The sequence below is a fragment of the Elaeis guineensis genome, chromosome 9 (assembly GCF_000442705.2).
Source record: "Elaeis guineensis isolate ETL-2024a chromosome 9, EG11, whole genome shotgun sequence".
Lineage (NCBI taxonomy): Eukaryota > Viridiplantae > Streptophyta > Magnoliopsida > Arecales > Arecaceae > Elaeis > Elaeis guineensis.
In genome coordinates this window covers 94,731,958-94,804,046 of record NC_026001.2, presented here as the reverse complement: position 1 = coordinate 94,804,046, position 72,089 = coordinate 94,731,958, and the positions used below count along the sequence as shown (strand labels likewise).

The following is a 72,089-nucleotide window of genomic DNA, read 5'->3' as shown; positions in this document are numbered from 1 at the left end:
CTGAAGCACAACAAGAAAGGAAGGTGGGAGTAAGAATTTGAAAATGAGGTTACCAAAGCACCTCAACAATAAGTTTGATCTAAAAAAAGGTTCTTTAGCCATAACTTTTTGATAGGGAATTCTCTGATGTTTAAGTTAGTCGGAATTTAAAGAATAGTAGAAAAAAGATGGTTAAAAGTGAATGGTAGAAACTGCCGAATGAGACTTGAGGATTTTCTATTTTTTTCTATTTATAAAGAGAAGTCGGTGACCATTATTGAGATAGGTGGAGCACGAATCAACCATCTAGCAACTGCCTCTATCATGCAATAACTGCTTAATAATGGATTCCCATATCACATCATGATTATAACTGTTCGAATCATACAATCATCGCTAAGTGGTTGCATTTGCCGCCAAGATTATGGTGTTGATGTGATCATACCCTTCAGCTCATCATAATTCAAAATAGATGAGGTTAGGCATCTCTAGATTTATATTACTTAGATTAATTTATACCGAGGTCAGGCAAACAAATATTTACCATATTAATTACTAAACAGCAAACATTTTTTTTTAAAAAAAAGCTCTACTTCTTGAGCTTTACTTTTAAAAACTCCAAAAAAATTGTCTATCAACAACAATTCCAAATATAGCCTAAGTCATCTTAAAATTCATTTGTACCAAATATTTTTATTTTTATCTAGAAATTCTATAATCTTTGAAATGGGATTGAAAAAGAAAGTAGAAATTTGCAAGCATTTACTTACTGGAAAATTCCACAAGATCTGTTGGCCAATAGAATTGGTAGGGCTCAACCATAGAACAAGCTCAATCAAAACCTTTCGATTAAAATAAATCTAACTCGATTCACATTCGAAGGTGAGGTCTTCCATATGAGCTTAACCCAAGCTATTATTGCATTGCAAAATTAAAATTAGATTTAGATTTTTTTTTTAAAAAAATTTGATTTATTGCAAATATCACAATTTACTTGGATGGGTGATGAGCTGAGCTTGAAAAAAAATTATGAACCAATCCCAGCTTCAGGTTGGTCTAATCTTTCAACCTCTCATTGGTCCCACACCATCCTTGCAGAATCAGACATCTGGATAACCATACAGACCTCCTCCCCAGTCCCCACAGGACGTCAGTCTCTGGCAAACCAAACACCAAACAGAACTACAAATCTCTCACGGAGCAAACTATATGCTATCTACACCACCCATATCCTGGCCACCTGTCATCCTCACCTAAGCTCTCATTGGGACTTTCTGCATTGCTATAAATATCAAGCTCTCATTGAATGACGCTCATGCTTTGCATGGAACATCAATCATTATCGTCTGTGCGCTTAATTAAGCTTGATGGATGCACCGATCTCATCCAACAAAATTAACAAATGCAATACTCAATCAGAAACTAATATGTACCATCAACAAAATTAACAAATGCTAGAAGTAAAATATGTACCATCATTCTTATTGGAAACAAGTTATTTAGACTGCAATAATATGTTTATGATGGACCATGCATGAAAAACTTACATATTAGATTGTACAAAACTGTCAACCAAATCATTTGGGGGTCCTCGTACTTCTATGAGATGATGTAGAATTGTGAAGTCCATGGGTAATTAGTTAGTGTTTAGTTGGGTTTCAAGTGTTGGCATGTATAATGCTTGTTGGAGGGGAACCAAGCTTGCTCTCTCATCTCCTTGTGAGACACCTTTTTTTTTTTTTTTCATGAAGTGTTCGAGTTATAAATCAAATCCATGATGATATCCAATGTCCAAAGCAAGAATATCTTGTACATATTATTACTTGTGACATATCGAATCTTGACACCTTTGTCCCATTATGCTTTACTGACAGTGAATGTTTCTAAGAATACAAAACCAGTTTTCCTTGCCATATTCCTTGTGGTGCAACCGCTCTACTTGAGATACCATCTGCCTCTCTAAAGTGCAAAGGTCTATCAACCGAATGGTGGAATATTAATTTGATACCTCTTCAGAGCATCTGTGCGAGATCGGTTTCATATTCCCACTGACCAAGTTCAGAAGTGCTTTTTCTCGTGATGAAGTAGCTTCTTCGAGAGCAGGTCCATATGGGGCGTGGCTTTCAAATTTTAGCCATAGACCAGGCAAATTATCTTGGGGCTGGCAACTTCTGCGATGGACATGGAAACATACGTCAGTTTACAGTAGGAAAAGGTAAAGAATTTTAAATAGGTCGCAATCTAGAGATCTTCACTGATACAATTCTTGCACCATCATTGTCTAATTGTTTCCAAAGAATATTTCATACATATATCGTTGAGCAAGATACGAGAACAGGGATACATATTGATGAATGAATCGATATCAATTATATTTCATAATTAATGAATTTATTTATTTTTCAAAGACAGAAAAGATCTCAACTAACTCATCTGTAACAGGTGAGATATCAAATCTTTGAACGATTGCTTGAGTTAAAGTGTGACCGATAAAATCAACCTTTTGATGAAATCTTAGTCCAAAATAAAATCCTGCGAATGGAATATAATAAACTGAATAGGGATTTTTATTGATATAATAAATAAGGGATATGCTAGTTAATTTGTATCATCCAGAACAACGCGAGCAAGTACTTCACAGATAAATCAATAACTTTGCACTATGTAAAAACTAAATCATGCATTCATGCAACTGTAATAACCTAACCCAACAGCAGATGGCCCAGACTATTTGCACGAATTTTGGTGTGATCAAAAAAAAAAAAAATTCCAAACTTAGCGGAAGAGGACTCCCGACGGAGTCCATCTTCCTTCTTTGAATCTGATTAGGATTGAGACTCTAGAGCCCATCGGAGCTCTAGATCCCATTTATAAATCCTCCTCTCCCCTCTTGGTGACTTGCCTCTCGGTTTCGATAAATTGCTGGAGAAGATAACTCTTTACGCTATAAAAAATTGGACTATTAGCGACGGCTAATTGCCGTCGGTAATAGTCATTTTGCCACTGCTAATAGTATTAGCGATGGAATACCGTCGCTAAAATCCGACAAAAATAATCTCATCACTAATTACCATTATTAGCGATGATAATTTCTCCATCGCTAATAATGATAATTAGCGATGGTATTAGCGACAAATGTTGTCGTCAATAATTTTAATTTTTCTTAATTAAAATGTTAAAAAACTATTAGCGATGGAAGTAGTCATCACTACTGCCATCGCTAATAGTTTTTTAATTTTTTAATTAAAATTTTAAAAAAATTAATAGTGATGACAGAGCCGTCGCTAATAGTTTTTATTTTTTTAAAAAAATTATAATTAAATATTTTAAAATATATTTTATAATTATTTTTTAAATTTTATTAAGAGGAGAAGAAAAAGCTACTTCGTCTGCTCCAAGCCTCCCATTCGATTGAGATGGATTTAAACTTTTCTATTCAGCCACTCCAAACCTCCCACCCGATTGAGACTTCTATGAATAGAAAAAGTAAAGAAAAATTTTAAAAAAATATAAAAAAATCAATAATAATAAAGAAAAGGTGGAAAAATTAAAAGATAAGATATTTTTCTACATAGATTTAAAATTTATTCTTTCACGAACCAAAAGCTATAAAAATAATAATATATTCTTAAAATATAATAAAAAAATTAATAATAAAAAAATGATGATGAGATCTACAGTCTTATCTACTAAGTACAGGCAGTAACTTCGTTATATTGTATTGAATCTCAAGTTCATATATTAAACTTCAACTTGGTTATACTGTATTGAACTCCTTTCTCAGAATCAAGAAGCTGTCAGATTAGCATCGACATCATTTCATTAAGCCAACGAGGGAATATAAAGCATAATGAATGATCAAACAAACTAACAAAAAAGAAAAAGTTGTGCAACTCACCTTTTCTGGCTCAATTCTCTAAGTTTCTTCTCGAGCAAATTGATGAAACAATAAAAAAATAATAATTAGAAAAAAAAAGAATAATCAGTAATAAATAATACCACTAACCATATATACCTTGCTTTGAGCAAGGAAGTTTGTAGCCAGAGTAGGATCAGATATTTTTTTTTTGTTCTCCATCAGTATCATATAGTTTTTAGTATCATATGAGAAATCTAATTCAATTTCTCATTAGCTGGGGTTGCTATTTTAATAATAACAGCCTTCTGCTCCTTATTTTATAACATCATTTGGAGAGAGAGACGGTCAGAGGATTCGGACACAGTTGCTGGCGTGATGCAGTAGCCTTACTATCCCGAAAAAAAATTTCGAAGCACGATTGCCGCTATGGTGCAGTAGCCTTCTAGTGCCGATGAACTTGGACAGAGGTTGCTCCTAGAATGGATTTCAGGGATGGGTTAATAGGTTGGAGGGATGGATTAATGGATTTCGAATTATTGAGTCTATAGGTTGTGATAGGCCTAGGGTTCGGTTAGTGGCAGGGTTGGGGTTAAGCTGGATTAGGGTTAATACTGGGTTCGATTAGGGTTAGTATCAAAAGTGATTTATGGGTCTAACTAAGGTGAGGGGTGGGGTTGAGTTAAGATTGGTTTAGGGTTTGTATTAGAATCAAATTAGAGTTTGGCTTGGGGCAAGGGTTAGAGAGGAATTAGGATTAGGGTTTGGTTAGGTTTAAGGTTTACAGAAAGGTTAGCAATAGGGTTCGGTTAAGGGTTAATGAGGAATTAGGGCTAGGGTCTGGTTACATTTAGGGTTTCAAAAAGTGTTAGCAATGGGTTTGGTTTTTAAGGGTTAGAGTTAGGATGAGGTTGGTGTTAGGTTAGATCTAGGGTTAGCGTTAGGATGGAATTAGGTTTAGGGTTCGTTCGATAGTCGGAGAACTCAGAGAGAAGAGGGAGATAAAAAAAAATGAAAAAAAATGAAAAAAAGAGGTGGAAAATGTTATCTATGAAAGCTGAGAGGTAAGATCCATGCTCAGTTAGCATCATCGACGGAGAACGGGCAAAGGAGGTCGGAGGATGGAAGGAAAAATATGGAAACATGGAGAAAAATTAGAAGGGAACAACCAAAAAAATATCGTAAAAAAAAAAATCCATTTGAGATGAGAGAGAACTTTTCATGAAGGGAGCTGCTGGAGGTGATCGGTTCCTTAGTGGGGTACAAAGATCCTGGAGGAGAGGAGAAAACATAGATTTAAGACAGATGTAGGAGGTTCTTGATGGATTTTGAGTGGACTGCTGGAGTGGGGAGAAAAGGTAAATGGCGACCTCCTCCACTCTCCTTACTGCCACCTCCTGTTAGTCTTCGCCATCGCCTTCCTCTCTATCATCACCGGCATCGGGCTCGCCCTCCGATCTCCCTCAAATGCTTTCTTTCCAATAGATCTCCAAAACAAGGGAGAAATGAAAAGAAAAAGAAAAAAGGAAAAACTTACCTAGCACAAAGCTCCCGCCATCGTCTAAGCCTCCCTATTCGATCGCCCCAAGCTTTCCACCCGCTTGGGACTCTTGAGGATGGAAAAAATGGTGGAAAAATGGAGAAAATATAGAAAAAATCAATGAAAACAAAGGAAAGCACTTGAGGGAGATTGTAGGGGGAAGCCTAATGCCGGTGGGGAGGAAGGTGATGGTGGAGACGGCGAGAGATAGTGAAGATCGGTGGGAAGTGGCCGAAAGGAGAGCAAAGTAGAGGTGAGGATCCACGAGAGGTCGGAAAGGTTCCAAAGGGCTCGGGAATGGTTCAGAGCAAAAAAGAGGAAAAAAAAATGCTGCCCGAAAAGAAAAAAAAAAGCACTTGAGGGAGATTGAAGGGAAAGGCCGACGCTGATGATGATGGAGATAAAGGTGATGACGCATACCGGCAAGAGGTGCCAGCGAGGAGAATAGAGAGGAGGTCGGCTCTGATTTATGGAAAGGAAAGCACCCGAGGGAGATTGGAGGGGAAGGCCAAAAAGAAGGCAACGGCGGAAATCGACGGTAGATGGTGGTGAGGTGAGTGGGGTGGGGAGGAGGTTGGTTGGGGCTCAGGGAGGTGGTCGAGGCTCGAGGAGGCAAGAGGCGGTCGAGGGGCTTGGGATCCGATGGACGGAGGCTCGGGGAGGCGGCCGAGGGATCGAGGCTCGGGGAGGCGGTCGGGGGCTCAAAGAAGCCCAATCCGGTGATGGAGAAAAGAGGGGGATTGGAGGTGGCCAGAGGGAGGTGGCCTGGGGCCTCGGGAAGGCGGTTGGGGCTCGGGGAGGCGGGAGGCAGTCGAAGGGCTCGAGATCCAATAGATGGGGGCTTGCGGAGGCAGCTAGAGGCTCGGGAAAGTAAGATCTAGCAGTCGGTCGGCCATTGGTGGGGGAAAATGGGATTTAGAGGCTCGGGAAGAGAAAAATCAGCGGGAGGGTGTTGGTCGTCAGTAGGGGAAAACGAGAGGAGAGTGAGGGAAAATGAGGGCGTGTAATTAAATAAAAATCATGAGAATCGAGGGGCGAAGCAGGGCATGGGGGGAAATTTAGGGTTATTAGTGATGCCAAAATGCAGTCGCTAAAAAGATAACTCTGCCACTAATAATCCTAGAATCAAATTAAAAAAATAATTTTTTTATTAACGATGCAACTACCATCGCTAAAAGTCAAAAATACCGTCGTTAATATTTTTTATTGAGATGGTAAAGTTGTTGGTCACCATTTGCTGTCGGTAAAAAATATTATCAGAGACTGTAAAATTATCATCTCTAATAGCCATCAGTAAAAAGAGTTTTTTTTGTAGTATTAGATTCCCCTGATTTTTCATTAATTGAGTTTCACATTCGCAGTCAATTAAGCATTGATCTCTTGCTAGAGATAAGGTGAGGACCCCATAGCCTCCTTCTCTCTTTCTCTCGATTTGGTGGTTTGCATTGCCACTAGTGACAGTGCCGGGAAGATGTTGGATTTATGAAGGAACGAGGTCTTCCCTATTCCAAGTATTTTTTTTCTTCTTTTGTTTTGCTGACCGTCAGCAGTCGTGGCCACTATTGGGGTCACCTCCTCTTCAACATCATACACCGCTGTTGGCCGCCTGCCAAAACTTTCACATCATGATGTGGAGGAGATCGAGGAAAACTGGGGGGAAGAGGAGCTCTATTTTTTTTTAAAAAAGTAGAAGAAGAGAGAGAGAGAGAGCCTTCTCTCTTCTCTCTCTTTCCTCTTTTATTTTCTCTCTTTTTCTTACTAAATAGCTGAGGGATTCAAAAAAAAGGAGAGAGAGTTTCACTCTCTACTCTCTCTCTCCCTTCTCTCTCTTCACTTATTTTCTCTTTTCATTTTCTCTCTATAAGTTTCTCTTTAGTTTTTCTCCCTAAATTTTTTTTTGTCATGGATTTCTCTCTCTAAGAATCTCATGGACTAGTGGAGGATCCGAGTACTTAGACAAACTCAAAATTTGGTTGATCCTAGGAGGGGTCCTATATTTCTAATATTAGGATTGTTCATTGTAATTTTTCATTATCCCTAATCATCTATGGTTTTTATGTTTAACCTTGATCATGTAGAGGTGTGATTATCTGCTCAAGAAAGTGTGGGATGGATCATCTTGTTTTCATATTTGTAGATCGGAGAGTTCATCGATTTCTGCATTTAGATTAATCATTGATAGGGGTAAGGATTCTTGTGCATAAATATCTGTATATATGTTTTCTTCTACATTGTATGATTTTGATTTTTTGTGATCGATTTTGATGGATATGTGATCATTGATATGACTACTTTTACTTTCTATATATTTTTATTGATGGCTTTTAGGATAGTTTGGATTGTGATACCAATATTTGAGAATTTTAAAAAGAATATAATATGATACAATATTTCTCTTGTCCTAATTAAGATTTAATAAATTGATGATCAACAAAGGGATATTTGGATTAGCCATGTTAAACTGAGAATAGCCCTACCGCAAGTACGAATATGGTACTTAAGTTTGCCAACATGGGTTGAATCATGGATATTCTGAGTTTACTATCACGAGCTGAGGATCACGGATTTTCTTGGTTTACCACCACGGACTGAAGTATGGTTATTCTGATTTGTCATTGCAGACTAAAGTACCATTTTTATGATTTGCTATCCTGGGCTGAAGCATGGTTTTATGAATTACCACCATAGGCTGAAGCATGATTCATGGTTTGCTAGTCATAGGCTGAAGCATAACCGTGATTAGTCTAAAATCCTAAAGATAACTGTTGATTAATTTGAATCAAGTTAATGAGACATGGATGATAAGATGGAATCATAATTAAGTAAAAGAGGCTTTACTTAATGATATATGTGCAACATATCACTTTTAAAAAGATGGATATTCGATGGTTTATGATGTATATTTTTCGTATATATTGATATTGAGTTGTACTGGATACTTGACATGAGATTTTATAGTCTATATTTTCTTTTGATGCTGTTCATATATTATTTTCAATCATATGATTATATTGGTGCGAGTGTGTGGAGATTTTTACTAGGCTATAAAGCTTACCATCCCTCTTCCTTCTCTTTTCTTTTTAAGAGTTATAGGATGTTTGTGCTTGGCTAAGGTTAGAATCATGGTTGAAAGGATTGATTAGATAAAGTACCACCAGTGATAGTTAGATGATCGAGTTTTGTGCATTGTATAAGGTTGATATTTATTGATATGAAATTATTTATTTTGGATTTAGATCGATAGTGTTTATGGGATGTTGAAATTGTAAAGATACTTTATAGGCTTGTATATTCTTTAGGACCTGCTCTAAAGAGTATGCAGCCATCACGCATCCAGTCTAGATGTTGGGTTCGGAGCATGACAAGAATGATATCAGAGCTCAAGATTATGATCTCTAGGTATTATGATTTAAAGACTATTTGAGCATAAAATTATGATTACTTATAAAAATGTGATAGAATAATATCAAAGCTTAGGTTATGATCGTATGGGACTATGCCTTAAGTGGTATTTAAATTTAAGGTTATGATCACTAGGGACATGATAGAAGTAGTAGAAAGAATTTAAAGTTTAGATTTTGAATTAATAGATATCATGATGAAATTTATACAGACGTGGTATATGATGTGTATAACATAATTGGATGAGTTACTTCTTGAATTTCGATCAGTAGGACTTGACCAAAGTATGTATGGTATTGACCTTTGAATAAATTGGGATCTATTGATATGTTGTGTTAAGTATATATGTTCAATTATTATTTAGATGATTTTAGAATTCTAAACTTGATATGGGTGAAGGTCATGATAAGTTTTCTAATTTTGATGTTAATTGTTTGGACACTACAATTTTGGTTTATCAGAAGAAAGTTTGTTTAAGATGTGGCTTAAGAAAAAATTTACATCGTATGAGAGAAGAATATTTTTTTTTAGTATTGAACTTATAAGAGAGTCATGTATGAAACTAATATATAATTAAAAAATATATTTGGTTCTATTATTGGATTGGATTTTATTATGAGAGCATGACATATATTTAGTTCTTGGTAGAGTCTTTAGTAATTTGTATGACTATCTTTGGTTTGGATTACTTGATATTCCTTATGTTTGTTGAAGATCGTAGGATGTATTAATTATTTGAAATCAAAGTTTAGATTTTTGAACTAATCTAAGGTATCTTACTGTTGTTAAATTTTGGGAAGACTTATATGAGTTCTAACAAATAAGGGACAAGATTTTATGTTGGTTTATTTACTGATGCTAAGGATCATGGTGAAGGTGTTGGGTGTATGCCCTAGAAAGTTAATTGTTGGCTAACATATTTATATTTTCAAGATTTATATTTGTACTTATAAAATTTTTTATTATTAATAAAGAATTTTTTTATTTTCAATCATGTTTATGTGTTCATGATTTGTCTTTGAAATTAACAAAAATAATTTTATATATTCTCAAGGAGTTGAGAATTTGAGGCATACATTATTAGTGGTTAGTTTCTAAATGCTCCCGATCGAAGGATCAACATGAAGGATAGTAATCAATCCATTTAAGATCAGTGCATGGATCACCTCCTTTTTGGACAGATGAGTCTTGAGTCTACAGTGTAGGGATACTGGGGTGAGAGTGCAGGTGATTGTTAGAGAACAATTTGTACTGAACGTGATCAACATGAGAAACTACTTGAATGTCTACTCACTCGTCAGTGGTCTTCTCGATACTGCAGTGGTGTGAGTGGTCTTGTGACCTACGATGCATTGACTATTCACAGCAAGGCTACTAAGTTTGACTATATATTCTCTTAGTCCCTAGCCATTCGGATCCTTACTATGTATATTGGCTACAGTAGATTCAGATTCATTATTAGGAATAGGATGCATCTAGATAAAATCTATCGATCTTGATAGAAAAGGAGTAGTCCTATGCGATTCACGAGACTGAGTTTAGGAAGTCTTTGGCCAAAGCAAGTATGAATAGTGAAAAATTTTTTTTATAAAATTTATAAATGAACTCGAGTCGAGCCAATCTTGCATAAGACTGATGATGGGGTTTGATGAGTTCTCCATGATCTCTATCTAGTCGAAACTTACAATAGAAGGACTGAGTCATATGATAACTGCACCTAGAGGTTCAATACTATTTTTATTTTGCTGGATTATCACTACATACTGCTATGTGTCGCTGATAGATTATGAGACTCATCGAGCATCATCTTGATAATCGATAATCCTCGAAGGATAGAATTAAAATTTTTTCAATCCATCAAAAAGAGTATCGATGATATTGTAATAGAGATCATAATATAACTCACTACTAGATAAAATAGAACCTATAAGATCATACATAAAAGAGATTCTTATCTGATCAGATAACTGATTAACGATTACGAATCATTAAAGGATAATGTCATCGATTTTATTAATGATTAATCTTATGCAAAAGTTATAATAAAATAATTTGTTAATGGTTAGTGAATTATAAGAGGATTAATTAGTATTTGAATTGCTAATTTTGACTTAATTTGATTGAGCAATGAGGTTCAGATCAAATCTAATTTAATTAGATTCAATTAGGTTTGATCCAATTAGATTATGAGATGACCTAATCGCTAAGGGATATTAATTTTTAATTTGATCAATACTTGGATTCACTTAATTCTTAATTTGATTAGATTTAATTGGAAGTTTGGGAGCCTAATATGATCGGGTTCACGAATCTAATTTGACTCTAAGCAAATGGGATTTTGATGAGATCAAATTGGAAGCCTTCAAGAGTCCAACTTGATTTGGACTTCTCCCTTTTTGTGCCACCCCTTCATCATGCCAATTTTTTTTCATGCAAAAATATTTCTGTGTGAGGAATTGTTACACACAAATCTGGATTAGTCGGCCCCCCTTCTCTATGCGTGGATAAGGATGGAAGTTAGTTTAAGTTTGAATTTAAATTCGATTTGTATTCAAGTTTGAACTTGATTTGTTTCCTTATTAGATAAGAATAATTCTTATCCCCTTTTGGATGCCAACCTTATATGGGATTTTTTTTTGGTGTGCAATCAGATTTTTTTCATCATGAGAAAGTTATTTTATGCTAATTATCTAAGAGTAGGGGCATGAGGAATCCTTTTGTACGTGAAACAGAGGAGTGGTGACTCCTCTTATGGCATGGTGAGAGATCTAGGGTTTCTAGGTCAAGGGTTTTGGGAAGAGAGAAAATAAAAGTGAGAAAAGATTTCTCTTATTTCCTTCTTCCTTCACCTCTTCTTCCTCTAGTCTTTCATCTCCTCCTGGAAGAGTCCAAGAGATCCAGAGGAGCCACATCAGCCATCAAGAAGAAAGTCTGCAAGGGAGCTAGCATCCCGATGACTTCGACAATCTTTGATTGGGCAAAGCACCTCATGTGGATATTTGTGGAGGTCGGATGCTTGTACGATTTAAAAAATTTTATCAAATTCATGGATCATCGGCTGCGATGAATTACGACCCATGCAAGATGAGATCTAATCTCAAAAAAATAGTAGATATGATCTACTAGTAGATGTGATCTATATATTCTTAATTTCAGATTGTGCATGCTTGATTTAGATTTATATATATCTTAGATTCGGGCAAGGATAGTTAGTATATTAGATCTGATTGCATGCTAGATTAAAAGATTTAATTTGGATCTTCCACTACGTATTTGTTGGATATAAAATAACCCCAGTCGAAGTTCGTAAGAAGCCAACTCTCTCAGGACTCTTCCGGCTTCCGACCTTGTGCGGCGTCTTTCTGAACTTCTCCGGCCGTCCGAGCTTCCGCAATACCATCCGGACTCCTCCAGCAGTCGACCTTCTACGGTGTCCTCCAGACTCCTCTAATGGATGAGCTTCCACAGTATCCCCCGGACTCCTCCAACGGACGAGCTTCCACAGTACCATCCAGACTCCTCCAGCAGTCGACCTTCCACGACGTCCTCCGGACTCCTCCAACGAATGAGCTCCTATCATACCCTTCAGACTTCTCCAATAATGAGCTCCTTCAGTCGTCTATCGGACTACTCTAAATGCTCTCTGGGCTTCACTGTCAGCCGATTTTCTACAGTGATCAACTATTCTCCGAATCTTTTTCTGACTTTCTCTTATCACGATCAACTTTACTTCAAGCTTCTTTCGGACTTCGTCAATGTTCGGGCTTTTTCAACAGCAGGACTTCTACAGTCATCAAATTCCATCCAAATTTCTACAGTGGTCGGCCGCCTTCCAAATTTCATCCAAGTTTCAACAGTAAGCGAATTCCATCCGAACTTCTACAACGGACGGGCTCAATCTCAGTTACAATTGAGTAGTGCTGGATACCGAGGAAGGAGTTTGAATCTTCTAGGATCTTCACTATTATGACCTCCCTGTGATCGACCCATGTGGTGGTGGTCATGGACCACAAGACAGGAAAGAAGCCATTGCATGGTCCTTGTTGGGATATACCGATTGACCCCCGCACGCCGACTTATCCTTGGACCTGTTCGACCGACGCCCGACTCTACCCACCGGACAGACAGATGACTCCGACAATGACTGCCGACAATATCCAGTCGAAGGTATGCCGGCCAAACAGATCGATACTGTTTCCAACCGACCCAACGATCGAACCCATATTACCAACTCACTGTCGGGGGTGGCAGTCGATGTCCGACTTTCACAAGGCACCAGATCAGCTGATGATGTTTTCGAGTCATCACTCGACGTCCCGACAGTCGAATACCAATATATAGTCGATCAGTCCGTCCAAACACCGTACAACCGCTATGGACTATTGTCCCGTCAAGGATATGCTGTGCGGCCACCCTGAGGCATTGTCCTGTCAAGGATATGGGTCAATTCTGATGACCTGACAACCCACGCTGATTTGATAGCCCCTGATGATTTGACAACTCTCCAGTTGTCTGCATCATTAATGGCGGGACCATACTGTATTCTACTATAAAATGGGGTAAGGCAACAGTTTTGGTAAGTTTTCGAAAGTTCTCTCAAGTTTTCTCAAACTCTACTAAAATCCCATTCGAGTGCTCCATTTCTTTTGAAGCAGAGTACTGACTTGAGCGTCGAAGGGTCTTGTCGGAGCACCCCCAACTTTGGTTTAGACTTTCCTTGCAGGTCCCGACGGCGGCCGTGATCCCCTCGACTCCAGCTTCTCTGACATCGGTAGAATTCTGCACCAACATAATTGACGCTAGAGGGAGGGTCCTGTGCCTTCGCCGGATCCTTGTTCTTAAAGGAGTACTCAACAAGACTGTCTCCGGTCATCTTCTTCGACACCTTCTTCTTCTTCTCCGACCAGATCCCGACCTGATGCCTCCCCGAAAGGCATCCACCAGGCAATCTACGGCCTCCACAGCCAGATCTCGACAAGACCCGCCGGCTTCGGCCCCGTCTCCAATTTTTCAGGCTCCTCCCCCTTCGGCAACGACAGTCGGTATAGAGCAGTTCGACCTGCTAGTTCAGCAGGTCAGGGGCCTCACCAAAGCGGTGCAGGCAATGCAGCAGTAGCAGCAGCCGCAGGCATCTGTGCGACTGAAAAGAGCATCGTCAGAGTTTCGAAAGTCGATGATCGGACGGCCCACTTGGGCCAATCATCCCTGTATCCCTCGAAAAGGAGAAGTAGAGGGCGGAGAGCCCTCTGTCTGATCACAATTCTGCCCCCGGAGGGTCCCTACCTCCGTTCTGCCAGAAGACCCTCGAGATTCACGATCGAGAGGATCTCTTGGATCAAAGGTTCCAAGAGATGGACCGACGGATCGAAGAGCTCCGCCATGCTTCCCCTGCTTACGATGAGGATATCTGTACTGATCCTCTTTTTTCTCAAAGAATTATGCAGGAACCGATCCCGTCGAACTTCAAGCTCCCCCAATTTGACAGCTACGATGGAACCTCAGATCTGATTGACCATCTGAAGGCCTTCCGGACAACGATGCTGCTTCATGGCATGCCAGATGCCATCCTGTACCGAGCTTTCCCATCTACCTTAAAGGGAGCAGCAAGAAATTGATACTCGGCATTGAAGTCGGGTACTATCTTCTTCTTTGATCAAATGAGCCACCAGTTTGCGGCTCATTTCGTCAGCAGCCGACATCTCCGGAGAGGTTCGGAGTCTCTCGTCAACATCAAGCAAAAGGAGAGAGAATCCATCCGAACTTATGTCAACCGTTTTAACGCCGCCACATTGGAGGTCCGAAACTTGGACCAGTCTGTTGCAATTGCCGTCCTGAAGAGCGTTCTTCAAAGGAATGACCTTTTGTTTTCCCTAAAAAAGAAGTATCCCAGGGACTTCACTGATTTGCTGGCTCGGGCCGAAGGATATGCCCGAGTAGAAGAAGCCTTCAAGCTGAAGGATGAGGAGGCCGTGAAGGAGCGGCAGGCGGGTGACCCCGACAAGCCTGTAGCTGAAAAAGGATTGAGTGAAGCTTGATCGTATTCCCAAACTCTCTCCGGACACAAGCATGTCCGAACTCCCCCCCGAGCTCGTAGGCAGAAAAGCCCGGATGGCAGAGTTTGACAAAGCTCTCCTCCAAGAAGATTTCACAGCTATGCCCCTCTCAATGCTCCAAAAACTCAAGTGCTGATGGAGATCAGGGAGCAGCTGCCAAGATCGGAAAGGATGCGCACACACCTCGGGAAGCGCAACCCTAACAAGTTCTGCCTCTATCATCGTGACCATGGCCATGACACAGAGGAGTGTATTCAGCTCCGAGACGAGATCGAGGAGCTCATCAGATGAGGTTGACTCAACAGATTCATCCAACATCGGCCTGAAGGTAGGGAAGATCGACCGAGGGCCCTACCACCAGCAGAGCCGCAAAGGAGGGAAGAACAGTCTGAAGATCGGCCTCCAATCGGGATCATCAACACCATCTCTGGAGGACCCCGGTGGGGAGCAACCAGTGGATCGACCGGACCCCCCAAGCGGCAGAGAACTGAACAATCTATAACCTTTACTGAAGAAGATGTCCAGGAGATTCATTTCCCCCATAATGATGCGGTTGTAGTTTCTTTAAATATTACTGACTATGATGTACGCCGCATCCTCGTTGATAATGGAAGCTTGGTTGATATTTTATTTTACGATGCATTCTCAAAAATATCCATTCCAGATGATCGATTAGGACCGATAAGCTCTCCATTGGTAGGGTTCACTGGTGATGCTGTGCCAGTGGAAGGAGTAATAACTTTGACCATAGCTGCAGATCGGTATCCGAAATAATCTAGAGCGCAAGTGGATTTTCTGGTAGTAAGGGCGCCGTCTGCCTACAACGCAATACTCGGCCGACCTGACCTCAACGCCCTCCAAGCTGTGGTATCGACCTACCATTTGAAGTTCAAATTTCCTACAAACCAAGGGGTCGGAGAGGTCAGAGGAGATCAAGTCCAGGCAAGACACTGCTATAACATAGCCTTACAAAGAAATGGTCAGTCTGACCCCTGTCAGGTTGATGGATTAGACACCCACGATGACCTTGCTGAAAAACGGGGTGAGCCAATGGAAGATCTTGTTCCAATTCCTTTGAACGATGGGAATGAAGAGCACATGGTAAAGATTGGCTCCAATCTGGGAGAAGAGGTACGGACACAGCTCATCAATTTTCTACAAAAAAATATGGATGTTTTTGCTTGGGTTCCAACGGACATGTCGGGGATTGATGCGAAAGTCATGGAACACCGTCTAGCTGTCAATCCTAAACGTCGGCCGATGAAGAAAAAAATTCGAAGTCATGCACCGGAAAGGCAGAAGGCAATGGTTGAGAAAGTTGATAAACTCCTAAAAGTCAGGTTCATCAGAGAAGTCAACTATCCAAACTGGATCTCCAATGTGGTTCTCGTCAAGAAGACGAACGACAAATGGAGGATATGTATAGACTTCAAAAAGCTGAACAAAGCCTATCCGAAGGACAGTTACCCTCTGTCCAGAATTGATCAATTAGTAGATGCAACCTCGGGCCACGAGCTTCTCTCTTTCATGGATGCATTTTTTGGCTACAATCAAATCAAGATGGCACCAGAGGACGAAGAAAAAATTGTTTTTATCACTGACCGTGGTCTTTTCTGTTACAGGGTCATGCCTTTTGGCCTCAAAAATATGGGGGCGACCTATCAACGGCTGGTGAACAAGATCTTCAAAGAGCAGATCAGCCGCAATATGGAGGTCTATGTGGACGACATGCTTGTAAAAAGTAAATCCTCAATGAACCACGTCGCCAACCTTGAGGAGACCTTCGGTGCCCTTCGAAAATACAAGATGAAGCTAAACCCAGCCAAGTGCGCTTTTGGAGTAACCTCAGAAAAATTTTTGAGCTTTATGGTATCGGGGCACAGGATCGAAGCAAATCCGAAAAAGATTTGTGCCATCCAGAAAATGACCATCCCGAAGTCAATAAAGAAAGTTCAGCGCCTTACTGGGAGAGTAACAGCTCTGAATCGCTTCGTCTCAAGGTCGGCCGAACGGTGCCTACCTTTCTTTCAAACTCTCAAGCAGCCGAAGAATTTCTATTGGATCACTGAATGTCAGCAAGCGTTCGAAGAATTAAAGAACTACCTTGGCTCACCTCCGCTATTGGCAAAGCCCAAATCTGGAAAGGAGTTGTTCCTGTACCTGGCGGTCTCTCCTATGGCTCTCGCAGCTGTCCTGGTTAAGGAATAAGCAAAAATTCAACGACCGATCTATTACATAAGTCGAGTATTGAGAGACGCCGAAATCAGGTACACTAAATTAGAGAAACTAACTTACGCCCTGTTAATTGCAGCCCGAAGGCTCCGATCTTACTTTCAAAGGCACACCATAACACTGCTCACCGACCAGTCGATTAAGGCAGTTCTGCATCGAACGGATGCTTCCAGAAGGATAGCGAAATGGATAGTCGAGCTCACAAAATTCGACATCAACTATCGACCTCGATCGATGATAAAAGCTCAGATATTAGCAGACTTCATAGTGGAATGCACTATCCTGGAAGAAGTCAAACTTGAATGAGGTGAAGCCAACAACCCAGAGCTCCAGTCGAACTCCCCTGAGGAAAGAACAGATCTCCCTGATGGTTTTTGGGTCCTCTATGTGGACGGTTCCTCTAACATGTCAAGCGCGGACGCGGGCCTGATCTTGATCAATCCGGAAGAAATTATCACGGAGTACGCGCTGCGCTTCGAATTTTCTACGATAAATAACGGAGCAGAATATGAAGCTCTAATTGTAGGACTGAAGATCGCCAAAGAACTAGAGGTAGATCGGCTCCAAGTCTACAGTGACTCCTGATGCGTAGTCGTTGATAGCACCAAAAATAACTCTACTCACTACGTAGGTAGGATGAGTCGAGATCGTATCCTCAGGGACCTTGGGCTAAGTTAAAATTTCAAAATAAAAGAAAGAAGCGTTGTTTTTGATTTAGAAAATAAATTATCTTAAAATTGAGGTAATTAGAGAATAAAGAACTTGGGAGTTTTGAATCACTTTGCACTAGCAGAGTTGTATCTCTTTTTTAACTAAATAGATATGATTAATCTTAGAAAAAATACCTGTCTTTCCTCGGCATGCTCCGTACCCGTAGATCACGGTGCATCTCCGAAAAGTACTAGGTAAACAACTCTTCTTTCCTCGGCACACCCCGTATCCGTAGATCACGGCGCGTCTCCGGAAAGTAAAAGTTGTTCCTAATATTAATCTAACAAGAAAGCATAAATAAAAGCATATGAAAGGGAGCAAATAAAGAACTCATGATAATTTAAATAAAAAGCATAATCTTTATTGCATATAAAAAATACAGAAAAGTTTAGAACAATAAACCATCTCTGTGTCGTTACAAAATTTTTTCTCCACTCCCGAGACTGCTAGCCTAGCTGCTCATGAAGTAGTCCCTTTCTATTCCTCTATGCAAGGCTCTAGAAGAATTTCTAGGCTCCCCCTCCAATGGGAGTACAAAAGTCTTTTTATAGGTGTTAGGAGGGAGGAGTTTTACATGATTTTCCGATGTGGGACTAAAGAAAATACAAATCTTTCAAAATATTTTTAAATATTAATTTTTTTCCTTTAATAAACATTTATTTGACCGCCATCAAAATTCCTTGTGAACCCGTCTGCCGTGCGCCTGCAACCGCGCGATGCTGCACCTGTGCCCGCGTCTGTCCCGCGTCCTGCCCGCATCCACGCGCGTGTCCCACATCCTTTCTTCTTTTGAATTCACGTATTTCTTCTTTTGAATTCACGTAATGCGCGCCCAGATCCTTTCTTTTTTTGTTTTGAATTCATGCGCCCAGAACCTTTGAATTCACGTGAAACATTTTTATATTCCAAAAAAAAATAAAAGTTTCTTCACAATGACATCTATATCCTTTTGGATTCCTTGCATAGTATCTTCATTTTCTATAATACCATATGCATCCTTCTTTTATTTTAATTTTATTTTAAGTCTAAATTTCTTCAAACTTGAGTCTTTTTGATCTATGAATTGGACTCTTTGTATCGGCGATCATCTTTCCTATAAAACACAAAAAGAAACATTAAATTTTTAATAAATAAAATAAATTAAATATAATTTTCTGCTTTAAATGACTTAAATTATGTGTTTATCACACCCTCTAACTTGAATTTTGCTCGTCCTCGAGTAAAATAGATATATCAGCATTGTATACCGACTCGGTCTTGAATCAAAAATTAGATTAGGCATCCCAAAAGGTAGATGATACTTGGTCAGATCATTAAAGAGATATTTCATTGGATTATCAATTTGACCCAATTAGTGGTTGAGTATTAACTAAAGAAATTTCAGAGCTTTTCTTTCACCAACTCCCCACTTTACTCTTTAAATCCTCTAACTTAATGGGAAAGAGATTTATTATATTCTTGCAATTTAGTCTCCTTAATATATATATTATTATTATTATTATTATTATTATTATTTTATATAACATTGCCTACCTTTTTATGTAAACCACAACGCTTACTTAGGCGAAAGGGCCCGGTTACTCAGTAGGAAATCAATGTTGTTTTTTTTTTTTTAAAAAAAATTTTAAGAAGAATTTTTGCATACCTCGATCTTTCCATCCAATTTCTCATGAAGCAGATTCTTTATTGAGATCAGTAAGAAGAGGGTTGTAGAATCACTCCTAAAATTTGGTTTAGTTTAAATCCTACCATTCATTGAGTTTTCTTAATAATTTATTCCTCAGTATCTCTAAAATTATCTTGACCGTTAATCATTCATTTATTAGGATGCCTAATTGACTCTTAATCAAAATAAAATTTGAATACACAAAACTAATTATTTCTGACCATACTCGAGGATTTGATTAATTTCTTCCCCCCCAACTTAATCTACATTGTCCTCAATGGAGTAGGAAAGCAAAGAAAATAAAAGGAAAGAGTGCACCTGGGATAATTTTGCTTCGGAAGTTGAAGATAGCTTCATTGATTAATAGGCTCTTGTTCTAAATTTCTGCAGCTGTGGTAAAGTAAAAAAAATATGAAATCATTGGGTTGCTTCCCAACAAGCGCTAAGTTTTATGTCTTCAGCCAGACGTCAAGTTTATTAACAGACTCTTCCATACAGAGTGGTCCTTTATTCTTTTAAAAAAAAAATGATGATCAGTTAAAACAAAATAGAAGAAATTTGGGTTGCTTCCCAAAAAGCGCTAAGTTTTACGTCTTCAGCCAGACGTCATATGCAATAAAACCAACAAAAGATGGGCAATGGCTCATACTTGATTGTCAATGGAGGAGTGGTTTTATCATGTGGTGTATCTAACAATATGTTAACTTCTTTCATATATCTCTTAAAGTCATACACTCCAAAGTGAGCCAAGCAAGTATCTAAGGGGTCAGGTGCTAGAATTGTGGGTGTTGCATCTTCTATAATGTCTTCTAGTGTATCTACTTCGAAGCAACTATCCATTGATGGTCCTTGGGAAGCACCAAACACATTCAGTCTCAGTTTCTTATTCCCAAATGATACGTCCATGACTCCTGTCCTACAATTGATGCATGCATTCGCCGTAGCTAGGAAGGGTCGTCCTAAGATAATGGAAATTTGTCTGGGGTTGCCACTTAATTCCATATCGAGAACCAGAAAATCAACTGGAAAGTAAAACTCAACTACCTTGACCAAGACATCCTCAAGCATTCCACGTGGTTCCTTAATTGATCTGTCGGCTAACTGTAGTGTGACTGATGTGGGTTTCAGTTCTTCGAATCCAAAAAGTTCATACACCGAACTAGGTAAAAGATTCACACTTGCCCCTAAATCCAGAAGAGCTTTTTCAATGTGATAATCTCCTATAACACAGGAAATGATGGGGGCTCCTGGGTCCTTAAGCTTTGGAGGAGTGGTATGCTGGACGACAGAACTAGCCTGTTCAGTGAGGCATACTTTTTTTGGGATTTGTGATCTAGATTTACGTTTTTGGGTACACAAATTCTTTAAAAATTTGGCATAAGCAGGGACCTGTTTGATTGCGTCTAGAAGGGGAAGATTAATTTGGACTTGCTTAAACAATTCCAACATCTCATTGAGTTTTTCTTCCTTCTTATCTGCAGGAATAGGGGCTTTCAGGGCATCCAAAAATGGGGCTTTAGGCAAGTAAGATGATTCTGGTGCAGTTGGTTCCTTCTCTATTTTCAGATCCTCCTTGTTCTTGGGTGATTTGGCTTCGGTTAGAGGTTTAGGGTCAATCTCATTGGTTTTACTAGTGTGTTCAATGACCTTCCCATTTCTCAGAGTCATGATTGATTTGGCATGTTCAGAAAAAGCTTCTGGGGTATTATAACTCTCAATCACAAATTGCCCTCTTGGGTTGCTCTCGGGTTGGCTAGATAATTTTTCTTCTTCCCTCCTACTGAATTCAGTCGCTAGTTGACCTATTTGGATCTCTAGCTTAGCAATGGATTGTGTGTGGGAGTTAAGGATCTGAGTGTTGACTTCTAATCGTTCTAGTGCTTTCAGAACTTTTTTCTCAAAAGCTGAGCTGTGACCAGTAGTAGACGGTTGAGGAATATTTTGAAATTGATGGTATGGTCCATGCCTATATGTTGGGTCTTGATATTGAGGTCGAGGTGTGGCAGGACCAACCACTGATTGTGGTCTCCAGGAAAAATTTGGATGGTTTCTCCAGCCGGGGTTATAAGTGTTCGAATATGGATCATTTCCTGGTCTGCGAGCTTGTTGGACATGAGCTTGCTGAACCTGCTCGTGCACAAACTTAGAAAATTGAGGTGCGGCTGGGCATTCACTAACAAAATGGTTCGGACTTGCACACAATGCACAAACTTCTTGGATTGGGTTAGGTGGAATCGGAGATTGTCCAGTATTTAGAAGACGATCTAATTTTTGGGACAGTTCATCTACCTTTTGATGGATATCTATGGCATTTCCTACTTCATATATTCCACCTCTCTTTGGGTTTAACATGGGTTTATCTCTAATAGAGGCAGACATATGATGTAATGAATTTTTACTTAAAATTTCAAACAGTTGCCATGCCTCATCCTCACTTTTCAGCATGAATGTCCCACCGCATGATGCATCGACCATTTATCGATGTCTTTCAGAGAGCCCATCATAAAAATATTGGATTAACTGCCACTTGGGTACGGCATGATGGGGATATTTTCTAATAAGGTCTTTTAATCTCTCCCATGTTTCATGAAACATTTCTCCATCTAATTGAAAAAAACTAGTTATGGCTTTCCTTATTTGATTAGTTTTTCCTATAGAAAAATATTTCTTGAGAAACTCTCCTTGTAGCTGGTCCCAGGTTGATATAGTCATGGAATCCAAAGTATGTAGCCAGTATTTGGCTTTGTCCTTAAGTGAAAAAGAAAATAATTTTAACCTAAGAGCATCATCGGAGAAGTTGTGAATTTTGACAGTTGAGCATATCTCAAAAAATTCTTCAAGATGTTTATAAGGGTCCTCATTACTAAGTCCATAAAATGAAGGTAACATTTGGATTATACTGGACTTAATTTCATATTGAGTGGCCTCCACAGGGGGTACTTGAATACAAGGAGAGTAGGTATATGTGGAAGGAGTAAAGTACTCCTTCAATTGCTTGGGTGGATCATTCTCCTGATTTCGGTCCATCTTTTTACGTCTGTTGGCTCTAAAGGTTCTTTCTATTTCTGGATCAAAAGGTTGGATTTCTGGTCGTAACGATCTACGGGCAAGCATACACCTTACAATTATATTGTAGAGCAAACACAGAAATTTTTTTTTTTATAATATATATTAATAAAGTGAGAAAAGAATGAAGAAAATCTAAAGAGAAGAACCTAAGAATCTTAAATCTATGAAAAGAGAGAAATTAGTTAATGTTTAGATGTTAATTGCAATCAACTTAAACAATCATAGACTCTCTATCCTAAGGTTAACTTAGATCTAGACAGCTCCTAACTTTCAAGACCGCCTTTGAGCACTCCAAGCTCAAGACTGACTAACTGAATCGGCCAGGTAAGCGTAAGATGTGGGAGGTTCCCTGCTCGTTGCTTTTCTTAGATACCAACTAAGTTGGCCAGGTCAGTCAACGGAACCAATTGAAAACCACTTTCTTTAACCACTTGCCTTAGACACCGAGCAATTAACCAATCCGCACTCGGTTCAACTCTAGAGCTTTCTTATCCTATTGAGCTCGAAATTCCTAGGGCTGACGTCTAGTTGATTTTAAATTAAGGTCTAGGTTATGCAAATGCAAGGGAGTGATTTGTGGGCCAAAGAAGGGTGATCAAGTCTCCACCTTATCTGGTTAATGGGTTATTGCCCTTAAGATTAATTATGGAGATGCAATGCAAAGAAACAAGGTGTCCAATCAAGTTAGAAATTTTTATATTTGAGGTTACGCTATTTTAGTTAAGTGTTATCAAATGTCAGTGGCTTCTTTTTTTTTTTATAATTTTATCTTTTTTATATATTTTTTTTAATTTTTTTTTAGTTTTGCAAGAAAATAAATTTAAGTGATTAAGTCTAAAAAGCAATAAATCACTAGGCTATAAAAAGTAGCAAATTATTCTAAGCAGCAAAATTCCTAAGTAGTAAATTAGTTATGCAAGGTAATTATGTAATTATGCAAATAAGATTATCTAGCTAGAAAGCACTGAAAAAAAAAATTTTAAAACGAGAAATAAAAATTGAAAAAAAAAAAATTTTTTTTCAATTTTTTAATTCAACCGTACCAAGATCCCTGGCAACGGCGCCAAAATTTGATGCGTAGTCGTTGATAGCACCAAAAATAACTCTACTCGCTACGTAGGTAGGATGAGTCGAGATCGTATCCTCAGGGACCTTGAGCTAAGTTGAAATTTCAAAATAAAAGAAAGAAACGTTGTTTTTGATTTAGAAAATAAATTATCTTAAAATTGAGGTAATTAGAGAATAAAGAACTTAGGAGTTTTGAATCACTTTGCACTAGCAGAGTTGTATCTCTTTTTTAACTAAATAGATGTGATTAATCTTAGAAAAAATACCTGTCTTTCCTCGGCACGCTCCGTACCCGTAGATCACGGCGCGTCTCCGAAAAGTACTAGGTAAACAACTCTTCTTTCCTCGGCATGCCCCGTATCCGTAGATCACGGTCCGTCTTCGGAAAGTAAAAGTTGTTCCTAATATTAATCTAACAAGAAAGCATAAATAAAAGCATATGAAAGGGAGCAAATAAAGAACTCATGACAATTTAAATAAAAAGCATAATCTTTATTGCATATAAAGAAAATACAAATCTTTTTATAGGTGTTAGGAGGGAGGAGTTTTACATGATTTTTCGATGTGGGACTAAAGAAAATACAAATCTTTCAAAATATTTTTAAATATTAATTTTTTTCCTTTAATAAACATTTGTTTGACCGCCATCAAAAATTTCTTGTGAACCCGTCTGCCGTGCGCCTGCAACCGCGCGATGCTGCACCTGTGCCCGCGTCTGTCCCGCATCCTGCCCGCGTCCACGCGCATGTCCCACATCCTTTCTTCTTTTGAATTCACGTATTTCTTCTTTTGAATTCATGTAACGCGCGCCCAGATCCTTTCTTCTTTTGTTTTGAATTCATGCGCCCAGAACCTTTGAATTCACGTTGAACATTTTTATATTCCAAAAAGAAACAAAAATTTCTTCACAATGACATCTATATCCTTTTGGATTTCTGGCATAGTATCTTCATTTTCTATAATACCATATGCATCCTTCTTTTATTTTAATTTTATTTTAAGTCCAAATTTCTTCAAACTTGAGTCTTTTTGATCTATGAATTGGACTCTTTGTATCGGCGATCATCTTTCCTGTAAAACACAAAAAGAAATATCAAATTCTTAATAAATAAAATAAATTAAATATAATTTTCTACTTTAAATGACTTAAATTATGTGTTTATCAACTCTCAATTAATGGTGGGACAAGTCAGCGGAAGCTATGAAGCTCGGGAGGACAGTATGGTCAAGTATCCCGAAAAGGTAAAAGAGATCATCCCTGCCTTTGGCAGCTTTGACATCAAGCAGATTCTAAGAGCAGAAAATACCAGGACCAATCTTCTCTCCAAGTTGGCTACACTGGCTCCGGCTGAACTACCAAAGGAAGTCTTCTTCGAAGTTCTGAAGTGTCTAAGTATGGAAGAACCGTAGCTCGTAATGGAGATCAGCCATGAACCTAGCTGGATTGACCCACTGGTTGCATACCTCAAAAATGGGGTTCTTCCTCATGATGCAAAAGAAGCTCGGAAGCTTAGAAATTAGGCCTCCCGATATATCCTTTATGAGGGTAAGCTATACAAGAGATCGTACTCTTTATCCATCCTGAAATGTCTCCGGCCTTCTGAAGCCGACTTTGTCTTGTGGGAAGTACATGAAGGAGTCTACTAAAGTTACCTGGGGGCCAGATCCTTATCCCACAAACTGCTCCGACAAGGTTATTACTGGCCTACAATGTACCATGACTCCATTGAATATGTCAGAAAGTGTGATCGGTATCAGAGATATGCGAATATCCAAAGACAGTCCGCCTCCGAACTTACACCTTTGAGTGTCCCATGGCCGTTTGCACAATGGGGAATGGATATCCTCGGACCTTTTTCCATTGCATCCGGATAGTGAAAGTTTCTCCTGGTGGCAATTGACTACTTCACCAAGTGGGTCGAAGCCGAACCCTTGGCGAAAATCACAGAAGCTAAAGTGCAGGACTTCATCTGAAAGTCAATCATTTGTAGGTTCGGCTTACCCAAAACTCTCATTACTGATAATGGACGACAGTCTGCTAGAGCAAGATTTGCTGAATTTTGTGAGGACTTAAATATCTCTCATAACTTCACGACAGTAGCCCATCCGCAGGCAAATGGTGAAGCCGAGGTGACTAACAGGACTTTGTTGCAAGGAATTAAAGTGAGACTTAAAAAAATAAAGGGAACTTGGGTAGACGAGCTTTATCATGTGTTATGGACATACCGAACTACCCAAAGATTGTCCACAGGAGAGACCCCCTTCGCCTTAGCCTTCGGAACAGAAGCCGTTATCCCGATTGAACTCAAGCTTCCATCGGCGCGAGTCGTGGCATTCGACGAGCAGCGCAACTCATGAGATCTCAAAGCCAACCTCGACTTGTTAGAAGAAAAGCAAAAAACAGCTCAAGTTCGGATGGCAGCCTACAAGCAGAAAGCAGCCCGCTACTACAACTTTCGGGTCAAGAGCAAAGCCTTCAGAGCGGGGGACTTAGTACTTCGATGAGTTGCTGTTTCACAACCTCAGAACCAAGAGAAACTTGCCCCAAAATGGGAAAGCCTGTATGAAGTCAGGGAGGTAGTCCAGCCCGAAACATACTATCTAAAAGAGCTCGGAGGAGCAGACCTTTCACGATCATGAAATTCAAAAAATTTATGGATGTATTACCAATAACTTTGCCTTAAATAAAAATTTTATATTTGCATATCTTTTCTTTTGGCATGAGCTTATGACGATAGAGAATAGCTCCTTCAGACAATCGAAACTAAGCGTGTTAGGAACAGGAGGAGGACCTCGTCCTATCATGAGCAAAGTCGAAGATTCGATTATTAAGAGACCGGATTGGGGGAGAGGCCCTCACAACGGCCCTTATGCGCCCCCACAGCCATATTAGGAACAAGAGGAGGACCTCGTCCTAACACGAGCAAAGTCGAAGACCCGATTATTAAGAGACCGGATGGGGGGAGAGGCCCTTGCAACGGCCCTTATATGCCCCCACAGCCATGTTAGGAACAGGAAGAGAACCTCATCCTAACATGAGCAAAGTCGAAGATCCGATTATTAAAAGATCGGATGGGAGGAGAGGCCCTCGCAACGGCCCTTTTGTGTCTCCACAGCCCTGTTAGGAACAGGAGAAAAATCTCATCCTAACATGAGCTGAAATTGACTATGTCGAAAATAGGAGAAGAACCTCGTCCTGACACAAATGAAGACCTGATCGTTCAAGATTGGATGAGGAGAAAAGCTTCCTCAACGGCTCCTCTACACCCCTACAACCCCGTTAGGAGCAGAGAAAAAACCCTCACCCAAACATAAAAAAAAAGAGGAAAGAGAAAAGGAAAAAGCGATGAGCTACACCAAAAATAAGAAAAAAATGAACTACATCTAAGACACAATGGATCTCATCTCAACGAGGAAGAAAACTCTTGTCAAAAATTCTCAGTCTCTAAGAAAAAACTCAACACTGGCAGGAGAAAATAGACTTCCTCAAAGTAACGAGAAGTTCGGACCCCAAGCTCGAGCACTGGGAGGAAGCGTCAAATTCGAATGGCCTCGAAAAGACCTTCGATCATGAATGAAAAGGACGAATCAACACGATGATGACTAAGAACCTTCAAACAACGTCGACATCGAATAAGATAAAAGACAAAAAAAGCTCGATAAACAACAACTCAAAGCAAGAATAGACAAGGTAATGAGAAAATTTCTTTTCATTTCATTAGTAAAGTGTGCATTACAAAGTCTTTGAAGGCCAAAAAAAAAAAAAGAAAAGAAAAGAATACATGGAAGAACAGAAGGTAAAAGAAGCTCTAAGGAAGCTCGGCTCCTTCTGACTTCGGACTCTCGGTTCCAGCCATTATCAGGGATTGCTTTAAGTTCTCAACTTCTTCTTCCAGCTCCTTTTTTCTTAACAGCATCTCCCGATACATTTGGTGAAACTACCGACTTTCGCCCTCCGATTCCTGAAGCCTCTTCCTCAGAACTTCGGACTCCGCTTCAGTATTCTTAACCGCCTGCTGCTCATAGGTCAGCTGAATTTTCAGTCACTGCAGTTTGGCCTTCTTCTTTCCAAGGGCCACGGACAGTTCTTTCATGGTCCCCCTCAAGGATTGGAGCTCGTCGGAGCCTTGAACCGAAACAGTCTGAGCTCTTTAGGACAACTGCTTCTGAAGGCGAGCAACCTCATCGGTCATCATCTTAAGCCTCCTTCTGTAGTCGTCTATTTGCCTGCACCAACCGACTCGGTAGGCATTGTAATTCATCTCGACATCCTGTAGCTACTTTTGAAGGTCGGAGAATTTCTTCAACCAGTCCCGATCATGGTCGGCCTGAGTTGTAAGCCAGGACGAGCTCCCTTCCAATTGGTCGATCTTCTCCCGTGCGGTCACCAACTCGACCTCGAGGGAGCTAATCTTGGAAGCCTGAGTCCAAGATCGGTCGCTGGCATATTTCTGAAGTTTCTCAAGCTCCTTCACGAAGTTGGCCTTCTTTCGGGTGTAGTCCATGAAGCCCTTTTTGTGGAGGTTTCGAAGGCGAGTAACCTCCACGGTGGCTTCCGAATGGCTCTTCCTCAGCCTGTAAAGTTCGTCGTCCATCTTCTTTGATTTTTTCGTTAGGTAACGAACTTTCCTTCTGAGATCTCAGATCATTGACTTCAAAAGAATCTCCTGCGGTAGGGGAAGAGCTTCGGCAGGGCACTGTTGTCGGAAAACAAGAGCGTCACAACGCAAATCATTGCAAAAAAAAAAAAGAAAGAAGAAGAAAAAGGAGCTCTCTGTAAAGAGAAACCCAATTTCATTGATCGAATAATTCTTAAGTACAAAAGAAAGAGAAAAAGTTGTAACAAAGGAAAAGTACAAAGTTAGAGGTCTCGAACCTCTGGAGCAGAAGTGGAGGAGCTCGGCGCCTCCGAAAGGTTGGTCACGACGGCTGCGGCAGCTGAAGAGGGCCCGACTGGAGGGAGACCAGCAGTAGCTTTGGAAGGTCCGGCTTCATCGTCGGATGCTTCATCCAGGAAGCTGAGGTCGAGTTCAAAAAACTTTCTAACCACCTTCTCCTGGCAAAGCTCGAAGCCTTTGATGAAGGCGGCCTGACCGAACTTGACATTCAGATCCTTCATCTCGGAGGAGGTCTTGAACTCCTCCACTGCTTGGGCCCTTGCCTCCGAGACTAGGGTCGGGATTTGCTCCTTCAGCTTGGGAACCTCGGCCTCTGCCTTCTTTCTTTTCTCCTCCAAGGCGGCCTTCAGATCTGTCGAGGTTTGTTCCTTCTTCTGAAGCGCCTCTAGGAGACTTGCGACTTCGGTGACCTTCTCCTTAAGGTGGGCAGCCTCAGCCTGGCAACCTTCCTCCGCCTGGACTACTTCTTTCTTTGCGTTGTTCATCGCCTCGATGTTGGCGATGAGCTGGTGTCCAATCTACAAGAGCGGCCAGGGAGTTAGTATGAAAGCTAAGGAATAAGCTAAGTAAAGAAGCGAAAGAAAAAAAAAATAAATCGACCTACCTCAAGAAAGGATCGCGGAGAGTCCCAAACCCTCTGTTCAGGATCGGCATGGACGATTCTGTGGATGATCTCGGGCAAAACGCACCCATCGACCAACCTTTTTATTAAATCCCTGTTGTTGAAGGGATTCTCCCCCGAATCCTCTTCAGAGCTGTTGGACCTTTCGATGGCCACCCTGCTGCTGCTGATCTTGTGGACCACCGTCTTCTTCCTTCTCTTCCTCTCGACCCCCGGTGCCTCTTTGGGACGAGACTCAGGAGCGAAAACCTCGGTCGGAGGGCTTTTTGAAGAAGTTTGGGGGACTGCGGGCTCAACATCGAAGGGGGCATCAACGGCAATGGCCGTCTGGACAAGCACGACTGAGCTTGTCTCCTCCACCCTCACCTTCTTCACCGACCCAGAAGTTGCGGCGCCTTTCCTCTTGTGGGCCTTGAGACCCTTGGCTAGTATTCGAGCTGCGTCTGCGTCCATATCTGCAATGAAAAAAGATCGACACAGCTTAGAAACAGAATAAGAGAAAAGAGGAAGCAGCGAATGACTGGAGAAAAAAAAAATAATATACTAGCAGGGTTTAGAGGGCTCAGGCCGACGTTAAATAAAAGTTGCTCCTTCAAAAGGTCGGAGAGGAGAGGAGCTGGATAAGCCTCAAGTTTATTGGAGGCTTCAAGGTCATCCTTTTCCAGGTTAGAAGCCCGACGGACGGAGTCCCTCAGGGAGCCCCAGGGGGGCAACCCCAGCCTCAAGATCGGGTATCGGACGTAGAAGTATCTCTTCTTCCAGTTGTGGATAGAAGAGGGGGCACCTTTCAGCAACCCCTTTCTATCGAACTGGGGAGAGAAGTACCACCAGTCCTTTGTCGAAGGATGACGCTTGAAGGTATAAAAATTTTTAAACAAGAAAAGAGTTGGCTGGACTTCAGCTAAATGACAGAGAAAAAAAAATCCTATCAGAAACCTAAAGGAGGTCGGCAATACAGAAACTAGAAAAATATTTAAAAAGTGAAAGAAAGCAACAATAAAAGGTGAAAGTGGAAGTCGAAGCCCGACGCGGAAGGCTTCCTGGTATAAGCAAAAATGGCCAGGGGGAGGGGTGCTAGCCTGGTCAGTTGGCCAGGAAAGCTCAAGCTCGTACTCCGGAGAAATCTCGTACTGAATCCTAATCAGTGAGAGTTTGTCCGAGGTCAAAGAGTTGGGAATAGTGCCTGGTACAAAGACCGAACGAGGTCTATCTACAATACTAGGATTTTAGGAGGCTAGAGCTGACGAACTCTTAGAACTGCTAGAGGAGGAAGTGTTGGAGGACATTTCGAATCAAATGAAAACCCCCAAAAAAAATTTCAAAAAAATTGAAAAAAATAAGAAACAAGGCGCTCATGGAGAAATCGAACGAGCAGAATATAGAGGAGAAATGGAAGAACAGCAAGAGAAAGAAGGGTTCCGAAACTAACCTAGGCTGGTCCGAAGGGTGCAGAAGGGCAGCGAGGGCGATGGAGGTCGACCTGAAGGGTGCCTAAGATCGAGAGGGACGTCGGAGGAGGGCGAAGCTCTCGGAGAAGAAGAAGGAACCGAAGAGAAATCTCAGACAAGGTGAAATCCCTGAAGGAGGAGGATGGATTTAAATACACCTCAGGGTTCGGTGCAATAATGACTGCAGATCTCCTTTGGCCGATCTACAACCGCCGCGTATCCCACTCATCGTGGCAGACGGCTGACAACTGACAGAATCATTATTGCGCCATACCTAGAGCAACGCTCCAGTAGAAATTTTAAAAAAATCTTTTCGAGTCGCCTCGATTTGAAAAGACTCCAGCACCGGCACGCCAAATGCCAAAATATCTGGAAACAATCGAGTACGAAAATCAAAGAGGGCAACTTCGATTGTGAAAATTTTTCTGTACTTCCTTCATTCGAAGTCCGAACTTAGAAGTAGGGGGACTGGTGTTGGGTATAAAATAACCCCAGCCGAAGTTCGTAAGAGGCCAACCCTCTCAGGACTCTTCTGGCTTCCGACCTTGTACGGTGTCTTTTTGAACTTCTCCGGCCGTCCGAGCTTCCACAGTATCATCCGAACTCCTCCAGCAGTCGACCTTCCATGGTGTCCTCTAGACTCCTCCAACGGACGAGCTTCCATGGTGTCCCTCAGACTCCTCCAACGGACGAGCTTTCACAGTACCATCCGAACTCCTCCAGCAGTCGACCTTCCACGGCATCCTCCAGACTCCTCCAACGGATGAGCTCCCATCATACCCTCCGGACTTCTCCAATAATGAGCTCTTTCAGTCATTTATCGGACTACTCCAAATACTCTCTGGACTTCACTGTCAGCCGATTTTCTACAATGATCGACTACTCTCCGAATCTTTTTCTGACTTCCTCCTGTCACGATCAACTTTACTCCGAGCTTCTTTCAGACTTCGTCAATGTCCGGACTTCTCCAGCAGCAGGACTTCTACAGTCATCAGATTCCATCCAAATTTCTACAGTGGTCGGTCGCCTTCCAAATTTCATCCGAGCTTCAACAGTAAGCGAATTTCATCCGAACTTCTACAACAGACGGGCTCCATCTCAGTTACAACTGAGTAGTGCTGGATGCCAAGGAAGGAGTTTGAATCTTCTAGGATCTCTACTATTATGACCTCCCTGTGATCGGCCCATGTGGTGGTGGTCATGGACCACAAGACAGGAAAGAAGCCATTGCATGGTCCTTGTTGGAATATACTGACTGACCCCCGTACGCCGACTTATCCTCGGATCGATCTGACCGATGTTCGACTCTACCCACCGGACAGACAAATGACTCTGACAATAACTGCCGACAATATCTGGCTAAAGGTATGCCAGCCAAACAGATCGATACTATTTTCAACCGGCTCAACGATCGAACCCATATCACCGACTCACTGTCGGGGGTGGCAGCCGATGTCCGACTTCCACAAGGTACCAGATCAGCCGATGATGTTTTCGAGTCATCATCCGACGTTCCGACAGTCAAATACCGACATATAGTCAGCCAGTCCGTCCAAACATCGTACAATCGCTATGGGCTGTTGTCCCATCAAGGATATGCTGTGCGGTCGCCCTGGGGCATTGTCCTGCCAAGGACATGGGTCAATTCTGATGACCTGACAACCCACGTTGATTTGACAGTCTCCGATGATTTGACAACTCTCCAGTTGTCTGGATCATTAATGGTGGGATCATACCACATTCTACTATAAAATGGGGTAAGACAACAGTTTCGGTAAGTTTTCGAAAGTTCTCTCGAGTTTTCTCAAACTCTGCTAAAATCTTATTCGAGTGCTTCATTTCTGTTGAAGCAGAGTACTGACATGAGCGTCGGAGGGTCTTACCGGAGCACCCCTAACTTCGATTTAGACTTTTCTTGCAGGTCCCGATGGCGGCCATGATTTTCTCGACTCCAACTTCTCTGGCATCGGTGAAATTCTGCACCAACAGTATTCATTTGAAAATTTTTGAAAACTATGCATGAAACTACCTAATTTCTAATAGTGGTATTAGAGCCACGATTTTAATCTTGACATGCATGTTCTGAAATTATGATTTAGATCTGAATGAAAATCATTAAATTTAATTTGTACATGCATGTTCAGATCTGATTTTGTGATCATATATATGATATGTGAAGCATGTTTAAATCTGATCTGAATCTGATGCTAATATATGCGATATATATATATTTCATGTTTAGATCTGAATTGTAAGCATGCATAGATCCAAAATTTAGAATAAATACATATGTGATATGTTAGTTTAATATCTTAGTAGCCTAGTATGTGGATTGGATGCATCACCATAGCCATTTGATCATAAGAGGAAGCAAGGGTTAAAGCTCCTCACTTGTCCAATCAATGGATTCTCTTATGACATGTAGGGGTCACTTGTGATGATCTCCCATAAAGAAGAACCACGAAATAGAAGATCCTAGGTGTATTAGATACATGTTTTAGATCTAGATTTTATTTCTATGCATATATTAGATATATATTTTTTGTTTAGTTTTAGATCATCAAATTATATATATGATATATAATTTGTTGATCCATGATCTAAAACTTAATTTTCTACAAAACTCTAGATCTAAAATCCTAGGATCTTTATTTTTATTGCATAGTAAAGTTGTTTAGATTTGAAAATTATTTCACATCTAAATTAGAACTTTAAATGATGCAAATAAAATCAGGAACTCTAAAACTATGGCTGGCATACCTACCGAGTTGATTCGATTTTTGCTCAAGTCGACTTGATTCCTTGGTAAGTTGACTCATTTTGGTTGGAGTTGACTCAATTCTGCAGGCCGAGGCTTATAGTTTCTATTTGTCACAGTCGAGTCAACTCGATCTAAGAGTCAAGCCGACTTACTGTGATGAGTCGACTCGAGTCTGCAGAAAATAGAATTGTATGAGATACAATGTAAAAAAATTATTTCTAAATCCATGTTCATAATATACTTAATTAAAATTTAAAATAAGATTTTAAGATCTGAAATTAAGTTTAATAGATTTGAAAATAAGTTTTTGAGATCTAAAATTTAATGCATAAAATATGGGATGGGTATGGGTTGAACAAATTAGATCTAAAAATCAAACTACAATTAGCGTCCATGATTAGATTAGGCTAGAATCCTTTTCAATTTTAAGCAGTTGATCGAACTTAATCAAAAGTTGGTTGCATTTAGGTCAAAAGAGCTCAAAATTGAATTTAGTTGTAGTTGGTCAAATCGATTCATATCTGATGTGAATTGGTTAACTCAAGATCGATTTTGACTTAGTGGTCCGAGTCTGAGTAACCGACTGACCTATTTGATTCTAATAGATCAATTAGTATCTAAGATAAGTTTGACAGTTCGATCAATAATTTTTAATTGGGAGCATGCTTACCTTGCCATTTCGATGGTGTCTAAGGTAAGCATCGGTATATTCTCTCACCGATCTCACTTATAGTCAATTTGATCGATTATGAATTGAAAATGGTTGCTTGATCTTTCGAGTTCACCCATGCCAACTAGATTGGTCAGATATGAGATGTGCTGATCTGAATCAGTCTAGTCATTTATATTAAATATATGTAACTAAGTAAAAAAAGATCTAAACCTAAATCTCCTTAATCTAATATTAAGTCTAGCGATCTTCCACCGTTATAGAGATGCGAATGCCTTCCTAACGTTAATCGTTCTCAGTTGGTCACAGTGGTTTGGTTTCATCGGGGAGGCACAACCACTCTATTGGCATTTGATGCCCCAAGATGAAGATGGAGTTGGACTTAATAACTATTAGGTGAGGGATCCAATGATGGCTCTGCATCTGTTGATGAACGGTGGATCTGACTTAACCAAAAAATATGTCAATAACTGTTAGATGAGGCTACATGACTTAGAGACTAAACCTGCTGCATCTTATTTAGTAAAGCAATGGATAAGATGTTGTCCACTCATTGGTTTGCACGTTACCAATAACTGTTAGGTGAGGTGTGCATACATCAGTGAGAGTACAGTATCCACTAAAAATCGATCGCATATAAATTTTTTTTCTCCATCCGAAAAGTATGAGAGATTCATAGAAATAGTAGGAGCCTTATTTATTTTTAAAGTTCTTAGAATAAATATTTACTAAATACATACTCTAATTAGAAACTATTCTCTCTACAGATAATCATGTTGAGTTTTAACCCTCAAGTCTGAATCTTTGACACCAATAGGTTGATCGAGTCTAATCACAATGATTGGCTCGAAAATTTGAGATTAGATCTTAGTTTCAAAAAATTAACCCATGTCCTCAATCAGGATGCGCCTTCTAAAAGGATGTCTGATTTGGTTGTGATTGAAACTAATCTAACGATTTTCTCTTCTTCCAGTTAAATTTTAGATTCTAGTTCAAGTGCACATTTGTGCACTTCTATGTAGGGTCTAGAGGAAATTAGAGGGCTGAGAGAAGGTAAAATTATTCTTTGTATCGGTAATGGGACAAGAGTTGCTGTTGTAGTCGTCGGAACCCACTCTTTGTGATTATCATTAGGACTTAATTTAATTTTAAATGATTATTATTATATACCTATAGCCAATACAAACTTAATTTCTGTATCAGTGCTGGCACAGGATAATTATAATTTTTATTTTAATAAGAACTTGTGATAATTTATTTTGAAAATAAAGTTATTGCATGTGCCTTTTTAATAGACAAACTTTATCATTTACATATAGATGCGAATGTTAATATTAACGAGCAAATAATGAATACCGTAGGATCTAAGAGATCTAGAGATAGGATTAGTCAGAAATATCTGTGGCACCTTAGGCTAGGTCATATTGGAGATGATAGACTTAACAAATTAAAGAAGGATGGCCTTTTCGGGTCATTGACTTTCGAATCTTATCCAGTTTGTGAGTCCTATCTTCAAAGAAAGATTGCTAAGCTGCCCATTATGGGACAAAGAAAAAGGGCCACTAAGTATTAGCTCTGGTGCACACTGATGAATGCGGTCCATTCGATGTACTGAGTAAGGATGGCTATCCCTATTTCATAACTTTTATTGATGATTACTCACGGTATGGGTTTGTGTATTTGATGCAACATAAGTCTGAAGTCTTTAAAAAGTTCAAAGAGTTCAGACATAAAGTGGAGAAATAAATCGAAAAACTTATAAAGATTCTTTGATCATATCGAGAAAAAAAATATCTAAGTGAAAAATTTTGAATTTATCTTAAGAATAATAGTATAGTCTCACAGTGGATACCTTCAAAGACACCTCAGCTCAATGGGATATCTGAAAGAAGGAATCAGATCCTATTAAATATGGTCCGATTCATGATGAGCTTCACAGATCTTCTCATTTTTCTGTGGAGACATGCGTTACTTTCTGCTATTCATCTTTTGAATAGAATTTTTTTTAAATTCGTTCCTACTACACCATACGAGTTATGGCATGGTAAGAAATTAAGTCTTGATTACCTCAAGATTTGGAGATATCCGACCTATGTCAAGTGATAGCAGACAGACAAGTTAGAGGTTAGGTCAATTAAAGCTCATTTTATTGGGTATCCCAAAGAATCCATGTGATACTATTTTTATCTTTTTGAGGATTACAATGTGATTGTAAGCCGTCATGTCGTCTTCTTAAAAAAAGAGTTTATCTAAGATAGAGACAGTAGGAGAAAGATTGAGCTCAAAGAAAATATTTTTAAAGAGCATCGAGTCCAAGAATCTGAACCCAATCATGAGCCAGTTGATGTGATACCTCCTCAACCTCATAGATCAAGTAGAGTCTCTCATCCTCCTAAAAGATACTTAGGTATTCTTACAGAGGATCTAGAGAAAGCATTCTTTATGGGAGATAAGGATATTAGGAATGATCCTAAGATCTATGATAAAGTAATGTTAGATGTAAACTCCAAAAAATAGAAGAAAATAATGAAGTCAGAAATTGACTTTATGCATTCCAACCAGGTTTGGATCTTGGTAGCTACCTGAAGGTATTATACATATTGGATATAAATAGATCTACAAAAAAAAATTGGATCGGATGGTAAAGTAGAGACCTATAAGGCAAGGCTGGTAGCAAAATATTATAGTCAATGCGAAGGTATTGCCTATCAAAAAATCTTCTCGTCAGTGGCCATACCGAAATCCATCTGGACTCTACTTGCTATTGCATCTTACTATGATTATGAAATCTGATAGATGATGTAAAAACTATCTTTCTAAATAGATATCTTGAGGAAGATATATATATGGAGCAGCCTATGGATTTCACATCCAGTGATAGTGATCACAAAATCTGCAAGCTGCAAAGATCCATTTATGAACTTAAGCAAGCATCTCGGAGTTTGAATACTCGCTTTAATGATGTGATCAAATTGTTTAATTTCATCAGAAATGAGGAAGAGCCCTATATGTACAAAAAGGTCAGTGGGAGCGCTGTCACATTCTTCGTATTATACGTAGATGACATCCTCCTGATTAAAAATAATATTTTTATATTGACAATGGTCAAAATTTGATTGTCAAAAGAATTCTCTAAGAAAGACCTAGGAGAAGCTTCTTATATTTTTGATATAAAGGTCTATAGGGATAGATCTAAGAGAATGATAGGACTTTCTCAGAAAATGTACATAAAGGAGGTGCTGAAAAGGTTCAGCATGAAAAACTTCAAAAAAGATCTTTTGTCTCTTAGGCATGGCGTTTATCTCTCCAAGAAGATATGTCCTGACATACTTGAGGAGATCCAATATATGAACAAGATCCCTTATACTTCGGCTATAAGAAGCTTCATGTATGCCATGCTATGTATTCGACCTGATATAGCACTTACCGTGAGTGTCATTAGTAGATATTAGTCGAATCCAGACGATGAGCACTAGAATGCAGTTAAGAAGATTCTTAAGTACTTGAGAAGAACTAAGAATTTATTCTTAATTTTTGATGGTGGTTCGACGCTGAAAGTGGAAGGATTCATCAATTCAGACTTCATGTCTGATGTTGATGATAGAAAGTCTACATTGGAGTGTATTTTTCTATGTAATGATGGATCGATTAGTTGGAAGAGTTTTAAACAATCAATCATTGCAGATTCGATCATAGAAATCGAGTACATCGCCATCTCTGAAGCTACTGAGGAAGTATAATGGTTCAAGAAGTTTATTGCGAAACTGGATGTGATGTCATCAGATATCATTATACTACAGTGTGATAACAACGACGCCATAGCCCTTGCTAAGGAGCCCGATCTCATCAGAAGTCCAAGCATATAGAGTGATGGTTCTACATCATACGCGAGTATCTCGAGAAAAAGTTTGTTAAGGTATAGAGAGTCGACTCTGCGCAAAACATGACGGACCTAGCCAGCAGAAGGCCGAAGCTCATCTTAAAAAGATGGGTCTTAGATATATGGCTAATTAACTTTAGGTTAAGTAGGAGTTTGTTGAGTGTATGCCCTAGAAAGTCAATTGTTGGCTGACATATTTATATTTTCAGAGCTTGTATTTATACTTGTAAAAATTTTTATTATTAATAAAGAGTTTTTTTATTTTCAATCATATTTATATGTCCATAATTTATCTTTGAAATTAACAAAGATGATTTTGTATATTCTCAAAGAGTTGAGAATTTAAGACATATATTATTAGTGGTTAGTTTTTAAATACTTTCGATCGAAAGATCATCATGGAGGACAATGATCAATATATTTAAGATTGGTATATGGATCATCTTCCTTCTAGATAGATGAGTCTCGAGTCTGCGATGTAAGAACACTAGGATGAGAGTGCAGGTGATTGTTAGAGAATAACTTGTATTGAGTATGATCAACATGAGAAACCACTTGGATGTCTACTCACTCGTTAGTGATCTTCTCAATACTACAGTGGTGTGAGTGATCTTTTGACCTATGGTGCATTGGCTATTCGTAGCGAGACTACTGAGTTAATTGCACGTTCTCTTGGTCCCTAGCCATTCGGATCATTGCTGTATATGTTGGCTATAGTAGATTCAAATTTACTGTTAGGAGTAGGATGCACTTAGATAAAATCTATCGATCTTGATAGAAAAGGAGTAGTTCTATATGATTTATAAGATTGAGTTTAGAAAGTCTTTAGCCAAAGTAAGCGTGAATGATAGAAAACAGTTTTTATAGAATTCATAAATGAACTCGAGTCAAGCCAATCTTGCATAAGACTGACGATGGGGTTTAACAAGTTATCCATGATCTCCATCTAATCGAAACTCACGATAAAAAGACTGAATCACACGGTAACTGCACCTAGAGGTTTAATACTTTTATTTTGCTGGATTGCCACTATATACTGCTAGGTATCACTGGTGAATTGTGAGACTTGTTGAGCATCGTCTTAATAATCGATGATCCTCGAAGAGCAGAATTAAAATTATTCCAATCCATCGAAAAGAGTTTCGATGATATTATGATAGAGATCACAATATATCTCACTACCAGACAGAATAGAACCTATGGGGTTACACAAAAAAGATATTTTTATCGATCAGATGGTTGATTAGCGATTACGAATCGTTAAAAGATAATGTCATCAACTTGATTGATGATTAACCTTATGTAAAAGTTACAATAAAATAATTTACTAATAGTTAGTGAATTATAGGAAGATTAATTAGCATTTGGTTACTAATTGACTCAATTTGATTGAGCAATAAGATTCGGATCAAGTCTAATTGAATTGGATTTAATTAGGTTGGATCCAATTAGATTATGAGATGATCTAGTCGTTAAGAAAGATTAATTTTTAATTTGATCAAGACTTGGATTCACTTAATTTTTAATTTGATTAGGATTTAATTGAAAGTTTGGGAGCCTAATATGATTGGGTTCACTAATCTAATTTGACTCTAACCAAATGGGATTTGAATGAGATCAAATTGGAAGCCACCAAGAGTCCAACTTGATTTGGACTTCTCCCTTTTTGTACCACCCCTTCATCACGTCGATTTTTCTTCATGCAAAAAAGTTTCTATGTGAGGAATTGTTACACGCAAATCTAGATGAGTCGCCCCCTCTTCTCTACGCATGGATAAGGATGGAAGTTAGTTCAAGTTTGAATTCAAATTAGATTTAAATTCAAGTTTGAACTTAATTTGTTTCCTTATTAGATAAAGATAATTTTTATCTCCTTTTGGATGCCAACTTTGTGTGGGATATTTTTTTTTTGGCATGTGATCAGATTTTTATCTTCGTGAGAAAGTTATTTCATGTCGATTATCTGAGAGTAAGGGTGTAAGGAATCCTTCTGTGCGTGAAACAAAGGAGTGGCGACTCCTTTTATGGCATGGTGAGAGATCTATGGTTTCTAGGTCCAGGATTTTGGGAAGAGAAAAAATAAAAGTGAGAAAGGGTTTCTCTTATTTCCTTCTTCCTTCACCTTTTCTTTGTCTAGTCCTTCATCTCCTCCTAGAAGAGTCTAAGAGATCCAAAGAAGGAGCCACATCAGCCATCAAAAGAAAAGTCTGCAAGGGAGCTAGCACCCCGATGACTTCAACAACCTCTGATTGGGCAAAGCATCTCGTGTGGATACTTGTGGAGGTCGGACGCTTGTACGGCTTGAGGAATCTCATCAAAGCTATGGATCATTGGCTATGGTGAATTGCGACCCGCACAAGGTGAGATCTAATCTCAATAAAATAGTAGATATGATCAGCTAGTAGATGTGATCTACATATTTTTAATTTCAGATCGTGCATGCTTGATTCAGATTTATGTATATCATAGATCCAAGCAAGGGTAGTTAACAGATTAGATCTGATTGTATTCTAGATTAAAGGGTTTAATTTGAATCTTCCACTATATGTTCATTCAAAAATTTTTAAAAATTATGCATGAAACTACCTGATTTCTAACAGAAGGAAGCTTTAGGATAAATAATCGAGTTGATTCTACTCATAAAGATATTGACTTGAGATCTTCTAGTTTGCTGGAATTTAAAGTTAATCATTTTACAAAGAAAGATTGATTTGAAATTGTCTAATTGATTGTCATGTAAATCTAGGGTTGACTCACTTCAAATCAGTCTTGAATTTATGGGGTTCTAGATGCATGGTGGAAGCTTATGCAATAGTTGCAAAAATAAAAAGTGGATTAAAGTTTAATCTTGATGTGATATGCTCAAGGCATAATAAGGACAAAGAATCTCAAAATTTTACTCTAATTCTATCAAAAATTTGAAAGATTAGATTTTTTTAAAAAACTCTAATGTAAAGTGGTATTTCTTGTCAGAATTTATTTGTTAGACCTACAGAATTCATTAGATTTAGATCAGAGTGCACAATAAAAGTATGATGGTTTAAATCATTTAAATTTGATTGAAAAGATTTGTTTTAATTCAGAGGATGTTATGACAGAGGATTGAAATTTTTTTTCAAGTGAAGAAAGTTATTTAGGAGCTGGAGGATAAGATAATAATTTAAGAGTTTGGCTTTACAGTATGTTAATTTCAATGATAAAATTATTTTAAGAGGAAGAGAATATAACAACCCAACCCAAGAGCGGATGGCCCAGATTTTTCGCATGAATTTTGGCATGATTAAAAAAAAAATTTCAAGCCTAGTGGAAGAGGACTCCTGATGGAGTCCATCTTGCTTCTTTGAATCCAGCCAAGATTAGGACTCCAGAGCCCGTTAGAGCTCTAGATCCCCTTTATAAATCCTCTTCTCCCCTCTAGGTGACTCGCCCTTCGATCTCGATGGATTGCTGGAGAAGAAAACCCTTTAGATTCTTTTGATTTTTCATTAATTGAGTTCCATGATTCATCATCAATTAGGCATTGATCTCTTGTTGGAGACAAGGTGAGGACCCCATAGCCTCCTTCTCTCTTTCTCTTGGTCCAGTGGTCTGTATTGCCACCTAAGATAGTGCCAGCAAGATGCCAGATTTGTGAAGGAATGAAATCTCTCCTATTTTGATTTTTTTCCCCTTCTTTTATTTTGTCAATTGCCGGTAGTTGTGGCCACTACCAGGGTCGCCTCCTCTTCGTCATTGGGCATTGCTGTTGGCCGTCATCCAAAACTTTCACATCATGATGTGGAGAGAAAAAATGGGTGTTGGGCGTTGCTGTTGGCTCTCTCTTCTCTTTTTCCTCTTTTATTCTCTCTCTTCTCTCTCATTGATAGCCGAAGGATTCAAAAAAAAAAGGAGAGAGTTTCTCTCTCTACCCTCTCTATCCCTTTCCTCTCTTCACTTATTTTCTCTCTCCACTTTCTCTCTATAAATTTTTCTCTCTAATTTCTCTCTCTAAATTTTTTTCTTTCTTCATAGATTTCTCTCTAAAAATCTTATGGACCAGTGGAGGGTCCAGGTACCTAGACAAACTCAAAACTTGGTGGATCCTAAGAGGGATCCTGGATTTATGATATTAGAATCGTTCATCATAATTTTTTATTGTACTTAATCATTTATATTTTTTATGTTTAATCCTTATCATATAGAGGTGTAATTGTCTGCTCAAGAGAATGTCGGATAGAATATCTTATTTTGGAGTTTGTAGATCAGAGAGTTTATCGATTTCTGTATTTACATCAATCATCGATAGAGATAAGGATTCTTGTATACAACACGTGTATATATGTTTACTTCTATATTGCATGATTTTAATTTTTCATCATTGATTTTGATGGATATGTGATTGTTGATATGACTATTTTTATTTTGTACATATTTTTATTGACGCTTTTCGGATGGTTTGGATTGTAATACTGACTTTTAAGAATTTTAAAAAGAATATAATATGATATAATATTTTTTTGATCTAATTAAGATTTAATTAATCAATGATCAAAAAAAAGATATTTAAACTAGCAATGTTAAACTAAGAATAAATCCATCATGGATAGAAATGTGGTACTTGAGTTTGCCACCATGGATTGAATCGTGGATATTCTAAATTTGCCACCACAAGCTAAATCATGGATTTTCTTGATTTACCACCACAGGCTAAAGTGCGGTTATTTTGGTTTGCTATCGCAGATTGAAGTGCGGTTATTATAGTTTTTCACTGCAGGCTGAAGCGTGGTTATTATGGATTGTTACTACGGGCTGAAGCGTAGTTTATGGTTTGCTTGTCACGGATTGAAGCATGACCGTGATTAGTCTGAAATTCTAAAGATAACTATTGATTGATTTGAATCTAGTTAATGAGATATGGATGATAAGATGTGAAACCACAATTAAGTAAAAGAGACTTTACTTAATGATATATGTGCAATATATCACTTTTAAAAAGATGGATATTTGATGGTATATGTGTATGTTTTTCGTATATATTGATATTGAGTTATACTAGATACTTAACATGAGATTTTGTGGCTTATATTTTCTTTTGATATTATTCATTTGTTATTTTCAATTGTATTATTATATTGATGTGAGTTTCAGAGTTAAAGGATGTTTGCACTTGCTAAGGTTGGAATTACGGTTGAAATGATTGATTAGATAGAGCACTATTATTGACAGTTGGATAATCGAGTTTTGTTCATGGTACAAGATTGATGTTTATGAATGTAGAATTATTTATTTTGAATTAAAATCGATAGTGTTCATGGGATGTTAAAATTGTAAAGATATTTTATAGACCTTGTATATTCTTTAGGATTTGCTCTAAAAAGTGTATAGCCATCACGTATTTAACCCGGATGCTGGGTTTGGATCGTGACAATAACTTTAGAAGAAATCTCGTTATGCTCCTGGTGTTTCTTTTTCTTCTTCTCCTTCTTTTGTTGAAAAAACATTAAGCAACTAGAAAAAGACAAGGCTAAGCTGATTTGATTTAATGTGGAGCAATGAAATGAAGAAAATTCTTGGATATGGGCTTTTTAAAACTTTCTTAATACATACAAAATCTTCATATTCTGATACTCATATGGATGCGAGGAAAATATATATATATTACCATTTTTGCATATAAAATAGGGAATACCATGAAAGCCTATGATGAATATTGAAGTTTGAAATTGTTTCACTTTCAGCATTAACCTTAAACTATAAGCCTTCTCTTTTCTACCTCTGACCCTCCTAGATTTGTTTGTCATCATGCATTATGCATCTATTTCTGACAAAACAATACTCAATCCGAGTCCATGATCTTCGAACATTGCAAGGAGTGGGAATGTCATTTTTGTCTTGATGTCAATTCAATTGAAAGAAAAGAAAAAGTTCATCAACCAATGATAGGAATTATATGTTTCTTTTGCTTTGAGAGTTGAGACCATGCGCATGTTCTAATTTGTAACCACTGAATTATTTTTGACAAGAGACATTAAAAGAAGCACAAGGTGAGATGCAGTTGCATGCACTGTCAGCAGCCCATGCTCTTAACTGCCATGCAAGCGTTGCACATAAGAGGCATATACTTAACCTACATGGTTGATTGGTTGTCTAGCTCAACGGCCCCTGCATGCACTTTATGGGACATAATTCATCATCATGCAAGCTCCATCAAATTCTCATGTGGACCTTGCATAACATTTAGGAAGTCCTGCATGGCTCACAACATGCATATGTGCTCTGGCTTCACATTGCATGCCATGAACTCTCTCTCTCTCTCTCTCTCTCTCTCTCTCTCTCTCTCTCTCTCTCTCTGTGTGTCTGTGGGGTGGGTGTGTGGAGAGTTAGAGGATGTAGTACAAGGAAGTCTTGGCTAGCCTGAAAGGCCCAAGAACTAAGGCCTATGAGCCCAGAACCATTGTAAAGTCGGCACTTCGATCGCCGGCAAAAAGCTGTACTAAACTCGCGCATACCGGTACGGCAAACGATCCGGCGCGGCGAGGAGGGCGAGAAAACCCTCTCTCTCTGCGTTCTAAAACCCTAGGTCTCGCTCCCGCGCGCGCGCGCTCTCTCTCTCACACCCATACCCAAATCGCCATGGCCGAGGCCGAGGGCGATGAGCAAAACCTCGAGCCCCAGCACGATCCACCGGCCCTTGCGAAGCGAAAGCCCGTCTCCGATTGCGTCGAAGAAGGGGAGGAGGAGGAGGAGGAGGAGAGGAAGACGAAGCTTCCAAAGCTGGACATCACCGCTCCTCTCCAAGACGATGATGAGGATGATGACGAAGACGGAGAGGATGACGACTACGAGGAGGGCGCCGACGACGACGGAGAAGAGGGCGATCCCAATGGGAATGCCGCAACCGATGAGGGGAAGGGCGTGGTCGCGGCGGTGGATAAGGGGAAGGGCAAGATGGTGGTGGAAGAGGAAGACGATGAGGACTCTGATGACAGTCGCGATGACGATAGTAGTGGTGGGAGGGGGGATGAAGGTGACGACGACAGTGATTTCTCGGATGACCCGCTCGCCGAGGTCGATCTCTCGAACATTCTCCCTGCCAGGACGCGGCGGCGAGCAGCCACGCAGCAAGGGATTCGTTTTGTTGCCGATCGAGACGGGGGTGATAACGATGGGTGAAATTAGCTGCGATGAGACGGAAAGGAGGTAACTTTGATGGAAAATTACTTTTGTTCTGGATGTCAGTGTTACTTGTGTCGTCTGGAATGGGAATTTAGCTATATGTGGGATTTTTGGCCGATTGGACTCAATGTAGAACGAAAACTTGATGATCAGAGTGAGATCACAAACTAGCAACCATTTTCCTAATAATCAAATGCACCAAAGGAAAGAATTTTTCGTGGTTGATTGTTTGGTCTGGACTTTCTTATTATTTTTAGGAGTAAGTGATTCAACACATTTACCTTCTTATCAGATATGATGATGCTGAATGCAGTAGAATTGGATGGATGCTTTATTCTAGTCAATATAGTACAGGGAAGATATCTAAGCGCAAGTTTAGTTGTCATAAATTGATGATATAGGCGTGATTCATGCTTTCTGTATCTTATGGTTAGAAGCTCTGAAATAATGTTCATTTATCTCCTAGCTGTTGGGTGGCAAATTTGCTATCAGAGATTCTAAAGTAGTTAGGACCAGAGAGCTTAGGAAGCATGGGAAGCGAATGAGGCATTTAATGCATGATGGGGCATAAACTTCTGAAAACTATTAAGAAAGGAGTGGAGGTAACCTATAGAAGTTCTGTATAATCCTAAGTTAATGATCCACTAACTTGTGATGTTCAGTTCTCATGTGAGAGGCAGCACACTGAGAATGGGCTACATTTTGAACATGTAATCGATGGAATCAACTCACCTCATAATCGGGCCAGGTGATTTTAATAGGAATATATTTAATAGGGAATTAAGAAAAATAAAATCTACAGAAGCTGAAGCTCATTTAGCTACTGTAACATACTAAATCATCTCTGTTGCTTTCTTATTGTAGTTCACAAGAGTTTCATCCCAAGCTTTGTGAACAGTTGCATCCAGAATCATCTCTTATCATTCACATGATAGTCCAAGAATTTCATTCCAAGTCTAGAGAACAACTGTACCCAAAACTTAACAAACTAGGTTCTAGTTGTGCTCAAATTCCTTGGGAAAGAGAGATTTATGATCATAAAATCCAAGGAGTTCTGTGACTTGTTCGATCAGAGGTGAAAAAAAGAAGAAATGAATAAACCTTTAGCTAGATTTCATATCATTAACATTTTAGTTCATGAACTGGAATGGGGAAAAAAGTATTCTATTCTTTTTCTGATTTGGAAGGAAATTACTAAAATCTGTAAGATATGTTGACTGTGTAGAGAAAAAGAGTATCTTGTTACTCATTCTGAACGTTATGTCAAAACGAGTAAATCCATGGCTTGTCAAAATTCTAGTTTTCTTTTTTCTTTTCTAAATAATCTTGATTGGTTTCATGTATTTAACTTGATCCATATTATGGACTTAATCAAAGCTCTCTCTCGCTCTCTCATGCACACAGATAGATAGAGAGACCCCCCCCCCCCCCTGCTCTATTTCTCTAATTTATCATAGTCTGGGTGTGTATTTAGACCCAATAGATCTTAGGTACTTATATAAAATCAAGGAATGTAAATAATATCATTTAACTAGCCTTTTTCGATAAGGTCTTGAGTTGTTATAAATTGTATCAAAACGAATCCGACTCATGGCCCATATGGATTAGGAGATATTGTAGCATAGGCCTATTGGGGTTGACCATAGACAAATCATAATGTTTATAATCGGATTTGTGGTTCTTGTGATTGGTTTTGAATGGATTTAGACTCTTGCTTAGTGTAGATGCTAGGGCTTAAATAAGAGGAGTATGTGAAGACCCATGTGGATATGTATTTAGTCTCATGTTGGCTATGCCTTGGGTAGATTTTGGCTACTTATATAGGATCAATGAACCCAAGCAATACCTTTTGACTAGCCTTTTTGAGTGACATCCTAGGTTGTAACATATAACCATACTCATAACCAACTAGGCTTGTCCTAACTATTTGGATTGGCTTTATGAATTCTTGTTCATCTATATTCCTACTTAATGTTACCTATAAAACCTTATTCACAGACTATTGCAAGTTTTTCCATGTCTTGATGACAATCTCCCCATGTCTAATCTAATTAAAAAAATCCAGATCCTCATGACAATTAGATTTTCATGTTCCTTTGCTTTTGACGGCTTTGTAATAGTTTGAGCTAACCTTATTCACAGACTATTGCAAGCTTTTCCATGTCTGTTATGACAATCTCCCCATGTCTAATCTAATCAAAAAATCCAGATCCTCATGACAATTAGCTTCTGACAGCTTTGTAATAGTTCGATCCAAACCAGTAGCTATGAGAGAGAATGAAGATATAAAGGCACATGCTGGCTAGATTTGGGATGTTATACTTTTAAGAATCTTTCCCCATGTTTCAAGAATTTACGTGATGTTTTTTTTCCTCTTCTTTTCGTATTTGTATAACACCATATGATTACCATCTCTTTAATTTTAACTATTTCAATCAACAACATAACTGCGGCTTGTGTGCAACATTATTATCTGGATTGGAAAGGGCAAATGGCTGATATAAAACAGTTTATATCAGTTTTTAAAGATTGCCTGACAGATGCTTTATGTCAGTGCTGATCTCTTTCAGAGATATACAGAGATATAGTTGTTGTGTTTTACCATGCTGTTTTCCTGAACTATAATTGGTTTGCTCATGAGAGAGGCTTTTGGCTTTGTCATCTGTTATAATTTTTATTTATTTATACCATATATTATGATGGTCTATCAGCCAGTTGTTGCTTCATCTGATGTGGATATCATCTGTCTACACTATACTCCTGTATATTCTCTATCTTTTTATCGTGTCAAAATTGATAGTGTAAAGACATAAAAGTGTATTGGAGTATGGCTTTTTAATAAGGATAGTCATACAGATCCTGAGGTGATGGTAAGAGTATTAAATATTTGAAGCTATTGATGAGAAATTACCCAAGCCTTGAATGGCTTTTGGTTGCGCGGGGCGGGGGGCGGGGGAGGGGGGGGGGGGTGGGGTGGTGTTGTGGGGGAGTGTGTGTGTCCCACACTGAGGATCCCTTGTTTGGTAGCCTGTCTTACTTTGATATGCTATTCTATTCAATATGGTTTGGATCCTGAAATTCGTATGACATGGTGGGGTTGATACATGGAACATAAATAGTTGTCCTCTTCCGGATGTTATGGTGTTGGGTTTGTCAAGGCTACTGTGGTGTGTATTAGAACTCCTGTGGTGATTAAATTTCCTGTTTCATGTAGATGGAATGCCACACTCTGATTTGATCTAGTGGTTTCAAGTTCATACATTGATACTGGTCAATGTTTTTTAAGGGATGAGTATTGGTTGCTTGATTATTTGATTTTCCCTATGCAGAAAATTGAAGAGAAGGTGGCAGGTGACCTTGCTGGGGGCGGTGTGGGGGTGGGGGTGTCCCACACTGAGGATCCCTTGTTTGGTAGCCTGTCTTACTTTGATATGCTATTCTATTCAATATGGTTTGGATCCTGAAATTCATATGACATGGTGGGGTTGATACATGGAACATAAATAGTTGTCCTCTTCCGGATGTTATGGTGTTGGGTTTGTCAAGGCTACTGTGGTGTGTCTTAGAACTCCTGTGGTGATTAAATTTCCTGTTTCATGTAGATGGAATGCCACACTCTGATTTGATCTAGCAGTTTCAAGTTCATACATTGATACTGGTCAATGTTTTTTAAGGGATGAGTATTGGTTGCTTAATTATTTGATTTTCCCTATGCGGAAAATTGAAGAGAAGGTGGCAGGTGACCTTGCTGGGTGGGGAGTTGTGGGGGGGGGGGGGGTTGTGGGGGTGGGGGGATCCCACACTGAGGATCCCTTGTTTGGTAGCCTGTCTTACTTTGATATGCTATTCTATTCAATATGGTTTGGATCCTGACATTCGTATGACATGGTGGGGTTGATACATGGAACATAAATAGTTGTCCTCTTCCGGATGTTATGGTGTTGGGTTTGTCAAGGCTACTGTGGTGTGTATTAGAACTTCTGTGGTGATTAAATTTCCTGTTTCATGTAGATGGAATGCCACACTCTGATTTGATCTAGTGGTTTCAAGTTCATACATTGATACTGGTCAATGTTTTTTAAGGGATGAGTATTGGTTGCTTAATTATTTGATTTTTCCTATGCAGGAAATTGAAGAGAAGGTGGCAGGTGACCTTGCTGGGTTGAGTTTCCCAAAACATTAGGGGTTCTTTCCCTCTTTGGTGTTTGTGGTTTCTCACATGTTTGTCACCATTCCTCTTTGTTTGTCTGTGTGCTTATTAGTGTTCTGCCGCCTCTTTAGGAGACATATTTGGGTGATCTTCCTGCTATATCACCCCTTCTGTGTGTATTAGTTATGTCCCTTGAAAGCATCAAAGATTTTCAAGTTGGTTTGGTGCACAGTAAGCTTTGATTTGTACATCTTTGCCTGAAGTTGTTGGGAGTGATCATTGGTGTTATCTATGGCTACATCTTTTCTATTTGTCTTCTAATGATTGTGGGTATATTTATTATGACTGCAGATATTTCAGAAAATGAGTTTGATGCTAGCTGAAAAATGGCAAAGAGAGTTCGGGAAAATAATGTTAAGAGTAGAAAACATGGTTATGATGTGAAGAAAATTCATATCATCAATCAGTGCTAGGTTTTTTCCTGCCTGCAAATTGTTGATCCAAACTGGTCCATCATGCTGATTGGGGATTGGTAACTATTATGATGTACAAACATATGACAACTGATATCAAGTCAGAGCAATATATTATCATAGCCCCCATGACTGCTTCTTGTTCAAACAATAGTAGACAATTTCGGGCACTATCTTTTGGAAGTATGTACCTTTTGTGAAAGAGAATGGTCAGAGGTATCTATGTACAAAATATTGCTTAATGACTAGTGCCCAATATGTGATGTGGAGAACTGGAGGAAGGGACCAACGGTATGATATTAGGTTGTATCTGTAAATAATTGGCTGCAGGTTGAGAGTTGGCATCACTCAATACGCTCACTTTTTATGTTTGTTCTTTGCTTCTGATTTAAGATTTTGACAAAGGTAAGATTGAAAGCGGGGGAAAACTATTAGTTGATTTGATTTTTTTTTTTTTCCTTCTGTAATGGAGATGGTCACACGTAATGATAGATGATGGCCATATTATTAAAAGCTATTCCTTATATTTTCAGTTCAATATCTTCAATCATTTCCAATTAATGTAGGCCCTTATGGTTTTCATAGCTTAATATGTGCTCTCTGTTATTCTTTAGTTGATATGGCTAAATGTACTGAGTGAAAGTTAGGGTGAATGATGCCTGAATTACAATTAGTAGCTCACCGTTTAAGGTTTTACCTTTGATTTCTAACAAAATAAGAGAATGAAGATTATTTGAAATAGATATACAAAGCTCGTGTAGGTGTTTGATGAGTTTAGGCACTGTAAAGCTTTGGCCGAGATATCATAAAATGGATGTGGCTTATGAGATCTTGGTGCATGAAAATAACAACTACGCATTAGCAATTATAGGAGGGAGCCCTAGGCAAAGGAACAAATCTCATACAAGACACAAAAAAATAAGAAACTTTTAGAGTAACAGTTTATTATAAGCTCAACAATCTTAGCCTCTGTCAAACTCTGTTAGTCATTACTTGCATTAGAGGACTTTATTAATGATTGTCTCCATTCATTCTCAAAATACAATTTAGCAGGCTTCTCTCTTAGTCCAATAACAGTAATTTATTAATATCCAACTGCTTTCCTTCGCTTCCAAGGTTGAAAAACAAATGGGAAGACCAAGTGCTGGGCATCATGCTAGACTTATTTTAGCCCTTGTACGTTGTTTTATATCTCTAGCTTGATGGTAGCTTCAATAGATGCTTCCCCCATGATGGCAGGTTAGTATGAATGATTAAGGATTGATTTTTTTTTTTTTTTTTTTCGAATAAAAAATTGTGATTGAATGGTTCATCTCAAAAGGAAACACTAAAGAGGTGAACTTATTAAATTAAACGAGTATGAACCATATATGGTCTAGTCTTCGACAAACCTTAACCTTTGTGGTCAAAAAAGAACAAAGAAAAAGAAGAAGATATGCTGCACTTTTTAAGCATCTTGTGAAGTTAAAATTCCTTATGACTTGTGAGGTATAAATGGATCAAAGAAAGGAATGGAATCTTTACAACATCAGATCGCACCATATTGTTCCTTTGACATCTGATCTATGTTGGATGGTGGCCCCGCCGGACAGGGAGGCGGACCACCGTATAAAAGCAGTGATCCTTTTAGCCCTTCCCTTGGCATTGTAGGCTGAGGATTCATTGGACAAGTGCATTAGGGTGCAGTTATGTTTGCTTTACAGTGAGTAGGATCTCTTAGGTTAGTTATAAGGTTTATTTTCTTAATTCCTAGGATTGCTCTCCACTTAGCTCCTACTTTTCTCTTTGACATGCCTCACATGGCTGCAATTCTAGCAAATGATGTTCACGAGGCATGAATTATACCCCTCCAAACAAACCTTGATGCCTTTCACAATCATTCCCCATCTCCTGCTGAGTTGCAATATTTTACAACAAGTGCAGCCATGCTTTTGTGTCATCTCATCACCTTTCTTCGCCTAACCTACCTCCTTTTCGGTCGATGGCGGCTCCGATCATTGGGCTTCAGGCCCCAATCAGATTCCGGCCACCATCGCCTCTTGATTCCCTCACGCAACGATCAAATTAGAGACAAAAAAGGACAGGTCGGGCACCATTTGAGCCCCTCCAAGGGCCATTATCCTTACCAACTAAAGATGCTTGGCTGCACCAGCAAACCATATCTTCACTATATTTTATGCCTCCAACCACATGCTTCCACAATTCTTTTGGTTTCCTGGTCTTCTTCCCCCAGCCTGCCCAATGGTGTTGGAGCTTTTGAAATCTTCAAGTAAACATTCACATGCATCTAAAACCTTAGTAGAGGACTCATACAAATTAATCATGGCCCACTAATAATATTATATTGTTTGTGTTGCCAACCCACTTCATCTAATTATCCAAGTGGGCATTCTACCCAACCTGGGGCTTGCTTATGCTTTTGGTTCCTGTTGTGTGCGCAAATCCATTGTATTGCATAGAAAAGCACAATGAGAAAGGGCACTAAAAACAATTATTTTCATTTCATAATGTTTGACGAAATGTGTCAAGTGAATATGAATACCTAAAACAAAGGTAAAAGGGTAGTAGTCACAGTTTTCACATGCTCTGTTCCATGGTCATTTGTTACAGATCATTTGGTTGGGTGTGGACCTGTATTTTGCCATGCCAAGGTGGAGATGGTCCCTGGTTCTTAATGTTTTGATGCACACTGGTTCTGCTGCATGTTTCTAAAGGAACATTAGGCCACTTTAACATGAAGAACTTTAAGGGATGGAAGAATAGAGCTTGAGGTTAAAAAAAAAAAAAAAAGTCTATACTGCAATTTGAATAGTACATCTGGATAAGACAAGTCATAATATAAATAATTTTAACTTTATTTAAGACATGTTTGGATGGGAGGGGTTGGATTGTGTAATAGGAACGAGAGCGGATGATTTTCATCTCAGCTATTTAGTTGGAAAGAATCTCGTTCTCATTCCAATTCAGATTTTAGAAGGAATAAGAATATCCAATCAAACCAAATCTAATTTCTTCTTCCCCTAATATTCAAATCCTATTTCATTTCTAATTTCGGTTACCAACCAAATACGTTGAAGGAATATAGCCATTCTGATTTTCATTCTAATCAATTTTGATTCCTTTCGATCACGAACAAAATGTGCGAATCAGAATACCCCTAATATCTTCACCATCACTGGTATTTGAGGCTGTCGAATTGCCGGCTTCAACCTTAAATGAGATGCCACAAACTTTTTGTGGGGTGACTTATGACACCACCAAGTTTTGAGGTGGCAAGATTCTTATTCTCTTTAATATTTCTCACTCGCTCTTTGTTGGTCCCCTTCCTGGTCTCTCATTTACAACCAACAAAACCAATACATTGTCAACATCTCCCACTACAAATTTCAGTATTTTCTTGGATCCAAACCAAACTAATGGAACCTTGATAGGCATTGGGCCAGTGGAGATAAGCACCAAATAGACCATAACTTGGATATCCACTTACGTGTGACACCATTTTCCACATGATGCATATTAAATCATCTTATGATATCTTTTTCTTTCCATCCCCCTTTTTTTTTATATATTGGATTTCCCTTCAAAGTCCCTTTCATGAGTGACCGAACAAAACTTGTAGATAGGAGACAATGAAAATAGAACATCTTAACATATCCTCTCACTATTACATGGCCCCATTCCAATATAAACCTCCAAAGTCATTAATGCATGGTTTTAGATGCCATTCAAAATGATTTATTTCACGTCCCCTCACTAGTTGAAAAGTATTCTCATATCAAGTAGATTAAAGTGCATATAAACAAACTCTAGGACCCATTTTAAGAACCAATTTAGGTTGCATTGTACCACTTCCATAAGTTTTTTAAGATTGTAAATGGGTTAGGTCAGCTCATGACCTAACCCAATTTGACCTACTTTAAAAGACCCATAAGATTGGATCAATTTTAAAATTAGATCTATTCTATTTTCTGAATTTGATTTGGATTTATTGAATTCGGATCCGACTCAACCCAATCTAACTCATTTATTTTCTTGATCAATTTTGGACCTTCTACTCTATAATTTGACCCACCCTGATTTGATTTGAATTTGGTATGCCATTAGGACCTAAAATCGTTTGAGCATCTAAATTATGATTTAACACTTGTATGAACAATATTTTTAATACAAAAATATATTTAAAATTATTTTTATATTATAATTTATTTTGAGAAAAGTATTGTTTATTATCTATTTTGTGTAATTAATAGTAGTTCATTATATAGTAATTAAAATATGGTTGGTTGTATTTGATTCGGACTCGATTAATATCTGAATTCTTCGAGTTGGAGCCGAGTTACACATGGATCCGATCCGACCTCAATGACTGTTAGATCAACAATTTTAGCTATAGACCTGATCCAACTTAACCCAATCTTCTATTAGGTTGGGTTTGGTCTGATTTTGAGTCTAACATTTGGATCTGATAAAAAAATCAAGTTAGATCGGGGTCACTCATTATCCAATCCAATCTGATTTATTTGCATCCCTAAATTTTTTATATCATGTCAAATAATCAATGAAAAGAAAATCCAATATCCAAAAGAAATAAATATTTAGATGGCGTTTAGTTTGCAGTTAGAATTAGAATAGATTGGAATGAAATTAGAATGGCCATACCATCTGTTATGTTTGATTCGTGATCAAAATTAAAATTGAAATTGAAATAAAATTTGAATATTTGAAAAAAATAAAGATTATGTTTGAGGTATTGAGGTATTTTCATTCTCTTCGAATGTAAATTTCTTTAATCAAGCGGTTGGAATAAGAGTTATTCATCCTCATTATCATTTTAGAATTTAGCTCGTTTCTCGTCCCATTATTTGTTATATATTAGTATTGTAATAAATTATGACCTAAATTTTTATCATATAAAATATTTTATAGATAAGGAACGCCTAACCAAAAAATAATTGTCTCAAAATTCAAACCATGGGTCCTTGATTTTTTATTTTTTATTTTATTTTATTTTTTTAATCAACATCACCAACCACGCGCCCACCCAGCACGAGAGTACTTGACCAGCCTGGGTGGCTTGCTGGGTGCAAGCTAAGGTTGATCTAAGGTAGAGATTCCCCTTCTCGTATAATTGGACCATAATGGCCACAAAAAATGACAAAAAAAAAAAAAACCCCACATCCTCACGCCGATCAAGCAAGACGACAAACCCACTCACTCCCCACAATCGCGCAAAACCCGGCCTGTTCATCTACAGCCGTCCATCCCATGCTACCCAATCCAATCGTCCGTAACCCAAATACCCTCCACTGTTCCCCTGGCCCCACCTGATCTCCCACTCCCACCGTCTGATCTCCTAATTTTGCACGTGGCACGATTGTAGCCAATCAGGGGCAGATATGGGATTCCACCAAACAGGGCATCAAATTATTGGGAAGAGGGTGTGGGGGGAGAGAGAGAAAGGACAGGGTACTTGCTGAGCCCCTATTCTAATGCCACCACCACCATCCATTCTGTGAAGTACTGCTCCCTGGGTCCATCACGACCGTCCATTTCCTGGCTCCTCTTCCCATATATTCTCCCTAATTCTCCAGTTTTAATAAGTTATATTTCTGTCACACCTAATGATTAATAACTTATTGATTCCGTTACTGGTATAATTAATAAAGTCCCCCGGTGTGGCAATTTCGGTAATTTGGAGAAGTCCAGGGGTGGTTGTGGTGTCGGGATCTACGGTCGTGCTGGAGCTCTTATCCGAGAGGGGCGGATAAGGACGCCGGCTGCGACCACGGCGTATGAAGATCTAACGGTTGGGATTCGTCCACGCCAACTACCCGGGTGGAACGGACCGCCCGATCCGCGAACTGGGGTTAGCTGAACTAACCCGGGTCTAACTCAGGTTAAAGCGATAGAGAGAGCGTTGAAGAGAGAGAGAGAGTGAGAGGGAGGGGGGAGAGAAGAATAGGAGAGAAGGGTTCAAGGGAATAGAAGTGGAAGTGGAGGTTATTCTTCTCTCCATACCTCGTCCTTTTAGATCTTTTCCTCTTTCTCTCTTTACCATTTTTTTAAAATTAGTTTAGATCGAGTACTTGATTTGAGATGCGGTGATCTGGTCTTCTTCCTGATTTTCCCCCTTTATTTCTGATTTCGTGGATGTGATTTCAGTGAGTTTTCGCGCAATTTTGTTCCGAATTCTTTGGGATGTGATTGGAAGCGGAGGTTCCCAGTTCGATTTCCCATGGATTTATGTATAAAAGATGGATTTTTTTTTTTTTTTGAAAGTACTACGAGTGATCATATTGGTGTTTTCCATGGAGTAGATCTGGTTTGTCTGATGTGAAATTGGGGCGGGAGGGGAGAAATATGGGAAAGATGGGATCTTTCATGTTGTTCTTTTGCTATTCTTGGTAATCCTTGGACGAATTTAGCACCAGATCTGAGCGATCTTATCGTCTTCTTCTGGGAACCCCGACCCACGAGTGGAGGAGGTGGTAGTTTTCAGCCATGACTTACTTTCCGGAGGAGGTGGTGGAGCACATCTTCGACTTCCTGGCCACGCACCGCGACCGGAACACGGTGTCGACGGTGTGCAAGACGTGGTACCGGGTGGAGCGGCTGAGCCGCCGGAGCGTCTTCGTTGGGAACTGCTACGCGGTCCACCCGGAGCGCGTGGTGGCGAGGTTTCCCGGCTTGAGGTCCCTCACCGTCAAGGGGAAGCCTCACTTCGCTGATTTTAACTTGATTCCCCATGACTGGGGTGGCTTCTCCCTCCCTTGGATCGAGACCGCCGCCCGGGGCTGCCCTGGCCTCGAGGAGCTCCGGCTGAAGAGGATGGTCGTCTCCGATGAGAGCCTCGAGCTCCTTGCCCGCTCCTTCCCCAACTTCAAGGTCCTGGTTCTTATTAGCTGCGAGGGTTTCAGCACCGACGGGCTTGCGGCGATTGCGACCTATTGCAGGTGAGCCATTTGACAACTCTCTGTTGATTCTCCAGTGGCTCTACGGGTTAAAAATTGGATTTTGTTCATATTGGTATCATATATTCTAGGTTTTAGATTGATGTAAAAATTCGAATTTTTATCATGTTACCTTGTGCCTGTTTCTGCTAGTTATTTAGTTTTCTTCTTTACTGTTAGGATGCACCGTTTGAATTGAATCTAAATCATGTCTTTAACTGGATCTTTTTTTTTTTTTAACAAAAGAATAATTTTTCGATTCCTAGCTTGGTAAAAGAATAATTTTTCGATTCCTAGCTGGGTATTTAATTGTCTATGAATTGATGTAGTGTGGTGCTGACTCTTGGTTGCTTAGGAGTTCAAATTCTTGTATTGTTTCATTTTTCTGCATCATTTTTTGCATGAAGTTATTATTTGAGAAACAGAATTTTTTATTATACTGGCATAGTAGAAAACTACGCAATTTTGGATACTTATTGAATCATATATGATGTTCAGGTGATCTTGAACTTTTTCATGCCTGAATAAATCTTGGCTGTGACATATTTCCTTGTTTGTTTTTTCTTTCTCCTTGCTGGTTGTCAGGGTCCTTAGGGAGCTAGATTTACAGGAAAATGAGGTGGAAGATCGTGGGCCTCAGTGGCTCAGCTGCTTCCCTGATTCCTGTACTTCGCTTGTGTCCCTGAATTTCGCTTGCTTGAAAGGGGAGGTGAATGCAGGTTCATTGGAGAGGCTCGTCGCTAGGTGCCCAAACCTTAGGACCTTGCGACTCAGCCGTGCAGTGTCCATTGATACACTGTCCAAGATCCTTGCTCGGGCACCTCACTTGGTCGACTTGGGCACTGGTTCATTCACCATAGACCACCGGGCTGAAGCTTACCACAAAGTGATGAATAACTTCATCAAATGCAAGTCATTGAGGAGCTTGTCGGGGTTTTGGGATGCTGCACCTCGCTGCCTTCCAGCTGTTTATCCCATTTGTGGAAACCTGACTGGTCTAAACTTGAGCTATGCTCCAGCAATTCAATGTGCCGACCTTATCAAGCTGATTCATCGGTGTTCGAAACTTCAACGGCTTTGGGTGAGTTGCTGTTGGCTCATTTTGTGGAATTAACTTGGTTGATGTGTATCAGAATGACTTAGTACTAGCTTGAATGCCTCTGCAGATATTGGATTGCATTGGAGACAAAGGATTAGCAGTTGTGGCTAACACTTGTAAAGAGCTCCAGGAATTGAGGGTGTTCCCATCTGATTTCTATGGTGGGGGAATTGCTGCTGTGACAGAGGAAGGGCTGGTGGCTGTATCCTCAGGATGCCCGAAACTAAGCTCCTTGCTATACTTTTGCAATCAGATGACAAATGCTGCACTCATCACTGTTGCGAAGAACTGCCCACATTTCACACGCTTCAGATTATGTATCCTTGATCCAAAGAAGCCAGACCCAGTGACTAATCAACCTTTGGATGAAGGTTTTGGGGCAATCGTGCAGTCATGCAAAGATCTAAGGCGGTTGTCACTATCGGGCCTTCTCACGGACCGGGTCTTCTTGTACATTGGCATGTATGCCGAACGCCTAGAGATGCTCTCAATTGCATTTGCTGGTGATAGTGATAAGGGAATGGTGTATGTGCTCAACGGGTGCAAAAATCTGAGGAAATTGGAGATAAGGGATAGCCCGTTCGGGGATGCTGCACTTTTGGAGGACGTTGGGAAGTATGAAACAATGCGATCCCTTTGGATGTCATCTTGTGATGTTACCCTAGGGGGTTGCAAGACACTTGCGGCAAAGATGCCAGGGCTCAATGTGGAGGTCATTAATGAAAGGGATGAGAGTGACGAGATGGAGGAAAGCCCTAGCGATCTTGGCAGGGTGGAGAAGATGTATGTTTATCGGACTGTGGCTGGACCAAGGAATGATGCTCCAGATTTTGTCTGGACGTTATAGAGTTGGATAGAATGCCTTTTTCACCCTTATTAGTCTGTAAGGTAATGTTATTGTGCTTTGTTGTGTTTTCATTATGGATCCCTAGTGGTAGCAAAGCCTTGTCTAGGCTGGTCTGTAGATTTAAGGGTGGTTGAATGCCAGTCCCAAGATTTCTAGCTATTTAATATCTTTCTTGCCATTTGTTATGGTAGCTCTATAAGAGTCACTTTGGCATTTTAAACTAAGCATATGTTTATTTTTTCATTGATTGCATTTAATCTTTCACAAGTCTAAGGGTAAGTCTATAAAACTATATGAAAGAAATCCTAGAAGGGGAAGGAAACATCTAATTCTTGAGCGAGCCCAGTTGTCTTTCATTTGATAGCCCTTGGGACTCCATAAAGTAATGGCAGCTGCTTGTTAATTAGCACTCTGAAAGTGATCCACAAAGGGAAAAATAATAAATGATTCTCATAATGTATGTATGCAAGTTATTTAAGAACACTGTACTTTGCCATGTCTTTTATAGATTTGGTGGCAATTCTACTACCTTTCTATCAAATTGGTCCACTTTAGCTTGGTTTTGTACATCCTTTTGATCATAATTCTCAAACTGTTGGTCCCACTGATTAGATTACAAAGGGTAGGCACTTTCCGTATCATTCTTTTGCCACTGTATAGCTGAATTGTTGCCACTCTCACCATTGTATTGGAAATTTGCAGCCTTACATGTATGAATTCCCATGTTCCTATCTTCTTACCTAACTTTATTTGAGCACTCATTACCAGTATGTAGAGGGAGGGGGTGATTGGAGTTGTGTTGGGGATAAGCTTGTCAGAGGGTATTGACTTTTTCATAGTCCAAAGCCACATATGTGCCCTCAATTGCAGCATTTTTTTTGAACTCATCATTCCTTCCATGCCCCTTTTTTGTGTTGGGTCACAGGCCACTTGGCTTTTTCTTTTGTGCTCCCTGTTTGTTCCCAAAGAATGAGCAGCTTTTTTTATCTTCATTATCCACTCCTTGGCTTTCATTAGCGGAGACTGCCAAATTCTTCCTTGTGCTCTTTGGAAACATTTATCCAAATCTGGTACCTGATCCCTTGAAGGCTTGGTCAACCATATGTGCCTGTGTTGGAGCTAGGCTTAGGTTTTTGGGACTTGCTAGATTTGCCTTGTGGCAAAATATTATCTTGCAAACGTTTTAAATGCATGTGAACTAAATGCTATCTACTGCTGTTTTGCATGAAATATATGATGAGCTCTTTCATTTAGATATTACTGTATATAAGTCAGATAAACCATAAACATATCATCATCATCTTCTTCTTCTTCTTTTCTTTTCTTTTTTTTTAATATTTGCTTTATATGATCATGAAAATGTTCAATGCTTGAAAACTAGCCGATGAATCGCCATCCCAGCTGCTATCTGAATTCAGGTTCGAGCTTCACACATTTGGAAATGATGCTTCCACAGACAGGACGATTTTTGAGGGATATCTTTCCAACTTCATCACTGTAAAGGATCCTTCTCTTGCACTTGGTATCAAATAAGAAGCCTGGGGCATTCATTGAAACCCGATTCACTCTTTAAGCTGCAGGCAACTCAGCTTGAGGAACAGTGTGCATGGTGGCAGGTGCTTGGAGGCAGCCAGGAATAATCATCCCTCATTATCTTTTTCATCAGGTGTCCATTCCTGCCAGTTGTAGGTGTACAGCTCCATCAAAGCTGATCATGTATCTGATGGTGTTGGCATACCTGTACGCTGTACAGGAGGTTTGCGCACATAACATAGATGTTAAATTTGCATATTGCTGATCATAAGTAGAACAAATACATTCTAGGTTGCTTGTTGCTCAGCAATCATGGTGGAGAAAATGTAAAAATGATGGGACAACATAGGGTAAAGTTGATAAACTTTGATATGCCCAAGTCTCAGCAGAATTGATAAGTGCTTTACAGAACATCTCGGCCGTTTAGTGAAGACAGATAGAAGAGGTGACATTGGGCAGCCTAGATGGAACCCATGTTAGCAGCAGTCGTAAGCATGCTCTATATCAACCTTAATGGTCATCAGGGCTTTAGTTTAGGTTTGTTCCAAGTTTTCCAATAAGTTAAGCTCTAGCCAAACCCACATATGAAGGGGTTCAATATTAGTGGAAATTTGAGTCTTATAAAACTTTGAAGGAATATGTTGCAGGGCTCCTGTTATATGTACAAAAAAAAATTTCTCCGAACCTGAGGCTCGACAAATATGTAATCAACCACGTCGCTCACAATGTTTCATGACCAACCACCCCCCCCCCTCAGCTTGCACCAAATTGTGCCAGATATGCAAATCTTCTAGGCTTGCACAAAATTGTGCAAGATTCTGTTGGCTTGCCTCCTACCACAAGCCAAATATGTCCCATCTAGCTATACAAGGATGGCATGCTAGATGTCTGTCATGCACCATAAAGTTGGTTGACAGGGTTTTGTTCCCTCATCAATTCATCAGATGGTAATCTTTAGATATCATTATTGTGTGGAACACAAAAAGAAAAATTGATCAGTGTCATGTTAAACGATGGGGATCTCATGATCTCCAACTTTTCTAATTTATTTGGCATTGTATCTTCAACTCTTATAGTCATTTGATAGCTCACTGTCTGGGTTAACCCCTGTGATGTAGAGCAAAACCATTCAAGGTTTCCTCTTAACTTTGTTGTCTCCAGATGTGATATCTTTTATTGTCAAAACTCTATAAACAATGTAGCACCTAGTGGGTGTTGCAGATGGGACAAATTTGAAAGAATGGTACCTGTAAAATATTTGAAAAAACAACTCCCCGGGTTTGAAAACCAAACTCCACTAACCAACCGAGTGCGAGCATGTAGCCTGGTTTTGCGAAATGAGTGGTCTCTATGGCTAATCTTAATCACTATCAAAACCCTGTTCATAATCTTATTAATTATCAATGTGGCATAACTTATGTTCGGCTAAATCATCTCAAAATCCTATCAGATTGTTTTCCATATTCTCTAGCAGAACATCACTGTAGTTTTTTAATACTTTATAATAAGTTGGGGGAATTTTTCTCACTTCCTCCACTTATGATTCCGGAAAAAAAAGAAAACTTAATACACTGATGGTAATTGGGTAGTTTATTCTTTATCTCAGCGGGCAATTTATATTAGAAAAATTGCTTGTTGATACTTCATTTTTGTAATAAAGATCACATCATCTTTCTATTCAAAAAAAAAGGGAGAAAAAATGTTTATTATTATTATTATTTAATTAGGATGGTGTGTGGAGGAGGGGGTCTGAATCCACCACCTATCTTATCCCTTCCTCTCACCTTCCAAAAGTTAGGCAGTCTAGCATAACGAGGGTAAGAGAGATTGAATCGATGGTTGACACCCATTTGAATCGAACCCCTGCTATTCAAATTAAAGTTCAGTGTTACAGAAATTTATACTAAGTCATATTGTAAAATATTGTCATAATCACCATCTATCCCTAGGAACCCTAACAAACAGCAAATTACAAGAACAATGCATACTAGCAAGCTGGATCATGGATATCATCTCACAGCAGAAAAACAAAACAATCAGCTTAGAAGTAGCACCCTTTCACCATGCAACAGCAGCAAAGGGCAGCCAACCTGTGCAAAAAAGATTAGAAGATAAAAATTAGCCAGTCTTCAATGCTAATTATAATGATTCATATATCAGCCTTCTCCTTATCTTCATGGTGGTCCTCTTAGCAATTACAGGTTGTTTCTGAAACGGCAACAAAATGTTTTTTTTTTTTTTTTTAAATATTTCCCAAGGCATCAGCTACAAAACTTTTGCATTCCCTTCCCCACTACAATTGTCAACACTCAACCAAGACATGAAAAGAAGGGGTAAGAAAGAATTTTCCGAAGTTTTTAGAGTAAATTTACATGCATCAAACATTTGATGATGCACAAAGAGTTAATACTGCATCACCATTTTGATCTCAAAGGCTGAGCATGTTGTTAAGGAAAGACCAATTTAGCATATCCTAAGCTAGACTTTCTGTGTTTACCATAGCAGTATCACTAATAGCTTCAATAGTATCCAAGGATCAACATACTAACTACCAAAAGGACTCCATTTAAAATTTCCTGCCACTTTTATAGGTCTCTTGTGGAGAACCAGTGGGAAATCAGGAAAAAAAATCTTTCTACAAAAGGTAAAAACTTGAACAAAATTTTTGATGTGAATGATAGGATCAAGTTAGAAACCAGTGATACTACCTTTCCATTTCAGTTTCCTGTATTGGAATTAGTTTGATGAATGTCTTCAATGTTGTGGGTAACTCAGGTCAGTATGGCTCTGAGCCTTCTGCTTACAGTTGAAGAATTATGATTTTCTTGTTTGAGTGATTTGTTTCCCATGGTACAAGTGGATGATGTCAAGTTATACTCCAAGCATCTTAATTTTGTGGTAATTTGGGTCATCAGAACTATCTTTGGCTGGTTTTGTTGCATCCAATTATTCAACTCTCATACACAAAATTGTCCCAAGTGTAGGATTTGAGGTGTATGTTGGCCAAGAATCTACAGAGTAGCCACTGAGACATTGTCATTACAACCTCAGAATCATAAGCTATCAGAGAAAATTTTAGTTATGGTGGAAAAGCAGGGTACAAATATATCTATTCAGATTCCATTTCAGAGGAAACAATGGAAAAAAAAGTGACCAAAATGGTCAACCATTAAACGAAAAAAGGAACACAGATGAAATGTGGAAGAGATTCTTGGATTCCAACCACCAAAACTTCTGAATCAGTGGCATCCATGGGACCATTTTTTTGCTTATCTTTAAAGAAAGATTAGGCGCATCAAGCTATACGTTGATTGAAATATAATTGGAAGTGATTAATGATCAGAAAGAGTACATAATTAAACTTGCATAAAAGATATGACAGAAAAAATATTGGAAAAATAAATAATTAGCAATATGACAAACCTTAGTGGAAAAAGAAAATAGATTGATGCTAGAATAAAGAAGCACAAAACTTTTATTTTTTAGATAAAATCTTCAAGTTGTTGCCAAAACTTTGAGTGATCTTACATTACCATGGTCCATGCTAGCATATCAACAAGAACATGAAGAATCATGACATTAGTTCAACTTGCATAAAAGGCATGGCAGAAAACAGGTTGGGAAGAATTAATTAATTAGCAATATGAAACAATTCTAGCGAAAAAGAAAAAAGATCAATTCTAGAATGAAGAAGCACAAAGCTTGTACTATTTAAATAAAACCTTCAAGTTGTTTCCAAACCTTCATGTGGTCTTCCACTACCATGCCAGTACATCAACAACAGCATCAAGAATCATGACATAAATGGAAACTAGTAGCTCAATAATTTCAATTCTCTTCAATTAAAATGTAATGATCATCTGGAGTGCAAATTTTTCCTCCCAAATAGTCCCCAGAGCACAATTGGGCATCTAAGAAGGGATTCCAAGGAAAAATAGAAATAGTAAACATGGCTACGCAAATCCCAGGGGCTGCTTTCTTCCCATACCCAAACCAAAATCTTTTTGCATCAGTTCAGGTAAACACCACCTCTGTAAGAGTGAATATCCCAGTTCTCAGAAAATGAATAGAAACTACTTACAAGAATAAGATAAATGAAAACCCATGTCATCTCCCACTGGAAGAAAACTACATCAGCTAGAAAGTCTACTAGTAGCACCAAAGATAGAGAACATCTCAACATTCTACATGACAAAGAGAAGAAGATGAGAGACCCAAAACAAAGGGTGGTGAGATGACATGCATATATACCATCCTTTTAGGAATGAGAGGCAGCATCCATGATCATGGCTGTGGCAGTTTGGCTGAGAAGGAGGTGGTGGAGGGTACTCATCATTGTAGTCCTGATGGCTTGGAGGTCGTGGTGATTGGGACACCTTAGGGGGTGGAGGAGATGAGTAAGGGTAACCATATTCAACCTGTGGTGGTGGAGGATATGCATTTGTATACCCTGCAACCAAACCAAATGCACCTTATACTCAAATACAACAAAACAAATGATTGTAACCAAGACACAAGACTACAATCTGAAAGCAAGAAAAATAAAGAATACCCATGAGAACAAAAGCATAGTGCAGTGAGGCATAAGACTCCATGTGAGGAAGGGGAAGAAGGGATTGGGACTCTGCCAGATGGAGGATAGGAGTCTGAGGGTGCTTCTTAGTAGCTTATGATATTCTCATGCTTCTGGTGCTGTGGGGCTTTCCTGGAAGGTGATAGAGAGTAATTGATGGGACTGCAGGTGCTGGGTTGGGGGATCCGACAAATCTTCGGAATTATGGCATGCCACGAGAGCCGTGGGATCGGACTTTGTCGTCCGTGCATTTATGGCGCTGCCATGAGAAACATGATGGTGGCTGGTAGTACGCATTATTCCCCAAAAGGGCCAAAGTTGTTTAAATGCCTCCAAGTATGTTGGAAGCTTGCAAAACAGATAAACATTGGGAAACTGATAAATGCACTCCACTCAATTGTGCCCATCTCTTATCTCTCAGTCTCAATGTGTCCAAGGGAGCAGATAACTGTAGGAGATCAACCTCTTTGAAATAGAAGGGTGTGTCCGCAAAGAACTTCAGAAAATATATTTTATTTCTGTCTATTAATGTTAAGATTTGACGCTTCAAGATTCAGTTCATATTGAGCCCATAACGAAGTTCGCGGTGAAAAACGGAGTCCAACGAGATCAAGATCATCCCAAACAGAGCTCGAATGGAGGAGATACGAACTTTTGAAATCGATACGAGATCCGAGACGGCGGAGGGCCGCTGGCGGGCCGGCGGAGCGGTAGTGGCACGGCTGAGGCGGGACCAACGCGTGGGACGCACGACTCAGGCGCGTGGCCCAGCCCGTGCGTGGGCCCGCTCACGGGTGCGGCCCAAGCCCAGGCGCCTTGCCTGGGACTGTACCCCGGTCCACCATGGATCGAGCGGTCCACAGCTGGGCTTGTGGACCGCATGGATGTTTTTCACGCATTTCGTGCAGTCTACAGTACTATTTCATGGATCGAAGAGTGATCGGACGGCGTGGGTGACTCCCGATCTTGATCCAATGGTCTGGGACTTGATTTGGATTGATTAAGGAGTCCAAAACCTAATCTAAGTCATGTTTAAGCCTATAAAAGACCAGGAACAGTGAATTGTGTGTGTGGTCTTCTGGTTTTGCCGCAAACTGCCGTACGGAGCCGTACGGAACCCGAGAGAAGAGAGAGAGGCGGAAGCGCTGAGAGAAGGAGCAGGAGGCTCCTGGACAGTAGACGTCAGGCACTTCAGGGGTTCAGGGGGTCTTCCAAGAGAGAGAGCTTTTGTGAGGAAAACTTCTAGTGAGAGAGAAATTGGATGTACGAGGGTTAAGGGTGAGATCTCCTCTTGTAAAATTTTTTTTTCATAGTGAAATTTGCATGCCCCATGGAGGCAAGCCCTTTTATGGCTGATCCACGTATTTTGATTGTTTTGTTTTGTTTTTTCTTTCTTCCTGCTGCATCGCGTGGTACTGAAAAGGTCTTGAGAGGTGGTGTCTTGGTCAGACATCCACCCAACAAGTGATATCAGAGCAAGATGGTACAAAGATGCAGATTGCAGCAGTGGTGAGCAAGACTGAAGATGGAGAAGGCAGGAACAATCAAGATGGAAATCAACAAGTTTGATGGTAAGAGAAATTTTTTCTTGTGGCAGGCAAGGATGAAGGACGTGCTCATCCAACAGAAGTTGATCGATACTCTCTTGTGCGATGAGAAGCCGACCACCATAGAGGTGCGGGATTGGAAACGGCTACAGATGCAGGCGGTGAGCATCATCCGCATGTACCTGACGGATGAGGTGGTGATCCATATGCTGAGCGAGACTTCTCCGACGGTGCTATGGTCGAAGCTCGAGGAGTTGTACATGGTAAAGTCTCTCACCAACACTCTTTTCCTCTGGAGGCAGTTCTACCAACTGTGGATGGCTGAGGGACAGAGTGTGCAGGAGCATCTCAGTCACTTCCAGAAGATCCTCACCGACCTCTTCAGCGTTGTTGAGAATGTTGAGGAGAAGACCAGGGCATTGGTTTTGCTGGCGTCGTTTTCTCCTTCGTATGAGTCCTTGGTGACTGCTCTTTTAGTGAGGAAGAGCACCATCAAGATGGACGAGGTCACCACGATGATACTCCAGAATGAGGTTCTCAAGAGGGAGAACCTAGCTTCAAGCTCAGGTGGCGGTAGCTCAGCTTTGGTGGTTTCTGGAGGAGCAGGAGGTGGTAGATGGAGCGACAGGAGATCGCAACGAGGGTGGTCTAAGTCCAGGAGGGACTTGAGCAAAATCAGGTGTTACCAGTGTGAGGAGTTGGGGTATCTAGCCAGAGATTGCCCTCAACTCAAAAATTGGATGATGGCTGCTGTAGCGACGGCCGGCAGCGATTCAGATGGAGATGTCCTTGAGATATCTGACGAGGTATCTACTTTTTCCCAGCAGTGGATATTAGATTCTGCATGCCCCTATCATGTATGTTGCAGAGAGGAGCAGTTTGACTCCTTGGAGAACAGTGAGGGCACTGTATATCTGCCGGATGGATCGAGCTGTGCAATCAGAGGTATTGGGACGGTCAGCTGGAGGACACATGACGGTGCAGTGAGGAGATTGAGAGAGGTCCGATACACACCCAATTTCAGGCGGAATCTTATCTCACTTAGCAGACTGAATTCGAGAGGCTACAGGATGGTAGCTGGTGGAGGAATCCTGAGGGTGCTACGCAGCGATAGGATTGTGCTGGAGGGGAAGAAGGGGAGCAGAGGACATTATTACCTGACAGGAAGTCCAGTACGAGATAGAGCTTCGGGAGTCAGGTGGAGCCCAGAGCGAGGTGAAGCTCCAGATGGAGACGGATCGGGCACGAGACAGGAGACTCGAGAGGACGAGAGGCGACGTCGCAAGGTGAGATTCCTATTGCTACAGGACGATGCCCCGAGCAGGTCTCAAGTCAGGAAGAGCATAGCATACGACGGAGATGGGATCGAGTAGCCTGGCTCGACTCCCATGTTTGCCCATCTATGATCAGCAGGCGATTGCCCCAAGACATGGGGGCGAGGAGATCCAGAAGCTCTCGGAGTTTGGAGGAGGTCGAATATCGAGTCGAGGTGAAGATTGTTAGAATTTGATGCCTCATGATTTAGCCCACATTGAGCCCACAGCGAGGTTCACGATAAAAAATGGAGTCCAATGAGACCAAGATCACCCCAAATAGAGCTCGGATGGAGGAGATACGAGCTTTTGAAGTTGGCACGAGATCCGAGGCGGCGGAGGACCGCCGGCGGGCCGGCGGAGCGGCGGTGGTGCGGCCGCAGGCAACGGCGCGCGGCCCAGGTGGGGCCAATGCATGGGACATGCAACCCAGGCGCACGGCCCAGGCGGGCGCGCGGCCCAGCCCGTGTGCGGGCCCGCGCACGGGCGTAGCCCAGGCCCAGGCGCCTTGCCTGGGCCTGTACCCCAATCCACCATGGATCGGGCGGTCCACGGCTGGGCCTGTGGACCGCGTGGGCATTTCCCATGCGTTTCACTCAGTTTATGGCACTATTCCGTAGATCGGAGTGCGATCGGACGGCGTGGGTGACTCCCGATCTTGATCCAACGGCCTGGGACTTGATTTGGTTTGATTAAGGAGTCCTAAATTTAATCTAAGTCATGTTTAAGCCTATAAAAGGTCAGAAACAGTGAATTGTGTGTGTGTGGTCTTCTGATTTTACCGCAAACCGCCATACGGAACCCGAGAGAAGAGAGAGAGGCGGAAGCGCTGAGGGAGAAGGAGCAGGAGGCTCCTGGACAGCGGACGCCAGGCACTTCAAGGGTTCAGGGGGTCTTCCAAGAGAGAGAGCTTTTATGAGGAAAACTTCTAGTGAGAGAGAAATTGGATGTACAAGGATTGAGGGTGAGATCTCCTCTTGTAAAATTTCTTTTTCGTAATAAAGTTTGCATGTCCCGTAGAGGCGAGCTCTTTTGTGGCTGATCTATGTATTTTGATTATTTTGTTTTGTTTCTTCTTTCTTTCTGCTGCATCGCGTGGTACTGAAAAGATCTTGAGAAATGGTGTCCTGACCAGACATCCATCCAACAATTAGGGATGATAATCATAGCCGATTCATCAAATACATGATCTGACTCGAATGAGATTGATTTTATCCATCTATTTAGATATTGGGATAGATGTGAGTTTTAGGTAAAATACTTGAAACAGGTTTGGATGGAGTGCGAATAATAGTTTGACCTGCCGTGGATGTAACTCGATATAATCTTAATCTAAATCTTCATTACTTTCAAAATTATAGTTATTTTAAAATATTTATATGATGTGTTTCTTATTTGGTCCAATCCAATCTAATTAGATTTGATTTGAACCAACTCGCATTATCTACTTTATTTGATTGGTCTGACCATTATATGCATATGGAGTTTTAGAATGGATATGCATATGGAGTTCTAAAAGACAGAGCATGTATAGATATTGGCCATTCCGATCTATATCCAACCTATTGTTATCGCTACTGTCCACTCCAGCCCTTGGAACATATTTGGAAGTGTTCATATATTAAATTTTGTATAAGTTTTGAACTTTTTATTGGATATTACATATACTTTTTTTCATACATTAAAAAGAGGGTTGCCATCAGGCCCTTATACTTTTGCTTTTTTTTTCCTAGATACAAGAAGGCAAGAATATGCCACCAAAAAATTTATTAGGAAGCAAAAAGGAGATACGTTTACAGTTAGCTCATTAGATAGAGCGAAGAACCTGCGCTTGAGCAATGGAATATAGCAAAATAAATAGGAAAAAAAATAATAGAGATATATCTGTTGTTAGCAGCGAGGGATCAGGAAAAACAAAGAGAGCAAGAATCCATGAAAGTTTAAACTTAGGGCCTGCTTTTTTATGGATAAATATTATAAAAAAATTGATCAACTTTTCTATCGACTAATCTATCTATATTCTCACATTTTTTAAGATGAATATGTTATTTTTCAATGGATAGCATTTATCGATTAAATGAAGAAAAATCTTATCCACCTAGAGAATGACTAAATCATTTTTCCATCAACCGAAATAATAATCTTTTTAATTCAATCCTAATATACCCTTAACCTTATAATAAAATAAAATATAATATAGTATGTCATAATGATATAATATAATATAATATATTATATTATTATATATCATAATATTTATATAATATATTATAATCTATATTATATTATATTTTATAATATTAGCATAAGATATTAATATAATATAATATATTATATTATTATACATAATAATATTTATATAATAAAAAATATTATGAGAAATATAGATATATCTTAGCAATTTATCTAGAAAATTAGTAATATGAACAATAGATTCTCGAATCATTTTCTAATGCATAAAAAAAATATAAATAAATTATTTTTTATATAAATATTATCTAAAATAATATTTATTTAAAAAAATATAAATTTTTGAATAAATTATTTATCTTCAAAAGAATAAATTCCTGTAGCAACGCACACCAAACGGTGCTTTTTTTCCTACTTTTTCTTAAATGTGGTTCAGGTCTGTCATGAAGTGAAACTCCTTCTTCCTTTCCTTTGTTTTTCCTTTTTTTTTTTTTTTTTTTTCTGGGACTTTGACAACCATTAAAGGGCCACACGACCTGTACTCGTTATGCCGTCAAAAGTGCGCTTAAAAGCTACTATCTAAATTTAAACCAAACACATTTGCAGCAAAAGCTAAAAGCCTATTTGACATGCCTTTTATTTTTTATTTTTTATTTAAAAATAAAATTAAAAAATAAAAATATAAATATAAAAAATATTATTATATTTTTATTCTTTAAAAATTATTTTCATTTATTCTAAAAATAAATATAAAAAAATTTATTTTTATTTATTTAAAAAAACTTATTTTACTACTACCATCAACACTATCTTCGCAATGGCCACCATTACCTCTACCAGAACCACTATCGCTTCCATTATAATAGTCACCATTATGGTAACACTATCATTTCCACCACCATCATCATTTAGAGATGGCAACAGATTAAGTACGAAGCAAATCAACAAATATCATACCTACTCTATGATTAAAAATTTTATATTCGTATTCGCCCTATACCCCACAAGTCGAAATGGATTGGATCAAGTAAAATAGACGGTATGAAATGAGTTGGATCAGATTGATAAGACGAGTTAGGTCTGATCAGATTGGATTGAATTAGATACTCATTATGCAAATATTCTAAAATAATTATAATTTTGAAAGAGATGATTAGATTAACTTTATATCAAGTCAAGTTTTAGATAAGACATACTATTATCCATATCCGATCCAAACCCATTTCAGATATTTTAACTAGCTCGCCTCAAGTTTTAATTAACTTAAGTAAAATCCATCCCATTTGGATCGGATTAAGTTGGATACCAGATGAATCGACAATAATTACCATCCCTACCATCATTATCACTATGTCCACTATTGTCATATAGCCATCAATAATATATACCACCACCATAATTGTTGCCGCCATCTGCACCATATCATCACCATAATCATAATCTTTGCCATACAACCACTATGATTACTACTACCATCATACCATTGGTGCCCCTTGTACCAATCAGATCACAGATTCTTATTGCCGCTACTCCTACATCTATGGTCTTTATTGTCTTCACCACCGATATCACTGGCCCAACCATCTTCATAATATTTATATTTTTAAAATAATTATAATTTCATAATTTTATGAAAAAATAGAAGAAAATTTTTATTTTTTTAATTTTGGCAAATAAAAAAAATAATGTCACATGGAACCTCAATTTTTACTTAAGCATTTAACCTAGACCGTACTATCATGCTGCAAATAAATCTTCTCAAGTCACAATTGGGATATAAGATTCGAGATAAATAAGATGTTAGCAAATTACAATTATATGGATTACCAACCATGCCTAATTGGAAATATCGAATGATATCAGGAAGATGGTATGGTTAGCGAAGCATATGACAAGAATATTTTTTTTTTATTTTTTTATAAGTACCACTACTAATCATTTGCTAGTTATCACCACTTAAGACTTGTTAGGTTAGAGTTTTCAAAAAAGAAAGATTGAAAAATAGTATTCTCATATGAATAAACTTTTCATATTTCATTGAAAAAACTCCATATAGAAGATGGATTTTTGGCTTTTTCATAAGAAGAAAATTTAGATCTTTTTTCCTAAAAATATCTTTAAAACCATAAACAGAATGGAGTGAATTTTTTCTAAGGATATAATAGATATTTTATACAGCTTTTCTAAAAAAATTAATGTTCAATCAAATATAAGAAACTCTAAAATATACTATTTTCTCGTGATTAATTAAACATGTTAAAATTATTTTTTCAAACATCATACTTTTAAGAATTAGTTTCTGAGGAAAAATATTCTAGTGAGAATTTTTTATTTCCCGCGAACCAAATAAGTCGTTAGGAGAAATTTTTTGCATATCACAGATGGTGCAGAACCACGTGTACTG

The 72,089-nt window shown here is 39.3% G+C and overlaps 3 protein-coding genes and 1 non-coding gene across 4 annotated transcripts; 3 read left to right on the top strand and 1 right to left on the bottom strand.

Annotated features, from left to right (window-relative positions):
- Positions 1-21,972: 21,972 nt before the first annotated feature.
- Positions 21,973-22,078, top strand: LOC140851877 (small nucleolar RNA R71). Its single transcript, XR_012134634.1, has one exon. It is a non-coding gene; the product is annotated as a small nucleolar RNA R71 (small nucleolar RNA).
- Positions 22,079-44,350: 22,272 nt separating this feature from the next.
- LOC105051061 (uncharacterized) lies at positions 44,351-49,469 on the top strand. Its single transcript, XM_010931337.3, has 2 exons — positions 44,351-45,034; positions 49,137-49,469. Exon 1 carries the CDS (start codon positions 44,468-44,470, stop codon positions 45,005-45,007), a length of 540 nt encoding a protein of 179 aa, XP_010929639.1. The 5' UTR covers positions 44,351-44,467; the 3' UTR covers positions 45,008-45,034; positions 49,137-49,469.
- Positions 49,470-55,572: 6,103 nt separating this feature from the next.
- LOC105051060 (transport inhibitor response 1-like protein Os04g0395600) lies at positions 55,573-58,753 on the top strand. Its single transcript, XM_010931335.4, has 3 exons — positions 55,573-56,586; positions 57,169-57,664; positions 57,750-58,753. Exons 1-3 carry the CDS (start codon positions 56,135-56,137, stop codon positions 58,527-58,529), a joined length of 1,728 nt encoding a protein of 575 aa, XP_010929637.1. The 5' UTR covers positions 55,573-56,134; the 3' UTR covers positions 58,530-58,753.
- A 3,158-nt stretch (positions 58,754-61,911) lies between these two features.
- Positions 61,912-64,785, bottom strand: LOC105051059 (uncharacterized). The gene is made up of 3 exons (XM_010931334.4): positions 64,615-64,785; positions 64,314-64,512; positions 61,912-62,152 (listed from the first exon to the last, which is right to left on the bottom strand). Exons 1-3 carry the CDS (start codon positions 64,655-64,657, stop codon positions 62,104-62,106), a joined length of 291 nt encoding a protein of 96 aa, XP_010929636.1. The 5' UTR covers positions 64,658-64,785; the 3' UTR covers positions 61,912-62,103.
- Positions 64,786-72,089: the final 7,304 nt, after the last annotated feature.

Excerpts from the sequence above, each read along its gene's own strand:
- LOC105051060 (XM_010931335.4), top strand. The coding sequence starts at position 56,135 with ATGACTTACTTTCCGGAGGAGGTGGTGGAGCACATCTTCGACTTCCTG. Across the intron at positions 56,587-57,168 it reads GCGATTGCGACCTATTGCAG|GGTCCTTAGGGAGCTAGATT; the intron begins GTGAGCCATTTG and ends GCTGGTTGTCAG. Across the intron at positions 57,665-57,749 it reads CGAAACTTCAACGGCTTTGG|ATATTGGATTGCATTGGAGA; the intron begins GTGAGTTGCTGT and ends ATGCCTCTGCAG.
- LOC105051059 (XM_010931334.4), bottom strand. The coding sequence starts at position 64,657 with ATGGAGTCTTATGCCTCACTGCACTATGCTTTTGTTCTCATGG. Across the intron at positions 64,513-64,614 it reads CTATGCTTTTGTTCTCATGG|GGTATACAAATGCATATCCT; the intron begins GTATTCTTTATT and ends GTTTGGTTGCAG. Across the intron at positions 62,153-64,313 it reads CTCTCATTCCTAAAAGGATG|GTTGGCTGCCCTTTGCTGCT; the intron begins GTATATATGCAT and ends TTTTTTGCACAG.
- LOC105051061 (XM_010931337.3), top strand. The coding sequence starts at position 44,468 with ATGGCCGAGGCCGAGGGCGATGAGCAAAACCTCGAGCCCCAGCACGAT.